This window comes from Pelobates fuscus, chromosome 2 (assembly GCF_036172605.1).
Source record: "Pelobates fuscus isolate aPelFus1 chromosome 2, aPelFus1.pri, whole genome shotgun sequence".
Taxonomy (NCBI): Eukaryota; Metazoa; Chordata; class Amphibia; order Anura; family Pelobatidae; genus Pelobates; species Pelobates fuscus.
Window position 1 is genome coordinate 186,054,069 of NC_086318.1, and position 72,089 is coordinate 186,126,157.

A 72,089-nucleotide genomic window follows, 5' to 3' on the forward strand; every position below is an offset into this window, starting at 1 on the left:
AATGTGGAAGGGGCCAGCAGTATGAACCAGTACTATGAAAAATTTCTGCTGATGACAGGAAATGTCAACTTGCAAATTTACATATCTAGAACAGGTTTACCATCACAGCACAAGAAAAAAGTACACTAGGAACAAAATAGCAAGCCTCTTTCTAACCTATCCTCTTATTACCTGTTGGCGATGAGAGATTGAACACTGAATATGCTAGCTGTAAGTTTCATTAGAAGGCAGTGTCTGGAGATATCAAGGCAGTGGAGTCTGTTCTTTTTAATAGTAGCATCACTTTTATTATAACGTTCATTTAGCACATATAATTTCCATTGTGAATATACTAATCCAAGCACTAATACCTTAATTTTAGGTTTTACACTGTTTATAACTGCTTTTATCACATTAAATTTGTATTCTATATACTCACAATGCTCTTACAATAGGTTAATTATATACATTTTAGCTTATGTAGTACTATTTAATTTGTCTCCCACATTTGGAATTAGTGTAGGAGCCATCGATATTGGGGTTCTGTGAAGTAGTGGCGGGCTTAACACAATATGGCCATTTGGCGGAACTGAATCCCCATATTTGTTTTCTTAGTTAGCAATTATGTGTGCACTGTAACTTAATAAATAAGTTAATATATACTGAAGATAAATAGTCGTTTAAAATGTCTGCCTTTTCCTGGTATTTATTAATTAACACTCCCATCTCTGTATTTACTGTACCTACACTTTATTTTTAGAAATTATGTACTTTAAAACATTTTCAGGACTGGTTTTGCTGTCTTTGGCTATCAATTTCTCATTTTTTAGTTTAGCCACGTTAATTGCTTTTTTGCAAGCATTATTGGCTTCCTTATATCTTTTAAAGGATGCCTCTGATTTGTCCAATTTAAATGCTTTAAATGCCCTTTTCCTTTTTTTTTTAGTCCCTTGGTTTACTTTGCTACTAAGTCACATTGGATTTTAATTTGTTTCTTATGTATTACCCAATGGTATATACTGATAAATGTACCTATTTAGCCTTACTGTTTTTTTTTTTTATTAAGGAGTTTATGCCAGTCAATATGTTGTAGAGCTGCCCTAATCTTATTGAAATTGGCTTTGTTAAAGGGACTCTATAGTCACCATATAAAAGCAAGAAAGACAGGTCCCCCAGCCTTCCTTCTTGCTTTTATATGTACTTTCATTTATTAAAAATAAATTTCGAGGTGTTTTTATATTAAAAACTTACCTCCGTTCCAGCGCCGAGCTCCCCGCTAGGCCGCGCCCCCTTTTTCGTCAAAATGACGAAATCGCGGGGCCCAATGGGACGGCTTCGCGCTGCACCAATCGCGTTCTTCATAGAGCGGCATTGAATGCCGCCCTATGAAGAACCTGAGCGCTTTACCGCGCATGTGCGCGGAATGCGCGTTCGCGAGCTGAGCTGTCTGACTGACAGCTCAGCTCGCGTTCTAAAATTATCAATAAGGGGGGGGACCTACTGTCCCCCCCCGGCCCCCACCCCTGTGCGGCGGGTGGGGGCCCTAAAATTATCAATGAGGGGGGGACCTACTGTCCCCCCCCGGCCCCCACCCCTGTGCGGCGGGTGGGGGCCCTAAAATTATCAATGAGGGGGGGACCTACTGTCCCCCCCCCGGCCCCCACCCCTGAGCGGCGGGTGGGGGCCCTACAATTATCAATAAGGGGGGGACCTACTGTCCCCCCCGGCCCCCACCCCTGTGCGGCGGGTGGGGGCCCTAAAATTATCAATGAGGGGGGGGACTTACTGCCCCCCCCCCGGCCCCCACCCCTGAGCGGCGGGTGGGGGCCCTAAAATGATCAATGAGGGGGGACCTACTGTCCCCCCCCCGGCCCCCACCCCTGAGCGGCGGGTGGGGGCCCTACAATTATCAATAAGGGGGGGACCTACTGTCCCCCCCGGCCCCCACCCCTGTGCGGCGGGTGGGGGCCCTAAAATTCACAATAGGGAGGGGACCTACTGTCCCCCCCCCCGGCCCCCACCCCTGTGCGGCGGGTGGGGGCCCTAAAATTCACAATAAGGGGGGGGGACCTACTGCCCCCCCCCGCCCCCACCCCTGAGCGGTGGGTGGGGGCCCTAAAATTATCAATAGGGGGGGACCTATTGTCCCCCCCCGGCCCCCACCCCTGAGCGGCCCCCACCCCTGAGCGGTGGGTGGGAGCCCTAAATACAAAGGGGGTGGGGACCCTAGTTAACCCTCTCCCCCCCACCCCCCCTCCCCCCAAAAAAACTTATCTCCCTACCTACCCCCCTCACCCTAAAAATAATGAGGGGGGACCATTAACTAAAAACCTGTAAAAAAAGAAAAAATGAGATAAAATCAACTTACCATTCGATGTTTTCTTTCTTCTAAAATCTTCTTTCTTCAGCCCCAAAAAAGGCCAAATAAAAATCCATAATAACCGACGCAATTAAAAAAAAAAAAAAAAAAAACCGAGCGCAAAAAAAAATAATCCATCTTCACCCATGGAGGGCTCCGCGCAGACTGAGCTCCGCAGGGCGGGGGAAGGCTTATAAAGCCTTGCCCCGCCCTGCAATTATGCTAAGAACACTCTGATTGGTGGGTTTAAGCCAATCAGAGTGCTCTTTGTCATTTTACAAGCGTGGGAAAGTTCTTTGGAATTTTCCCACGCTTGTAAAATGACACAGAGCACTGTGATTGGATGGATTTCAAGCCATCCAATCACAGTGCTCTGTGTCATTTTACAAGCGTGGGAAAGTTCTTTGGAATTTTCCCACGCTTGTAAAATGACACAGAGCACTGTGATTGGATGGATTTCAAGCCATCCAATCACAGTGCTCTTTGTCATTTTACAAGCGTGGGAAAGTTCTTTGGAATTTTCCCACGCTTGTAAAATGACACAGAGCACTGTGATTGGATGGCTTGAAATCCATCCAATCACAGTGCTCTTTGTCATTTTACAAGCGTGGGAAAGTTCTTTGGAATTTTCCCACGCTTGTAAAATGACACAGAGCACTGTGATTGGATGGATTTCAAGCCATCCAATCACAGTGCTCTTTGTCATTTTACAAGCGTGGGAAAGTTCTTTGGAATTTTCCCACGCTTGTAAAATGACAAAGAGCACTCTGATTGGCTTAAACCCACCAATCAGAGTGTTCTTAGCCTAATTGCAGGGCGGGGCAAGGCTTTATAAGCCTTACCCCGCCCTGCGGAGCTCAGTCTGCGCGGAGCCCTCCATGGGTGAAGATGGATTATTTTTTTTGCGCTCGGGTTTTTTTTTTTTTTTTTTTTTTATTCCGTCGGTTATTATGGATTTTTATTTGGCCTTTTTTGGGGCTGAAGAAAGAAGATTTTAGAAGAAAGAAAACATCGAATGGTAAGTTGTTTTTATCTTATTTTTTTTTTCTTTACAGGTTTTTAGTTAAAGGGTCCCCCCTCATTATTTTTAGGGTGAGGGGGGTAGGTAGGGAGATAAGTTTTTTTGGGGGGAGGGGGGGTGGGGGGGAGAGGGTTAACTAGGGTCCCCACCCCCTTTGTATTTAGGGCCCCCACCCACCGCTCAGGGGTGGGGGCCGGGGGGGGACAATAGGTCCCCCCCTATTGATAATTTTAGGGCCCCCACCCACCGCTCAGGGGTGGGGGCCGGGGGGGGGGCAGTAGGTCCCCCCCCCTTATTGTGAATTTTAGGGCCCCCACCCGCCGCACAGGGGTGGGGGCCGGGGGGGGACAGTAGGTCCCCTCCCTATTGTGAATTTTAGGGCCCCCACCCACCGCTCAGGGGTGGGGGCCGGGGGGGGGACAGTAGGTCCCCCCCTTATTTTTTATTTTAGGGCCCCCACCCGCCGCACAGGGGTGGGGGCCGGGGGGGGGACAGTAGCCCCCCCCCTTATTGTGAATTTTAGGGCCCCCACCCGCCGCACAGGGGTGGGGGCCGGGGGGGGACAGTAGGTCCCCTCCCTATTGTGAATTTTAGGGCCCCCACCCACCGCTCAGGGGTGGGGGCCGGGGAGGGGGACAGTAGGTCCCCCCCTTATTTTTTATTTTAGGGCCCCCACCCGCCGCACAGGGGTGGGGGCCGGGGGGGGGACAGTAGCCCCCCCCCTTATTGTGAATTTTAGGGCCCCCACCCGCCACACAGGGGTGGGGGCCGGGGGGGGACAGTAGGTCCCCTCCCTATTGTGAATTTTAGGGCCCCCACCCGCCGCACAGGGGTGGGGGCCGGGGGGGGGACAGTAGCCCCCCCCCTTATTGTGAATTTTAGGGCCCCCACCCGCCGCACAGGGGTGTGGGCCGGGCGGGGACAGTAGGTCCCCTCCCTATTGTGAATTTTAGGGCCCCCACCCGCCGCACAGGGGTGGGGGCCGGGGGGGGGGCAGTATGTCCCCCCCTTATTTTTTATTTTAAGGCCCCCACCCACCGCACAGGGGTGGGGGCCGGGGGGGGACAATAGGTCCCCCCTTATTGATAATTTTAGGGCCCCTACCCGCCGCACAGGGGTGGGGGCCGGGGGGGCAGTATGTGCCCCCCTTATTTTTAGGGCCCCCACCCACCGCTCAGGGGTGGGGGCCGGGGGGGGGGGAGGAGAGTAGGTTCCCCCCCCCCCTTCAACCACTATTGTGGCCGGACAGCATCCCTGTGGGTTCGGGCTTCAGCTGTCAGCTGAAGCCACGCCCACAGCAGTGCTGACTGGCTGTCAGCACACAAAGCGCGTTCACAGTGCTTTGTGTGCTGATAGCCCGTCTGATGCATTCACCCAGAATGCATCGGACGAGAGGCCTTTTTAGGGCCTCTGAACTCGGAAGTCCCTCTGGTGGCCGTCTGATTGACTGCAACAAGAGGTGTTCCAAGCTTCCAATGTAAACACTGCATTTTCTCAGAAAATACAGTGCTTACAAGAAAAAGGCTCCGGGTAGCTGTAGCACTCACCTAAACAACCTCATTAAGCTGAAGTTGTTCAGGTGACTATAGTGTCCCTTTAAAATTATACGCTTTAGTATTCCCCACGTGTTTTTTCTTTTTTGAGTTTATCACAGAAGACACAATATTGTGATCACTTTTCCCCAAATATTCCCCTACTTGAATGTTGGTCAAAAGATCAATGTTGTTTTAATAGAACTAGATATAGACAAGCATCCTTTCTAGTTGGTGCTTGTACCAGTTGTGACATGAAGGTGTAATTTAACACATTCGAAAACCTTATTCTCCTTGCTGAATTACTAGTACCTATATTCCAATTTATGTCCGGGTAATTAAAATCTCCAATAATTAATGTGTTACCCTGATGTGCAGTTTCCAATTTGCTTCCTTGTTAATATTAACATTATGTGGTTTATAATGTATCCCAAACAATTATTGATTTCACTTATTTTTACCCACATTTTCCTTGTCACACTCCACATGCTTAAGATTTGGCTTTAACTCATGGTTGACATACAATCATACCCCATGATAATATTATTGCTTTTTCTATCCTTCCTAAATAATGTGTACCCATTTACGTTAACTGCCCAGTCATGTGTCTCATCCCACCATGTTTCTGGTATGCCTATTATATCATATTGTTTAGTGTATGCTATTGCCTCTATTTCCCCCATTTTGTTAATTAGGCTCCTTGCACATTGCTGAAAATACTACCTTGGAGGTTATTTTCTTTAGCTTACTTCCTAGTTCCCTGAACTCATTCTTTATGTCCTTCCATTTTCCTCTGACTTTGTCATTGGTACCAATATGGACCATGACAGCTGGGCCATTCCCAGCCCCTCCCATTAATCCATCTACTCTGTCAGCAACATGCTGGACCCGAGCACCCGGGAGACAGCAAACTGTCCGGTTGAGACAAACTCTCTTAATAATAGAGTCCCCTACCACTACAACCTGTCTAGCCTTCCTTACACTCAAACGGACAAATCTGTTAAGCTGCACAACATCAGGACTAGCTAAACCTTTCCTCAGTACAGGTTGTTTACTGTAGAAGATGTTATCCCCTGCTCAGTTAACTGAACTTTTTTTTAAATGCGTCCCAGAGTTGAAGCTTTTGGACCCAAATTTAATTAATTCGGTCCAGATTTATGACATCTGGCAGCATTCAGACTGGGTGAAATCCAAACCAAATTCAGGCTCATTTGGGACCTGATTTACACAATCTGCATATAGTTGGATTCTATTAAAAATGTCTGGATTCTGCATTCATAATGGCCCTGCATGCAGCCGGATAGTGTTGCCACACTTGATACAGGGCCATTTGGACGTTAGTATAATCCTGAAAGAGTTAATAACATTTTACTGTCTGTAGTAATTATTTTAAAAATTGCACATTGTTTCACAATTATATGGATTCTGCAATGCATGAAACATTTTAAGAATTTTAATGAAATGGAATAATCACTAAGCTATCTACTGGTAGGCAATAAAACACTGTTTTCCTTTATAATTGACAGTCATTATTTAAAATAATGAATAATAGAAAAAAATACATAAACTGCATGGTTTTAATGGCATTTAAAATGTTATCTAATTTAATGGTCTTAGGAAATTCTAATCTTTTATTAAATGCTGACCTTCCAAATTAACACATTTTCATTACAGAAGTGGTTCTCCCTAGAATATGTTCAATTATAAATTATATATAATGTAAATGTATTCCCGCCAAAAAAATTGAGAATACACATTATTAGATCAATATAGGGAATTTTGTGAATGATATGCATCCAGCACATTTAATTAGTTCATCTTGTTAAATTTCTGAGCATGTTTAAATACCATTACTGGTTTTCAGACACGTTGAATACTCAATGAAACTTCCAAATGCTGATATCCAATGATAGCAAAAGATATCAAAAGCCACAGCATTAAAACCACTGACAGGTCATGTGAATACTATTATTAATAACATTACAATGGCACCTGTCAAGGGGTAGGATATATCAGTCATCATGTGAACATCATGTGTTGTGAGCATGGGCAATCAAAAAGATCTAAGTGCCTTTGATATGGGCAAAATAGTGATGGCTAGATGACTGAGTCCGGGCATCTTCAAAACTTAGAGTCTTGCGGGGATTTCTCAGTATGCAGGGGTTTACACCTCCAAAAGTGATACAAGGAAGGACAACCTGACCTGGGTCATGGGCAATCAAGGCTCATTGATGCATGTAGGGAGCAAAGGCTAACCCATCTGGTCCGATCACACAGAAGAGCTACTGTAGCTCAAATTGCTGAAAAATTTATTAGTGGCGATAAGAGAAAGGTTTCAGAACCAAGCTGTATCAGACAAATGCTGGAGAGCATGTGGTGGTATAGGCAGTGGGGGGAGGGAAAGGGGGGGCAGTCTACCTCGGTTTTTGTATGTACTGTGAAGGAAGCATCTGTTGCTGTGCCATGCCACAACGATCCCACGACGATCCCACAAGGCGCAATTGAGCATATACTGCAGCGTCTGACCGAGATCTTCGATAGCTTCTGGGCCAAATTATCAGCACCGACTGCGTTTGGAGAGAGAGGGAGTGAAGAGAGGAGAGGCGGCGTTAAGCAGGCCCCCCTGGACCCAACCTCCATTTCAGCATTTCAGTCTCCCACCCATGGCCTACCTGGGCTGAAGGCCAGCAGGAATAACCTCCCGGTGTATTGCACCATCGACGCAGAAGATCCATTGCCGCACGACAACAGTCCATCAGGAGCTTTTGCTGTCTCACGGACGGGAAGAACTTGGACTCATTTTCAAGATCTCAAGTTTGTGGATTCAGTATGCAGGCCTTTGTGACAGCCTGGGGCTGGAGAGTTGTCAAGCTTGGATCCTGCCTCATAAAACTGCTCAACCACCACCACCTACGCCCAAGCAAAGGCATCGGCTAACTTGTTAACACCACAGGCTCTATCACAGGCAGACAATTACTTATTAGCCTACTGCAGTGTATTTAAATGCTCCTACTTAATATTGCTCACAATGATTTTAATTCTATTTTACTATTATCTTGTTGTGCCAACACTTTGTTTTCTGTTATGTTGCACTGTGATAACATGAGGCTCCCGTAGTATCATGATTTTGTACACATCATCATATATACTGCACCTATAATATGCCAGCTCATTTACCATTGCCTAACCTAGATTGTTACCCCAGGCATATGCATTCCTTTTCATTAACTAGCCTGCAGAATGCCAACTACATCCTCTTAATTATGTGTTCTTGCTCTATACTGCTCACATTGATCTTAATTTTATTTATATCTTGTTTTATCTTTTATTATTTATATGTTGCAACTTGATATCGGGAGTTGCAACATATAAATAATCTAGTACACCTAGCCTGTTATGAAACAACTATCCAGTTAACCTACTACTGCCTAGCTCAGATTGTTACTCTAGGCATATGTTTGATTTTCCTTATGTAACACCTATACTATGCCAGTTTTTCCTTTCATAGAAAATAACTCACACTGCATGTTGCTTACTGTTATTGCTATGGGGCTGTGGCGGACCGCTTAGTACCCTGACTGGGTAGCTCCACCAACTGCGATTCCTAGTTGTCTCAGAGTACCATAAGCACCGCACTGGACACCATAAGCACCGTAGTCCCCTTAGCTGCCGCAGCTTGACTAGGGTCTCGCCGTTCCTTTTCACCCTGGACCAACACCTGGATCCAGCTCCCAGTGGGAAGACCTCTCCCCCAAGAGAGTATAGCTGTATAGCTTCAAAGAGCAGTATAGTAGGTGATTATAGCAGGTATAGCTTTCTCCCACAGACATTAGTCGAGACTGAATGCTGGGGTTATTCTGTTTAATCCGGCCAAATAGCCCACGTATATACAGAATCTGAGCACAGTGACATGCCCCCAATCACACCAATAAACACACCCATAAACAAACCCACAATGTCCCATAAAAAGTCACTGTGACTCCGCATAAAATACAAAATATTAAAAATACATAAAAATACACATTTCCCTCTTAGGAATCCCCACAGTCTATACATCCCTGGATAGCCTGGATCTAAGTGCTCAACATATCCAAAACGCTCTCAGATCCCATGAACACAGCCGAATTGCCACCGGGGTAAAATTCTGACCGGCCGCACACATGGTCCTATGCCCAAAACAGTTCCATGAATTCAGGTGTTGCGGCCAGTCCCGTTTGGGAGTTCCCTGCGACCAAAATACCAAACATAATCCATAAGTATAATGTGGAGCTTGTTCACATCATTAAGACGTACAATTCCACCGAACAGGGATCTTCCAGGATGTAAAGTACCGAATGCAGGCAGGATAGAGGTTCAGCGCACTCGACGACAACACCACTCCCTGTGTGTGTGAACAAGATGGCCGCCACCACGTGTTCAGGAATATGAACGGTGGCCACCCAGACAAAAACTTAGAACACTGCTGGCAGAATCGTTACAAGATGTCGATAATGTTTAACAAGCTCCCGGGTGGTCTTTAGTTCGGGACTTTGTTCTGTTCCCGAAACAGAAAATCCCACAAACCAAGGCTTTTACGAGGTAATGTTCACGACAACGGCCATAAGGGCCATAAGGGGCATTTCTCTGTGATGATATTTTCATTTTGATATGTATTGTAAACAATAAGAAAATCCCACAAACCAAGGCTTTTACGAGGTAACGTTTGCCACAACGGCCATAAAGGGCATTTCTCTGTGATGATATTTTCATTTTGATATGTATTGTACACTTTCCATGCAATGTAAACCAAAATAAATAGTTTTTAAAAGTATAAAAAAGTTAAAGTTTAGAAAAATTAATGTGTTGAATGTATAGTTCAATTCACTCAGTGCACGTACTTTCTCTTTTTTGTTTGAAGGGTCATTCCAGACCCCCAAAGCACTTTAGCTTGCTGAAGTGCTTTATGTATGAAGAGTGTGTCCTCTTTTTCATTTCACGAAAAGTACAGATTTGAATAGAAATGTGTACTTTTATAAATTAAACTTGTCACACCACCCCTGGTTGTCAATCAAACAATTGGTCTTGTTTAGCTTAGTGTCAAGAGACAGCCAATTGCCCAGAGCACCTGCCTTGCAAAGACTTCTCACTGAGCTGCATTGGGAAGTCTGTAATTGGACAGCCATAGAAAGTCTGGGCAGTGTTAAAAGTGGAGGGCTCAAATGCTTGAGAGATATTTTCAGCTTTTACAAGTCAACGCAAAGGTTAGATACAGTATATAAAAAAAAGTAATTGCGAGCATGCATGTTTCTGCTAGGTGTATATCTACTAATCAGTGGGTTTTGTGTTTTATTTGAGCAGTGGACTGTCCCTTTCAGTAAGTTGTGTTTTCCTGTGTGCATCAAGCATTTCTGAATTCTCATTGGGGCAAAAAAAAGACAATGCCATAAGCCGACCTCTTCCCTGGGCTCATGACTATAGGTTGCTGCTGTTGTTCTGTTCTCTTTTTTGCCAGTCTGCTACCACTGACCCCGGACTGTTGTTTGTGAAAAATGAAAATACCCCACATTAGAGGTTGTTGAGTCGATCAAAATAAAGAAATTATTTTACAAACCAAATGACAGACAAGAACTGAAAAATATTTCCTTGCACATGTCTACTGTCAGCTACAAAGCCTCTTTTATCCTAGCCAGAAATCCAGGGTCTTGTGTACAAAAATATGGTTGTCTGTCTACTCTCCTGGGCCACTAACCAGTTTAGGCTAAACACAAAAGACTTTGTCCTTAGATGTATTTTTTTTTGTCTGTGGGATTTTTTTCCATTACTTTCTTCGGGTGCTGCAGTTAAGAACTGACTTGTAACACAAGAACATATAGAAAACAGATGCTAAGTAAATTCTAAAGTACATAAAAGCTATGTGCATTGTCCTAGTACACAGACCATGTAAATAATAAAAGAAATGTATCAAGTCACGTAACTCATCTCTTGGCTTAACAATTCTTTTGATTCGAATGAAGTAAAAGCAATTGAAATAGAAAATAGCTTGAAATTACATTTTTGATATGCCAATCACTCTCTGTAGAAAGTTTTTTTCCACGCTTCTCCTTTGAAGAAGTCTATAATATTTTAAACTGACTCACATTGTTTATTTATTGGTGGGATGCATTAAAGCATATTCTTGACAACTGCATTTCATTATTTTAAAGCATGATTCACAAAGTAAGAGAAAGAAGTTAAAATGAGATTAATGTCCCACTTTTCAAATTTACTCAATTAATTATATTAACAGTTTTAAAATATTTCTTGCTTTAATGACATATTTTAAATGGTTGTTTGGCTTTTATATATATATATATATATATATATATATATATATATATATATATATATATATATATATATATATATATATATATATATATATATATATATATATATATATATATATATATATATATATATATATATGAGTATATGCTCACCACCATGAGAGTGGAAAAAGTTCAGTATCTGAACTAAGAACATGGAACCAGTTCCACTACATTTTGTGGCACACAACCAAAATATAGCTCACTTACGTCTTCACGTCATTACTCTCACCAAGATAACCACACTAAGAGGGGATGACTGGATGAAACTAATCAAGAAAAATGTTTTCCCCAATATTGATGACCTATTGTGCCAAAGAAGAATATGCCTTAAGTGGTTATGTATATATATTGCATTATGTAGTCTTGCATATTTTCAATTGTATTGCCCGATTCACCTAATAAGTAACTGCTGTTCATCTTCACTGTGGCTGCTTCACAGAGGTTACTTTGGACATTATTATGCTTTTTGTATTTCATCTTCTTTTCATATTTTGTAATACCACTTGCTAATATGTAAATACTTACTTGATTTGGTGTACTTTTGGAGATCATGTGACTAACAACCACAATATTGCTCTGTGAGATTGTTTCTTTGTACATATGTGCTGTTCTGCACACCTCCTACATCTTGTAGTAGAGACTGCAGTTCCCAAAGCCAATACAAAGGTTGCACCCATACCTGATCAATGCAGGAGGATTGATGGGCATTTTAATCGTAGTCTAAAGGCTAGGCAACTCTTAAAGCAGGAACAAGAGAAATCAGGACTTCAGCATGCAGTGAAACACTTCATTAGATATTTTGGAAAGGATTTTGGTCCCACAAACAATAATCTTTTTCTATTTAACTTTTTGATGTCTGATTGTACTGATTTGTCAGAGAAAAAGAAAACGGCAGACTAGGTGCAAAGGGTAGATTTAATGTGCTTGTGTAAGGTATAATCAATCATGAGCTTTACTTTGGCACACAATATAAAATGTTTATATTTTCATGATTATTCATTAAAGTGGGAATGCAAGGTTAATTTCAAATTTTCAAATTTGAAATTTTCAGAACATTTTTCCAGTGCTAATTTCAATCTTTTTTCCAAGTGCTTATTCTCCCTCAGTGCTGCCACAAGCTCCTTGGGTTGCATCATCCTAGATGTGTGCTTCCAGGATGACGGCCAATCCAGTGCCTCTCATAGAGGAGCATAGGGCAACATAGGTGCATGAGTGGTGATCACAGTGATGTGCCTATGATTTCTCAATTGAGAATCATTGTATTATTATTATGTTATTATTTATCATTTATATAGTGCCAACAAATTCCGGAGCACTTTACTCAATGATTTATTCAATGATTCTCAATGGTTGACCATGACAGCACTTTGCATGGCATCCGGGCATGTTATGATATGAAAGCCAAAAAGTCATACCCAGAGGGCTTGGAGGAAGGGCATGAAGCCATGGTTCTATTAGTAAAATAGAGAATATTTGGTGGTATAGGGGGGCAGGACTGCAGGCACTATAACAACTTCAATAGGATGAAGTTGTTTATGTGCCTACAGTGTTCCTTTAAGGTCAAAATAGACAAAATGGAAAAATTATTATTAAGTCAGCTATCCATACAGTTTAGCTACACCTTAAATTTTAAATTCACTTTGGATTCTCACTTTAGTGAATAACCCTGCATATCTAGCCAGATGCTTTAATGGTTTACCACTTTGAGCCATTCTATATTTTCCTTGGTTTGTGAAATTTACTTTTGCTTGTGAAAAAAGTACATTTAATTCAGAATATAAACACATTTTGTACCTTCAAAATGATGGGTATGTTGTCTAAATCAAGTATATTTGTTCTCAATGAGATATAAATTGGTAGATAAACAGAGGCACATATTGTTATAAAATTTCCTTTGTTCCTCAGAGAGATTTGAAAACTAACAATAGGTAAGCAATGAAAAATGGGGGAAAGCTACAAGAATAAATGAATTCCATAAACTGATTTTCAAATTTGCCTTGAGGGATTGTCGATTGAAATGATGAAAATAACTTGACGTTGACAAGAAAAATAACATCGCAACCATAACAAATGCAAATAATTTCAGTATGAACAAATACAACATTGACAGTTATATATTTAAATGCATTACATCTGGAATAAAATATGCTCTGCACAAAATATTTAGGTACTCTTATTTTTTGAAACAATGTAAAGGAACATATATTTCACATGAAGAAAATATGATCAACTTTAAATCACAGTGAATATAGTTTTCCAACAACATTAATTAAATTAATTTTCAGTTTGCAATGATGACATATTTTTTTCTGTATTTTGTCAAATATTGCAGTGCATATATTATAACGGCCCCATTCTAATGAATGAGCTACATGCAAAACAAAATGTATATTTGAATGCATTTGTTTTGGTATTTTATATGACATATCACTTTAATTATATGTAAATATACAATTGTTATTATATAAAATATATATAATATAAGCAATAATTCACATCACATAGTCAATACCTATGGGAAACTAATTACTCACCCAACTGAAATCTATGCAGATAAAAGTGACAAATTTAGCTTCTTGCAGTTTAGTGCTTACATGATCAATATTGATAGCCAATAAATGTGTTGAGGCAAGATAATGGTACCTCCACCAATTATAGCTGCTTTCTGTTTATACACACTTATTACTAAGTTTCCTCTATTTGGATTGTACAACTTTGGCCCTGATTTGGATACTTTTCAAAATGATTTAATATGTTTAATATCCTCACAACCACCCTGCTCTGTCTTACGATGATGGTGGCAGTAGTGGTGGAGGAGGTATCGCTGATGGTAGTTGGTTGCACAGAATCAGATACAGTACAGACTTGATGCTTTCTCTTCTTGTTTCTTACCTCAGTAATACAGACTTGTGATGTATTTACATATGTTGATTTATATTGGCACTAGTGAAATTACCCTTTATCCATTTTTTCATTACCCTGCCGCACAATTTGCAGTTTGCTATTTGGTCTTTCTGGAGGTACTCAAAGTGATCCCAAACTTTGCTTCACCACATTTCCTTTGTCGTTGTTTGCACACAAAACTAGGTAAAATAATATGGGATTCAATACAGATTAATGTAAAGTCATGCATTTTAAAGTAAAGAACCTACAAGCCACTTATATGTTAAATGGGGTTGAGATAGGGATAACATTAAATGAAAAGGACTTTCTTAGATCACAAACCGGGCACAATTTAACAATTTTAAATCACAATAGTATGGGCAACAGTATGAAATGTTGGTCTGCAGTTGCAAAAACTTGTAAGGTGCTTTTGTGTATATAAAGGGGCATTGGTTTACATGATCAAAATGTAATTTTGCCTCTTTATAAATCACTGGTAAGATCCCACCTTGACTATGTGGTGTGATTTTGGGCACCAGTTTTTAAGAAGGATATTTCAGAGCTAGACTGAAACAATAATTTAAAACAATTTTAACAATAAATAATACAGATGACTGCAAAATTATGGTGGAACAAATGCATAACAAAAAATGTCAAATTACTTAAGCTGACTGTAAAACAAAACACATTTAACTTTTTGGATGCTGCTTGCTGGCCATTCACCACATATCTGTTCTCCTGTGATGTAAATTTTAATCTTGACAACAATTAAAGTTTAATAATATATTATACAAGAAGATCCATAGTGTTGTTTCATTACCAAGGACTTTTTAAAAATGCATATAATTTTACAAAGCTGAAATAATAGGCATATGAATGCACTGACGATTCTATATGAAGGTATTTTCCAAGTTATATGTTTATCTTATTAAGCCTTTCACCATCAAACAAATGTTAGTTGAAAACATATTTGTATAGCAACTACACGAGAAGGTGAGCATACACAGGATGAGGAAATCATACCTTAAAGGGGGGGGGGCAAAAGACAAAGGAGCTTGGGGGGCACACAAAGAGACACAGAGGGGTTGGGGAAGGGGCAAAAGTTACAGAAATGCATGGGGGGGAGACACCCAGAGGGGCTGGGGGGGCAGAGATACAAAGAGGGGCTGGGGAAAAGGCAGAAGAGAATGACAGAGGCTGGGGGGAGGCATCCATAGTGTCAGGATCGGGTCAGGGATCCAACACGCAGAGTACAAAGAGTAGCAGATACGTATACCGGTCCTTAGAATGGCCGGACTAACGTATAACTACAATAGAATGGTCAGAGACAAGCCGAGGTCGAGGATAACAGAGGACAGGTAAGCGAGAGACAAGCCGGGTCAAGGATAACAGAAAGGCAGGAGAGTAAACAACAAAGCCGGGTCAGAACCAAAAGACAAGTGAATCATAAAGCACTGTGTGACTAGGCGGACTAGAACCACGACAGGGCAATGAGTGAATGAGAGAACCACCGTTAAGTATCCTGGCTAGGAAGAGAGGACACGCCTCCGGCGAGTCCTGATTCGTCTCCCGAGATTTGAGTGGCAGGATGTTTCGGGTTGGCGTCATGACGTCTACCTCTGGTCCTCCTGTTATAAAAGGAAGTGACTCCCTCGCGGCCGGCGTTAGCAAGACCGAGTGAACCGCGGGAGACCGAGGAGACATGGCGTCCGGACGGATAAACTTCTAAGTCTCTACCTCTCTCAAAGGTAGAGACTCCAGGTACCCTGACAGTACCCCCCCCCTCAGATACGCCCACCGGGCGGAAGGAGCCGGGGCGAGATGGAAAGCGGGAGTGAAATGCCCTGCGAAGACGAGGAGCATGAACATCCTCTTGTGGTACCCAACTCCTCTCCTCAGGACCATATCCCTTCCAGTCAACTAAATATTGTACTCGTCCCCGGGAGACACGAGAATCAATAATGGAGTTAACCTCATATTCCTCCTGACCCTCCACCTGAACAGGGCGCGGAGGGGCGATTGTGGAGGAGAATCTGTTACAGATTAGAGGTTTCAACAATGACACGTGAAAGGAGTTCGGGATGCGTAAAGTAGCTGGAAGAGCTAGACGATATGCCACTGGGTTAATTCGAGTCAAGATCCTGTAGGGACCAATATAACGAGGAGCGAATTTCATGGAAGGAACTTTAAGACGAATATTCCTAGTGCTCAACCACACTCTATCGCCCGGAACAAAATTCGGAGCCGCCCTTCTACGTTTGTCAGCATGTTTCTTTACCAGTACAGAATTGTGTAGAAGAATCTGTCGAGTCTGATCCCACAACTTCCTCAAATTGGCCACATGGACATCAACCGACGGCACTCCTTGGGAAGGAGAAACCGGGGGAAGAATGGATGGATGAAAGCCATAGTTCATGAAGAAGGGACTTGAATGCGTGGAGTCACAAACGAGATTGTTGTGCGCAAACTCTGCCCAAGGAATCAAACCGACCCAATCGTCCTGGTGTTCGGAAACAAAACAACGTAAGTATTGCTCAATCTTCTGGTTAGTTCGTTCAGCAGCTCCGTTAGACTGAGGATGATAGGCGGACGAAAAATTCAATTTGATGCCTAATTGAGAACAGAACGACCTCCAAAAACGTGAAACAAATTGGGAGCCTCTATCAGAAGTGATCTCCGAAGGAATCCCATGCAAACGAAAAATTTCTTTAGCAAAGACCTCCGCCAATTCAGGAGAAGTCGGGAGTTTAGGCAAAGGTACGAAATGTGCCATCTTGGTAAACCTATCGACTACGGTGAGGATAACAGTGTGCTTTTTAGAAACCGGCAGATCCACAATAAAGTCCATTGCCACACAGGACCAAGGTTTGTCAGGAATCTCCAGCGGTTGTAGAAGACCACAAGGAAGCGTATGCGGTAGTTTGGTTTTAGTACAGACCACACAAACCCCGATAAAATCCTTAATATCCTTCCGTAACGACGGCCACCAGAAATCCTTGGAGATCAAAGAATACGTCTTGCGAACACCCGGATGACCAGCCACCTTACTCTCGTGAAGACACTGTAAGAGCTCCAATTGAAGTTCCGGGGGAACGAAAAGTCTGGAAGCCGGAGTCAGTCTAGGTGCCAGATGCTGCAAGTTCCTTATCTGATCAAGTAGCGGGGAATGAACTTTGAGAGTAGTGTTAGCGATAATGTTACACTTAGGTACTATAGAGGACAAAACCGGCTCAGATACGGCAGCAGGTTCATATTGGCGAGATAAGGCGTCGGCTTTAGAATTCTTAGAACCTGGCCTATATGTGAGTACGTAGTTGAAGTGAGTGAGAAATATGGACCAACGAACCTGTCTAGATGATAGTCGTTTAGCCTCCCCAATATAGGATAAGTTTTTATGATCTGTCAAAATAGTAACAGGATGCAAAGTACCCTCCAATAAATGTCTCCACTCCTTCAAGGCCATTATAACCGCTAGTAGTTCCCTGTCACCAATGTCATATCTGCTTTCAGTACCGGACAATTTTTTGGAAAAGTATCCACAAGGATGTAGTGGTTTATCTACACCCAACCTTTGGGACAGAACAGCACCTATACCTGTCTCAGAAGCGTCAACTTCGAGTAGGAAAGGTAGAGTAGTATCAGGGTGAACTAAAATTGGTGCGGAAGCAAACAGCTCTTTGAGTGTCTCAAAAGCCCGAAGAGCTTCAGTAGACCAATTCTTAGTCTCAGCCCCTTGTTTGGTCATGTTGGTGATGGGAGCAATGATAGAGGAGTATCCCTTAATGAAACGTCTGTAGTAATTAGAGAAACCAATGAATCTCTGGATAGCCTTGAGACCCTGAGGTAAAGGCCACTCTAATATGGATTGGAGCTTCTCCGGATCCATTTCAAACCCTTCCCCAGAAATCACATAACCAAGAAACGTAGTTTGGGATTGGTCAAAGCTGCATTTCTCTAGTTTGCAGTACAAGCCATGCTGAAGAAGTTTGTGTAAAACCCTCCTGACTTGTCTGTGGTGAGTCTCAATATCCCTGGAATGTATAAGAATATCATCAAGGTATACAATTACACAGTCATCTTGAAACTCCCTAAGAACCTCATTAATAAGGTCCTGAAATACTGCCGGAGCATTGCAGAGACCAAAAGGCATTACAGTATACTCATAGTGCCCATATCGAGTATTGAATGCAGTTTTCCACTCGTCACCGTCGTGGATTCTCACCAAATTATAAGCACCTCTAAGGTCTAACTTAGTGAAAATTTTAGAATTTTTTAATCGATCAAAAAGCTCGGTGATCAAGGGAATCGGATAAACATTTCTGATGGTTATCTTGTTAAGGCCTCGGTAGTCAATGCAAGGTCTCAAAGAACCATCCTTCTTTTTAACAAAAAAGAATCCAGCCCCAGCAGGAGAGGAGGATCTTCTAATGAACCCCTTGTCTAGGTTTTCACGAATATACTCTTCTAGAACTAAGTTTCCATTCGTGGACAAAGGGTATACATGACCCCTGGGGGGCATGGTACCAGAAAGTAAATTAATTTTGCAATCAAAAGGCCTATGTGGCGGTAAGGTATCAGCCTTTCTTTTGTCAAATACTGCCTTTAAATCTTGATACAAGGACGGTATCTGTACTTTGGTAGAGTCAGTAGCGTTATTAAGTGAGTTCACACTACAAAGAGGTGACACTTTCTTTAAACAATTCACTTGACAATTCTGGCCCCATGAAACTATTTCCCCTGATTTCCAATCTATAACGGGGTTATGTCTCTTAAGCCAGGAGTATCCCAGGACTATGGGAACAGAAGGAGATGAAATGAGTAGTAGGGATATTTCCTCCTTGTGTAGAATACCAGTAGTTAAGTAAAGAGGTGTGGTCTCCCGGAAAATCACAGGCTCAACTAAAGGTCTACCATCAATGGCTTCAACAGCCAAGGGTGTCTTCCTTAACTGGGATGGGATAGTGTGTTTGATGAGAAACTTTTGGTCGATAAAATTCTCAGCAGCGCCGGAGTCAATCAATGCCATAGTTTCTAAAGTTCCCTTCTCCCAAGTTAAAGAGACCGGTAATAGGAGTCTATGTTCTTGGTAGTTATGAGTAGAGGACAAAATCGAAACACCCAAGGTCTGTCCTCTAGAGAAACTTAGGTGCGAGCGTTTCCCGGACGGCTGGGACAGCTCAAACGTACATGACCTCTGAACCCACAATACATACACAGTCCCTCTTTTCTCCTGTACTGTCTCTCCTCCTCTGAGAGACGAGTAAGGCCTAACTGCATAGGTTCTGAAACCTGTGGATCTTTGGTTTCAGAAATTTGAAACGAAGGTACTAATCTAGGGAAAGATTTAGCGGTTCTATCTCGAGTATTCTGTCTCTCCCTTAGACGTTCGTCAATACGAGAGATAAAGGAAATTAAATCCTCCAGGTTCTCGGGAAGCTCTCTTGTCGCTATCTCATCAAGTATTACATCAGATAAACCATTTAAGAATACGTCTATATAGGCTTGTTCATTCCATTTTACCTCTGCCGCCAAAGACCTGAACTCTAGTGCATAATCCACAAGTGTTTGGTTGTCTTGTCTAAGGCGCAACAGTAATCTGGCTGCATTGGCCTTCCTGCCAGGAGGGTCAAAAGTTCTTTTAAAAGCAGCTACAAAGGAATTATAGTTATAGACTAATGGATTATCATTCTCCCACAACGGATTAGCCCATCTCAGAGCCTTCTCAATGAGTAAGGTAATAATAAATCCCACCTTTGCCCTATCTGTAGGGTATGACCGAGGCTGTAGCTCAAAATGAATACTGATCTGGTTCAAAAAGCCACGACACCTCTCAGGGGTACCAGCATAACGTACAGGTGGGGTAATTCGGGAAGAAGCACCTACAGTAGCTACCTCTAACCCCGAACCCACAGAAGAAGCAGAAGTATTACGCCTCTCCTCAGGTGGATTAATAGGGCGAGACAGCAGCGCCTGTAGTGCTAGAGCCATCTGATCCATCCTATGATCCATGGCGTCAAACCTAGGATCAGGAGAACCAAGCTGACAATTTGTACCTGCAGGATCCATGGCCCTGTCGTAATGTCAGGATCGGGTCAGGGATCCAACACGCAGAGTACAAAGAGTAGCAGATACGTATACCGGTCCTTAGAATGGCCGGACTAACGTATAACTACAATAGAATGGTCAGAGACAAGCCGAGGTCGAGGATAACAGAGGACAGGTAAGCGAGAGACAAGCCGGGTCAAGGATAACAGAAAGGCAGGAGAGTAAACAACAAAGCCGGGTCAGAACCAAAAGACAAGTGAATCATAAAGCACTGTGTGACTAGGCGGACTAGAACCACGACAGGGCAATGAGTGAATGAGAGAACCACCGTTAAGTATCCTGGCTAGGAAGAGAGGACACGCCTCCGGCGAGTCCTGATTCGTCTCCCGAGATTTGAGTGGCAGGATGTTTCGGGTTGGCGTCATGACGTCTACCTCTGGTCCTCCTGTTATAAAAGGAAGTGACTCCCTCGCGGCCGGCGTTAGCAAGACCGAGTGAACCGCGGGAGACCGAGGAGACATGGCGTCCGGACGGATAAACTTCTAAGTCTCTACCTCTCTCAAAGGTAGAGACTCCAGGTACCCTGACACATAGGAGCTGGGGAGAGGAAAGACAGAGGCAAAGAAAGGCTGGGGGAGAAAGAGATAAGGTGCTGGTTGGGAAAGAGACATACGGAGGTGTTGGGAAAGAGACACACAGAAGGTGCTAGGGGGGACACAAAGAGATACAGAGGGTCTGAATAAGTGACAAAAGAGAAAGACAGGGATAATGGAAGGAGCAAAAGAGGACAACATGGGCTGAGGGGGAGACACCCAGAGGGGCTAGGGGGAGAATTAGACAAGGTGCTGCGGGGAAGGCACGTGCAGAGGGGATGGAAGAAAGAGACACTCAAAGGGGCTGAGTAAAGTAAGAGACACACAAAGAGCTAGGGTACAAAAAGACACACAAAGGGAAAAAATGGGGGATGCAATATACTAAAGGGGGTGACATTCAAACAGAGAGGATAAGAAACACAAAAGGGGGTTAGAAATCCAAAAGGGGAATTAAAGGACATAAAGGGGAAGATGCTTTTGGGGGGGGGGATGTGAGAGGCGGGGTGGCAAAATTCATCTTCATCTGTCTAGCAAAAGTCCTCACCAGCCCTGAGGACAATGTATCTATATTAGAGATAGCAAGAAAAACAGTGCCTATAGAAACATAATTATTGGATAAACAGGGGCCACAACAGGACAACAACCATCCAAGCAGTGCATTTAAATAAGCAGAAGCAAAAGCGCAGAGACTAGCATAACTGCCACATCAAAATTTGCTGCACAATATGACACTAATGATGTAGCAGGAAGGTTCTTTTGGGAATGTTGGGCAGACTGTGAAATAACACCTAAAAATAATACTTGTTCTGAACTGATTGACAGTGAGCCCTCTCTTATTCTCTCCAATTTCCAGATAGAGTGAATGAATAAAGTTTCTAATTAAAACATGATAACTGTATGAAGGAAGAGGAGCATTCAGTTTCCAATTCCATATTCCATAAGATATTAGTTTAGACAGAATGAATCTTTTCTAGAGAAATTTGCTTCTTTCAATTGTAAATGTTAATTCTTGCCGAAAAAGGAAGGAAGAGAGAATGGGTTTACTGGTTATATTTATTAAAAGTAAAAAAAAATACAAAAAAAAAACAAAAAACATGTGAAAGCAATTTTGATAGTGAAGACATAAATGTAAAGAAACTCAGAAAAAAATCATCTGTTTAAAGCTGGCTGTATAAAATACTATAATGTTATCATAACTCCTCTAGGCTTTAAGATACACCTTTATTGCAAGTGTAAATAATTGGAACTTTTATAGTCTTCACTTGTTAAATTTACAGCTTGCCTAAGCAGCTTTTTACCTTTGGTAATGTATTTATTGAGAATTGTATTATTGGGAACCTACCAATGATTTATAAAGAGGTAAAATTAAATTTTGCCCCTGTGAATCAATACATATTTTTTATATGTGACAATAAATTACGGGGCTTTTGTAACTACTAGCTTATGACTGACATTGAAGATTTTGCGTAGACTGCTGACTACAGTTATTCGCAAATCTTCTTTCAGCAATTTCCTCCCCCAAAACAGATATTGTTGGTTCAGTAAAGTATTGTAGTTCTGTCACTTCTCCTGCCTTCTCCTGTGACACTGGGGTTTCCCTAGCTTGTGGAGTAAAAGGAGAAAACCGACTTGTTCAATTGGGACTTGGGGAGCTGCAGTCTGCAAGTGGAGCTGATGGCAAGTACAAGTTGCCGTGGGCTCATGTGATCTTAAGGGATAGCAGTCTGTTTGGTTATCCCCTTAACAGCTGACAGTTTGTAAAAGGTAGAGACTGTACAAATAAAATGGACTATGGATCAAACTACTGCATAGTACCACAAAAGGAAACAAATGGGAGTTTAGTATAAAATAAAACTTAACATTTAATAATGGTTCCAAGGCAAGGAATCACATATAATTCATACACCACAGTGCAACAAACAGTAGTCATTCAGACGGGAATATAAGAAAAGTATATCAGGCAATAAAAAGACCAACTATTACAAAAAGAGTTAGAAAGAACTTTGAAGTTGTAAGTCTGATTCCCTACTTTTAAACTATTATTAAAAGTTAAGTTTTATTTTATAATAAACTCCCCTTTGTCTTTTTTGTTTCTGGTATCATGCAGTTGTTTGGTTTATAGTCTATTCTATTTGTACTTCATATTCGATTACCCCCACTTGGGGAGTTTAGTTTGTTGACCCTTTTTGTGGTGACCACCTGACATTCTTATCAGTTTGTAAGTCAAATAACCACCACATTTGTGTGGTTTTGGATAGGATTTTGAGTCTGCTGTCATGTCATCAGTTGACTTCTATTGTATTTGTATTATCTTACAATTATTTTTTTCCCTTAATGACTCTATATTTAAGACAGTTCTATTCAAGAGCAAGCACTTACATCTATTCTTCTATTTTTCCATGTATATAGTAATCTTCCATGTTAAACCACATTAAATGCTGTTGCAACATCTAAGTAGATTACGTCCAATAAAAGATACAATCTATATTCCACTCATGCCCTCATAGAATGCATTTAACATGTGTCACAATCCTCAAATAAACAATTTTTGACACTTTCCCTGCATTTCCACACATGCATGTATTTTCCAACATTTCTAAAATGCTGAGGGACACAAATAGCACTATAGCATGAAAACTGTTTTTATTTCATGTTTATCCTTGCCTTGTCTCCAGCACTGGGGACTGGATTTTACCTGGGGCTGCTCCTATCAATCTCAGCCCACCTGAAACTGATGCCCAATTAGCCAGGTATAAGACACTGCCTCTCCCTAAGGGCAGTGTCAGTTCATTGGCTCTGGTTCCTGTGTTTGTGTTCGTGATCCAGTGTTCTCCAGTCGGCTCCTGACCTTGGCTCATTCTTATTGTGTGTCCTGACCTCTGACATCCTCTGACTTTGGCTTACCCTAATTTATCCTGACATCTGGCACCCTCTGACTTTTGGCTTATCCTCAACGATTTTCTTGCCTTTACTGCAACTTGGAGCAATATCCTGCACAGCCCCTGTGCACAGACTCACAGGCCAGGTGGAATCTTACCTGGTCACCTTGGTCTGAGTTTATTTGCAAGGGTGAGCATAAATCTCTGCCTACCGGACTCCCACCTCAGGTAAGCCGTGACACCCATGTGGAGCCTGGCAGTAAGGCAGAGCATCGGAAGGCTTCTTTTTACATAATATTATTACATAAATATGCACGTAGGCTTTACATATATATAACTTTCCAAAAAAAGCTAAGAACATGTTAACATCGGGTATTTCTAAACTCAGGACAAAATTTAGAAACTATTTACACTGTGTTTTTTGGTGGTTGTAGATGCGTAACAGATTTTGGGGGTCTAAGTTTGAAAAAAGTGTGTTTTTTATGTTTTCATCATCTTTTATAAAAAAATTTATAGTAAATTATGATTGATGAAAATAATAGTATCTTTAGAAAGACCATTTAATGGCAAAAAAACAGTATATAATATGTGTAGGTACAGTAAATGAGTAAGAGGAAAATTGCAACTAAACAAAAACACTGCAGAAATGTAAAAAGAGCCCTGGTCCTTAACCGTAAGACAATTGAAAAGCAGTCTGGTCACTAAGGGGTTAAACAAGACAAACAAAAATTGGTGAAATTGCTCATCCTTAAGGTACAATACAGCATTTGTCATGAAACAGGTTTAATACGGCTACAATATCTGTGTTATGCACGTTTTAGACACTGTTCCAGTAAAAAAAAAAAAAATATATATATATTGAACATACCGAATTGGCTGTACTCTTATTATAATGTATTTAATACTATAATACCAAGGTTTTCTGAAGTACGGTAATTTGCAGGGATAAAAGGTCACTCTAACCACTACAACAACTTTGCATAATTGTAAAGTTTATGGTACAGAGAATACCATACATTATGTCTCAATGCTGAGAGTGCTTTATAAATGCGGAGATGTGTGAAAGTATCCTGAACAGTAGAATAATTTCATATAAATTGAACATTGTGTGTAGGCATTATGCCCTTCAGATATAACCAATCTTGATAACCTAGTTAATATATAATGACCTATATACCCACAATATTAACATATTAACCCCTGCATGACACTTGGCATGCTTGGACTATCATTAAATAAAAGGCCTAGTTTGAAAGGGGTTTTAAACTCTTATTAAAAGCATTTTCACTATATATATATATATATATATATATATATATATATATATATATATATATTTATAATACACAAGATCTAGCGCACTCACCTATCCACTAAACAGCAACTTCAATGTTGAAAGATTTTTTTTTTTTTTTTTAAACTAATCTAGGCAAAAAAAATGGGGGTTTAGTTCCATTGTATGTAACTAAACCCCCATTATTTTTGCCTAGATTAGTTTAAAAAAAAAAAAAAAAATCTTTCAACATTGAAGTTGCTGTTTAGTGGATAGGTGAGTGCGCTAGATCTTGTGTATTATAAATATATATAAAATATATATAAAAACAACAACTAATAAAACTTTCAACATTGAAGTTGCTGTTTAGTGGATAGGTGAGTGCGCTGGATCTTGTGTATTGTATAATTTGGCCCCCAGCAGCACCCCATTTATGCATGTTCAGGTGAGTGCAGCCACACCCCCTTGTTTTATATATATATATTTGTAGTCGGGGACAATAAGCCGAGTCACTATACTGAATATGGGATAGGTCGGGTATATACAAGTCGGTTGTGGTGTGCTGGGACCGACGTCCAGGTAGGCCTGTAAATAAAGAGGGCCTACCAAAAAATTAGTTTGAAAAAGGGGAGCGGTGGGTTGGCTGAACCAGGCGTGAACGGCCCAGTGAGAGGAGTGGCCCAAGTTTATATAGCCGGGTAACCCCTCCCACAATTACAGGCGACGCCTTTCTATTTGTAGTCGGGGACAATAAGCCGAGTCACGATATTGAATATGGGATAGATCGGGTATATACAAGTCGTTGTGGTGTGCCGGGACCGAAGTCTGGGTAGGCCTGTAAATAAAGAGGGCAAATAGTTTGATAGATAAACACACAGATACAACTTGATCGATGCTTGATATGTCTGCCTCATATCCTTCTCTGGTAGAGAGATATCTGGTGTATGTAGAGGATTTATGTCCTAGTGCTTGAAGAGGTGTACTGGGGTATAATAGAGGCTATGAATTAGCGCCTATACTACAGTATTATAGAATACCAGTATAACCCGAAAACACTAAGGGTCGTATACAAGTTACTGACTAGTCATAACGAACGTAATGCAATAGAAGAGTGTGCTTACTCATGTGATCTTCGGAGAGGCGTATCACTGTGTAGCCCTGTTCGTGATGGATAATTGTTGTATTGGTAGGCTGGGCATCATTCTGTAATAGTAAACTGGGATAAGTTTAACTTTGTAAGTAGGTTTGAGGTAGTATGTGGTGTTTGTAAGCTTAATTTTCCCAATGAAGTGGCAAAAAGGTGTACCGAAGTGTACTTTGTCAGAAATGGCAAAAGCTCCAAAAAATGAATGGCGATTATAGACTGTGTCAGGAGTGGCAGCAATTGACCAAGGCCATGATATAACCTAATCTAGTAGGAGGTTCTAGAATGTGTGGGTATGGCAGGTCATGTGGTATCCATATGGCATCTGAGCTTGCATCTGAAATTGGAAAAGATCAATGGCTGCTTATGTTAAGACAGCCTATATAAGTATGCGTGCGAAGGAGGTTGCTGTGTTGCGAGTATCGGAGCATCGCTAGTAACAGCTGACCTGTGAGTGAGGAAGAAGTTCCACTATTCCTGATATGTGGACTAGGATAGCAGTGACAGGCTAATTGATGAGGAAATAACCGGATGTAGGAAATGGACATGTTTCCTGCTCCTGTGAGAAAGTAAGTTCCGCCACCTGGACAGGAATGGTAGAATGGGTATGATGAATGTCTCAGCGTAATAGCGGTAGGTGACCTGGGGGTGGTTGAGTGGTCTGATTTAGTTGTGACCTTACTGTATGACATGCATGACAAGGGTTATAGAACCTAGGGGATTCCTAAAATACCAGGCCATTCCAAAACGGACTTTACACTATATGGCACGCCTTACCCTGCCTTCGAGTTAGGCAGTACGTATCAAAGTGAGTCCAGTTGCAAATAGTATGCCATCATAGGGGTAATTTTTATTCTTGGGCTACCATAGGGTCATAAAGGCAACGTAAGCAATCTGGCGAATTTTAATGTGAAAAAAATTAAACACAAGCCTTATATTTGACGCTGTAATTTTTGAAAACGCCATAAAACCTGTACATGAGGGGTACTGTTGTACTTGGGAGACTTCACTGAACACAAATATTTGTGTTTCAAAACAGTAAAAAGTATTGCAGCAATAATATCGGCCGTGTAAGTGCTGTTTGTGCGTGAAAAATGCAAAAAAAGTCACTTTTACTGGCAATATCATCGTTGTAATACATTTTACTGTTTTGAAACACTAATATTTGTGTTCAGCAAAGTCTCCCGAGTAAAACAGTACCCCCCATGTACAGGTTTTATGGTGTCTTGGAAAGTTATAGGGTTAAATATAGTGCTAGCAAATTAAATTCCCTATATTTCCGGCATGGGTTGTCAGGCAGGTCCCGCTAATTGTAATTAATTAGGATACCTAATTATGTAAAATTATTACATAAATATATGTGTAGAATTAATATATGTGTATATATATATATACATATGTGTATGTGTGTGTGTGTATATATATATATATATATATATATATATATATATATATATATATATATATAATTTTTTAAAATATTTTTATTTATATATAGGTGTATACATATAGTGATATATACGTATATATTTATGTATGTAGATATATATATTATTATCTCAATACAGTTAGAACGAAATAAAACACATCTATATATTTTTTAATATTTTATTTTTAATTATTTATTTTATTTTTTTAGTTTTTACATATTTTTTTATATTATATATAAATATATATATAACAATTGTATATATATATTTAATCAGTATCAGTCTACATGTAATTTGATATATATATAATATTTTTTTTTACACTGATTTTAACTTTTTATTATTTGATTTCAGCCAGCAGGGGGACTAACTGTCATTACAGTTAGTCCCCCTGCTGGCAATGCACCAGGCAGCTATCCCGGCCATGTGATTGTGAGGTCCTCGCAAGGACCTCACTCTCACATGGCCCGGGGGGGCTGAAGAGGGCAGATGTGCCGTGGGGGGCTCCCTGGGAGTCCCCCCAACCGCGATCGCCGGCGTGGGATCGCCGGCGACCGGGTATGTGAAAAAAAAATGGAGGGCGTACTATTACGCCCTGCGGCGTTTAGAGACGCTTTAAAAAGGATGTAATAGTACGCCCTCCGGTATTAAGGGGTTAAAGCCTTGACGTTACAAACATTAATTATAGGCTACACTTAGGTGGGATACCCGCCACCCCTCCTTGACCGTGAAATTAGTAGTGTATCACAACACTCACAATATGGTCTCTTTCTTTGCAAACAGCGCAAAGGAGTTTTGTATATACCTTATTATTTGTCTGATTCATTATGGTTTTATTATTATTTTGAATTTTCCTAAGACCCAACCTGTGTTCATGTGTCTAATGTTGAATTACAATGCGGTACATAACATGCAATACGGGCACTCCAGCTCAGGCGGCAGTCACTGGCACGCCACAAATAGGCATGCTCCGTGCATGTCTGCAGCCTGGGGCAACAATGTCCTAGAGACGAAAGGGCAGGGCGCATAGATACAGTGCTACAAAAATATACACATCTATATTATTCGTAATGATGTCCTCATTTAAGGTCTACTCCTTTAATGTTAAAAGTCGAAATAGCCCCACAAAAGACGCCGAGCAATCCAAGAAATGATTAAGTCCAAAGCAGCAGTGTGTTTTCAATAAACTCACCTATGTTCACGCAAATTCCCACAAATCTTCACCAAATCCAAAGGGGTTTCCATTTTCTTCCACACAGACTGGATCTTTCAGGAAAACAAGAAATATACAGACGCATTGGGCAGGCTATTAATCCTGGTGGGATCACTAAACGTCTTTTTATACACCCCAAATGAAGACCAAATAACCTTTATCCATCAAGCCCTGAGGAAAATTGATTCCTTAAAACAGGGGCATGTCATTATTTGTGGTGACTTTAATTGAACAGTGAACCCCGAGTTAGATATAAAAAGAGAACAGAACAAATACCCACAGTGTAATTGGGGACTGAGGGAACCATTTTTCCAAACTGCTATTTGAACGTAATTTATTTGACACATGGTGCTCCACATATCCGAAAGACAAAGACTATATGTACTTCTTCCCTGTACATATGACTTACTCCTGAATAGACCTATGTATCGTAGACAACATCACCCTACCTAATGTAGTGGACGTGACCATAGGGCTGAGGACTTGGTCAGACCACGCGCCATTCATAGTCACATTCGAATTGCTGTATCCAGCAAGGAAAAGTGGAGACTCAATGAAGGGCTGTTGGACACTGCCCCGGTGCTGACTGCGGTAATCAGGGAAGCCTCAGAGTATTTCAAGGGTAATATCACAGCTGACAGCCACATTAGCACAGTGTGGGTAGCACATAAAGTGGTGATAAGAGGGGTATTCATTAGGGAAGGCTCAAAACGGAAGAGAATCACAGCAGACACACACGACAAGCTAATTAAGGAACTAACGGAGTTAGAAACACAGAATAAATCAAAACACTAACCAAACACTCTCTCTCCCTCATCACAACTGAAAGATGGGTGAGGTCCCTGAAACCGACATATTACACTCAAGGTAATAAGGCAGGCAAGCTTTTAGCCAACAAGCTTAAGGCCAAACAGCTCCAATCTAAAATCCTCTTTACCTTCCAAGGGCAAACTGTACAACCCGTCAGACATCGTCAATGAACTAGCACAGTACTAGTAACTGTTATGAGAGTGTTAAAAAAAAGATAAGCTTAGAGTCATGTCTACAAATGCTCGCAGTATAGGGAACAAAATCCATGAACTTGTGGCAATAATGGCAACTAAGAATGTAGATTTAGTGGCTGTTACTGAGACATGGTATAATGAGAACAATGACTGGTGTAGTTTTATCCCAAACAAGGAAACCAGAATACTCATTACCCTCATGTTGTTTTTATTTAAAAAAAAATTGACAAAGTCCAAAGAAATTAGAATATAGGGAACAGGGAGCTTTTGACTATAGTCTTGGCATTTAAAGAATGGAGACACTTAATTGGAATGATCTAAGCACCCAGTATTAAATGGCCACAAAAATGTATCATATATCACTGAGGCTAAGCATCTGTCTTTTAGACAGTCTTGCTGGTCATTATTCTTGTCACAATTTAATTATGTGATAGCATAAGATAGGTATTGCATTACCAAAGTATATGCAATGTCCAGACAATTTGAACCTATGAAGATGCTTGAAAAGGACCCAGAACCCATAGTACCTCCTATTAACATTATTGCAGACACACATATCACTGTATCCTCAAAATTACTTCAGAGGATAAAGTCATCCCAAGATCAAAAACCCTCTGACAATCTCCCTGATAAATTATACATCTTTAGCATGGATGGCTAAACATTTTATCATTGTTTCATAACAGTTAAACTGCTGGACTTCCTGGTATTAATAAGACATACAAGCTATTTCCCAATTATTCTGGTAACCTTCATTAACACCTTAATGTCATCCTGAAAAAGCTGGGCTTAAATGTCACAGGGCACATAGCACATGCAACAGATCGCGCCTCCCTCCTCTCCCCTCAACTCCCTCCCCCCAGCCATTATTACTAATGATATAAGAGACCACACCCTGCTTCAAAGTTGCATTTACATTGATTGAAGTTTGTGTTCTGATGCTGACAAGACTTCTGATCCTGGATCCTACTGTGAAATCCTGCTATACTCTGATTACCATTGAAATATCCTGATTTATCCTACCAACCTGCTTTGTTTCCAGTCTGCTCTTTTCCAAGAAACTTGGCAAAAAAACTGATCATCAATACCAACCTGCTTTATTCCATACTGGACTTTGTTACCTTTTTTTACCTTGTTACAAACCTACTTCACAACTACTGGAATCAACACAGCCAACCTGGATAAAACACATTTTCCTATTAATTGCATCTATCCTGAATAACCCTGTTAGAACTATCTGATAACTGCATTGTTGCCTCCAAGCAAAAGAGACTGATCACCTAAAAGTCTAACTAACCTGAACTCCTTAAACCTTTATATTCTTTTTATTTCTGTCTTATTATATTATCTTTGCCTTTAACCTATAATTTCACTTAATGTTTTTCCTTCTCTTGTTTTGCCTGTAATCTCACTTATAGGTTTCCCTGTCACCTGTTAACCTGCTTGGGGCATATTGCCTACCTCTTTATTTCTCTTCTATCTTTATACTAACCTATAATTCCGTTTATAGCTTCTCCTTCCTTCTGCCTACAATTCCTCTTATAGGTTCTCCTCCTTCTACCTATAATTCCGCTTATAGGTTCTTCTTTTATCTTCCACCTATAATTCCGCTTATAGGTTCTCCTTCTTCCTTCTACTTATAATTCCACTTATAGGTTCTCCTTCTTCCTTCTACTTATTATTCTGCTTATAGGTTATCCTTCTATCTATAATTCCATTTATAGGTTCTCCTTCTTCCTTCTACTTATAATTCCGCCTATAGGCTTTCCTTCTATCTATAATTCCATTTATAGGTTCTCCTTCTACCTATAATTCCACTTATAGGTTCTCCTTCTTCCTTCTATCTATAATTCCGTTTATAGGTTCTCCTTCTACCTATAATTCCTCTTATAGGTTCTCCTTCTTTCTTATACCTATAATTCCGCTTATAGGTTCTCCTTCCTTCTGCCTATAATTTGGTTTATAGGTTTTCCTGTTACTTATTTAACCTGTCTGGGCATATTGCCTAAACTCTTTTTATAACCCTCATTATACTTGTAATCTATTTTATAGGTTCTGCTTTCTCTCCTTTCTGTCTTTATTATTTCCATTCCCCTTTAACTTTTGCTACTTTTATAATTTCAAGTGAAAACATGTCACAGATTTCCAATAAAGAACCTAAAGTCAACCCCAGCATAAGTCTCTTATCTGACCTGGTCCGAACCATGACACTGGCAGCCAAAAAGAGTGGACTAGAATGTGCATTCATGAACAATGACATCTTCACTACTAGTCAATGGGGGTGCTGGACGCCATTGAGTGAGCATGTGTACTTTGTGGCCGTCGCATTCAAAATGACTGAACAAAAAGAGCCACAAATCTGTCAAAAGTTTTTCGTCAAGCTTGAACATTTCTTAGGGGAGACTATTCAGATGATGTAGAAGGTTGTTGGGGGGTGATGCAATAAGTGCAGCACAAAAAAAATAAGGCACAAATGCTTCATAGACGGTCAAGAATATGTTGACAGATTTAGCACCCTGCAACTTCCAGGTTTTCCCAAAGCTAATATCACCTTTGAAAGGGAGTAGATTTCTAACCGTCGATGAGGCAGCTGATGGCAACTCCAACAAAGGATTTTGCAGAGTGTTTTGAACAGTGGAAAAGATGCTGGGAGAGCTGTGCGAGTTCCCAAAGTGCCTACTTTGAAGGGAACTGAGGCATCATTGTATCTTTTATCTTTTTCAATAAATGTCTCTATATTTCATATTATGTAGCTGGATACTTTACGGACAGACCTGGTATGTAAATGTATATATATATATGTGTGTGTAAATTGTCATTGTTAGTATATATATTTTTTTACATTCTTTATTTTTGCACTGCCGATGTTATAGTACAGACTGGTAAATCATCACAACAAGAAGATAAGTGACAAAAAAAGTTTCCAGCGTTTGTCAATTATGCTGCACTTTTTTTGTGTACATAACATGCAAAAGAAACAGGTCTAAAATGTAAAAAAAGCAAATGGCTAACATTGTCTGGCATAATAATTCAGGTTTGCAAAAAACAGATCATGAAAACAATACAAAAAGTCCGACTTTGAAATGAGGCTCAGTGGAGAAGAACTAAGAGACAGACACTCCCAGGCATGCAGTCACCACATTTACTATTGTCTATTCAGATATCTGGGAAGGTTTTCCTATACACCATGCTCTGGGCCTGCTATGTGTAGATGCTCTCTTATTCCTGCGAGATACTTGTTTCACTGGAGCCTTGCGGCCTATGCGACACCACCTTAGGTTAGGTCTGTTGTCATGGTCTATCAAAGGACCTGCGGATATCAGGCAAGTACCAGCCCTCCGATTTAGAAAATTCTAACTGTCTGTGCCCCATCTTTCAGTTGGGGGTTCACTGTCATGTTTGTGTGGTAGTTTCTCAGATTATTCGTGGCAATAAAGGTATGTATATATATATATATATATATATATATATATATATATATATATAATATACAGGAAATAGAGAAATGCCAGCACTCCTGGATTTAAGAACAATAGTATTTATTGTCACGAATGTCAACGTTTCAGTTCCTAGCTTGGAACTTTCATCAGGACACAAAGAATGATCATACAATGACTGGCTTTTGTACAGAACAAACAGGTAAGCTAATTACTCACCACCCCCAGCTGCTCGTCAGCTGGGTTGATCTGGCTGCTACGGAGCTTGGGTGCATAACACAATTACCTGAGTGATTCCCCACACGTCATAGGCATGGACCGCCTCCACATAAAGTATATCTGTTCACTGCGTTGCCTGGGCAAACGGCAATAGCATTCGTATTGATACCGGAGAAACTGACGGAAGCCAAGCACAGAGAGATGGACACAGGTTTCTTCAGGAAGGAAGAGATTCTTTATTGGATCACCGATCGGGACTCAGAGGGACTAGCGTCACCAAAATACAGCAAAGTCTGAGTACTGAATACATAGAGTACATTCCTTATATAGCACTGTAGCTCCTCCCACAATTAACTACACCCACACATACCCTTAACCTATTTAATAAATAGAGTCTAAACTCATCCATCCGGTCTAACCACGTGGCTCATCTGATACAAAGGAGAGGGACGCGTAATTCCAGTTCTTACATTCCTGCACCTGGTCAGTACAGTGATAACAGTATCTTAGCTACGTGTAATTAACTAACTGATACTACAAACACATATACATACATATGCCTTGTGGCAATCTTAGCCTGCTAAACTTGTATTTTACTGGAATTACATCACATTCCCCCCTTTGATGCCTCTGATATTTCACAATTACTTGAGGCATCACTTAACCTTGGTTTGCATATACCTCAGGTTACCATGAACCAGACCAGACTTATCTTATGATGTGAATCTTTTAACACTCATCTTCCTGCATTGGTTCTCCTTGATCTAGAGCCTTATACTTATATATCGCCATTATCTGTGCAGCAGCCTTCCTCTCTGCTATACTTCCTATCAGGCTTTGCACAGACCTAACTACTAAGGGTATAAGACACGGTAGGAGTAGACACAACAGTAAAATCAGTAGGACTCCACCTACCACTGCCTTAAGCCCTCCAAACCACTCATACCAGCTACCAAACCAACTACTTGGATTGTACCCTTTCCATACCTGAGTAGGCACATGCACTAGTTTAACCATATGGCTAGTAAGCTCAGCTATTGCTTGCCCTTCGTCATCTATTTGAAGACAGCAATTGCTCAGGTTAAACTTCCCACATACACCTCCCTCTACTGCCAAAAGGTAATCCAAGGCTAATCTATTTTGGTACACTGCTGTCCTCATCCTGGTATTATGCTTCGCTAGAAGATTGAGTGCTTGTGAGGTCTCATTAGTAATAATCTCAACCACCGCCTGTAATCTTATAATACGGTTGAGCATATAAATTGGGGTTCTATAACCAAAGGTACCATCTTCTGCCCACGTGGCTGGCCCATAATAATCTATGATACGCTGGGGAGGCCATTCATTATCTTCCCAGGTGCCTATCTCTAAGGGTCCCCTTTTCTTCCTATGATTCACATCATACACTTTAACACCTAAAGTCTCACCTGTTTCAATCGGTAACAAGAAGAAGGATGGTTTGAGCATACCCAACACACATGCCCCTTCCCAGTCCTGTGGCAACTCCGAATAGGCTTTCTTACCACAGATCCAGTACAAATTTGCTGGGGCTCTCCAGGTAGATGTGATGGATAAATCAAACCACACATCCTTTAAACTGGCATATCTAGCAAACGGGTTAGATGGTTCTGAGACATTTGAAGCCGACCACCAAGTTGTATTTTTAGTATCATCATCATAAGCTTTTTGCCCTAGACAAGTTAATTCTCCTACAGAAGTATTATACATTATTCCTTTCCTTGCTATGCAAACATAACCTATGATGGAGGTCTTTAATCTCCACTCAGATTTACCTCTAACACTCAAATGATAATCGGCTTGTGTAGATATTAGTTGGTCAACTGCCTCAGAACCGGACATTACCTCCTTTGCTTCCCAAGGCCATTGGTCTCCCATGTTAGTACCTCCACACACATAGCAGTTGGTAACATTAAGACTACCGGCAATACTTTCAGCTAGGTCAATGAACAGGTTTTTAGCGTTATGGGGGATCTTATTATCTATACTCATCTCTTCATAAAAGGAATGGTATACTTGATGAGTCTGGGAGGATACCGTATCAGTCTCTATTCCTATAAACAATAATGTCCCAGGATCTAAACCCGTCCCGTATATCTGAAACCCAAATAAATTTCCATACTTATCTAGGAACTTGTCGGGGTTATTAATAAGTATATGGACTGGGTTGCATTCCATAGACTTACAATAAGGGCTAGTCGGCAACTTAGTCACTATCATGTCTTTATCTACTGTCTGTTCCCAAGTCGCCCACCCCACACAAGACCAATATGGACAAAAGTTATAGTCTTTATTTGGGCATCTAGGACTCACATATTTATTTTTACTACTGGGACAAATATATTTATCATTAGACCCATACGTCCTCTCCCATCTAAGATCCCCACATACATTCCACGGTTTTCTACCACTTGATATCGCCTTACATGCATCAAATAGCAGAACACCCGAAGAATGTACGGATTCTAACACCGTCTTATTAATTAGGGTCCCCTGAGGATCTCCATTCCTGAGAGTCAACCAAATTGTACGAGGTTGATACTCTGGACTGAAGCACTTAGGTTCTCCTACTCCTAAATGGCACACACTATAGTCTATATTTAGGTATCTACATCTTGATACCTCTCCTTTACATTCGTATTGTGAATGCCAAATTAGGGTTTGGGAAATATGGTTACCTGTTCTCGTAGTCTTAATGCATACCTCACAGCTAGGAGTGTCGGTACCTCTACCTTCCTGAATATAAAAACACATATAAATAAACACAATCAAAAGCACATCTTTCGCCGTCATCCTCAGTCTTCGTCCGTGCGATGGAACCTCAGCTTCCAGGATGTGAGGGCTGCAGGGAATGGAGTTCTGCTCGTCTTCACAGGTGTCCCTTCGAGACTTTCCTGGCTTATACACTATGTGTTGGTAAGCGGACAGGCTTTATTATGGCCTTCTCACTCACACCTGTAACAATAAAATTTGTAATCCACAATAATTCCTCGTTACTCCGACTGAGTAGTGCGTTTCAACCGGATCTTGCAGGGATTCTCTGGATCTGCTGTAATTTGCCAAGAATCGACTGCTGCTGGTTTAACCCTGGAGTGATGTATCCACGGAGTTACTTCGGCTACTTTTATCGCTGTAGGGGTAGACAAAAGAACAACATAAGGACCTCTCCACTTGGGCCCTAACGGTACATTATTCCACTCTTTAATCCACACTTGGTCTCCTGGATGATAACTATGAACAGGGGGATAAATATTCACAGGTAATCTATCTTGTACCCATTTCTGTACCTCCTCCATAGTCTTACCCAACTCTACAACCTGCTGCCGGGTAATTCCTTCTCCCAACTGACTCAAGTCCCCCCTTAAGTTACCAAGTACGGGAGGTGGTCGCCCATACATGATTTCAAAAGGAGAGAGGCCCATCCTTCTGGTAGGGGTACTGCGGATTCGCAATAAAGCTATGGGTAAGAGAACGTTCCACTTAAGTTGGGTTTCCTGACACATTTTAGCCAACTGGTTCTTTATAGTTCTATTCATTCTCTCTACCTTACCAGAACTCTGGGGTCTATATGCAGTATGAAGCCTCCACTTTATACCAAGCATATGAGTCAGTTGTTGTAGGCACTGATGAACAAAAGCTGGACCATTGTCCGATCCTATAGAACAGGGTAGTCCATATCGGGGTATTATTTCTCGTAGCAGGAATCTTACAACTTCTCCTGCTTTCTCTGTACGAGTAGGACATGCTTCTACCCAGCCTGAATAGGTGCACACAATTACCAACAGGTAACGATGTCCACCCGATTTAGGCATTACTGTAAAGTCTATTTGTAGATCGGACATGGGGAGTCCCCCCATAAACTGGACTCCTGGTGGCTTTACTGGTCCTTGTCTTGCATTATTCTTAGCACACGTTACACATCTGCGTACAATGGCCTGAGTCAAGTTGGACAATCTTGGTATGTAGAAATGTTTCCTGAGAGATTCTTCAGTACTGTCTCTCCCAGAATGTGTCCCGTTGTGATAATTTTGGACAATTTCTACCGCTAGTGATGCTGGTATGACTATTCTTCCATCTTCTAGCTGATACCACTTGTTCTCCAAATACTTTCCCGGTTCAGTCTTTAACCACTCCTCTTCTTGAGCTGTATAAACTGGAGTCCATTGGGACAGTGGAGTTGGTATAAGAGCAGCTATATGCCCCACATACTCCTGTCTTCCTGATTCAGCAGCACGCTTAGCTGCACTATCTGCCATCCGATTTCCCTTGGTTACATCACCATCTCCTCTCAGATGCGCTCGACAATGTATGATACCGACTTCTTTCGGCTCCCACACTGCTTCCAATAGTTGTAGGATTTCAGCTGCGTACTTGATTTCTTTGCCTTCTGAATTCAGTAGTCCTCTTTCTTTATACAAAGCTCCGTGGGCATGAGTGGTTAAAAACGCATACTTAGAGTCCGTATAGATATTTACTCTTAAACCTTCAGCCAATTGTAACGCTCGTGTTAGTGCTATTAATTCTGCCTTTTGTGCTGATGTTCCTTTCGCCAGTGGCCGAGCTTCTATCACCTTGTCTATTGTTGTCACTGCATATCCTGCATAGCGGATCCCTTCTTTCACATAACTACTGCCGTCGGTGTAATATTGAACATCGGGGTTCTGGATGGGAAAATCACGAAGATCTGGTCTACTTGAAAATACTTCATCCATTACTTCCAAACAATCATGTTGACTTTCAGTAGGTTGCGGCAAAAGGGTAGCTGGATTTAAGGTGTTTACAGTCTCTAAATGCACTCTTGGGTTTTCACACAACATTGCTTGATACTTGGTCATACGGCTGTTACTAAACCAATGATTTCCTTTGTAATCCAACAACGTCTGTACTGCATGTGGGACTCGTACATAAAGTTCTTGACCCAGAGTGAGTTTATCGGCTTCAGCTACTAGCAGGGCGGCTGCAGCTACGGCTCTTAGACAAGGTGGAAGTCCGCTGGCCACTGCATCCAGTTGCTTAGACATGTAGGCAACAGGTCTTTGCCATGATCCCAAGTACTGTGTCAATACTCCCACAGCCATTCTTCTTTGCTCGTGTACATATAAGTAGAATGGTCGTGTGTGATCAGGTAGACCTAATGCTGGGGCACTCATCAAAGCCTTCTTCACATCTTCAAATGCCGTTTGCTGTTCTTGGGTCCATAAGAAGGGGTCGTGCTCTGTACCTTTGATGGCTGCGTACAGAGGTTTTGCCAGTATCGCATAGCTGGGAATCCATATCCTACAGAAGCCTGCTGCCCCCAAGAATTCTCGCACTTGTCTTCTATTCTTGGGTATTGGTATTTGGCAGACAGCTTCTTTTCTCTCTGGCCCCATAATCCTTTGACCTTCAGAGATATGGAATCCCAGATACTTGACAGTTGGCAAACACAACTGAGCCTTCTTCCTGGACACCTTGTATCCTGCCTTCCAGAGAATATGTAGTAGATCGTGCGTTGCTTGCTGACATTTTTCTTTTGTAACTGCTGCTATCAACAAGTCATCTACATATTGTAACAATACACATTCTCCTGGGATAGACTCGAAATCCAGTAGATCTTGACTTAGAGCTGAACCAAATAGGGTAGGTGAATTTTTAAACCCTTGGGGCAGTCTTGTCCAAGTCATTTGGCGTTTTGAGCCCGTTACAGCGTTCTCCCATTGGAAAGCGAAAATACATTGGCTTTCTGCGGCAATTCGGAGGCAAAAGAAGGCATCTTTGAGATCTAAGACTGTGAAGTAAGTAGCCCCGCCCGGAATTAAAGCAAGCAGGTTATATGGATTGGGTACAACTGGATGTATGCTAACAACCGCATCATTGACTGCTCTTAAGTCCTGTACAGGTCGATACTCATCTGTACCGGGCTTTTGAACAGGCAGCAATGGGGTGTTCCAGGGGGAAGTACAGAATTTTAGGATACCATACCGTATGAACTTATCCAGATAGGATTGGATGTTCTTCTTAGCCTTCTGCGGAATGTGATATTGTCTTAGGCTCACTGGATAAACCCCATGTTTCAGTTCAATTTTTATTGGTGGAATATTGCGGGCCAGTCCTGGTGGGTTGTTCTCTGCCCAAACTCCTGGTATGTTAAACAATGTCTCATCACTCCTAGGGTTTTGGCTAGTCAACACTGTATAAAGCCGCCACTCTTCTTCCTTTGGTACGGATAAAGTCATAATACCTGAAGGTCCATTAAACTTTAAGGATGTTGTTCCATTTGGTAGGAACGTAATCTGCGCTTGTAATTTTGATAGCATATCACGTCCCAGCAATTGGACTGGACATTCAGGCATATAAAGGAATTGGTGTTTTACTACGTGGCCTCCCAATGTACAGAGTCGACTTTTAAGAACCGGTTTTTCAGCACTTCTTCCAGTTGCTCCTATCACAGTAATAGTCCTTCCAGATGGAGGAGCAACTAGATTAGTCACCACTGAATGTTCAGCACCAGTGTCGATCATGAACGCACTCCTTTTCCCCCCTATTGATACATCGACCATAGGCTCCGCTCGACCAAGGGGGATGGAGCCCGGTCGGTATCAATAGTCCTCCATGACAGTGTCAGCCAATCCTACAAAGTCCCTACCTTCTCTATCGCGGGACCTTTGCGCTGCTGGAATATACCTGTCTTCCCTAACACTTCCTCTGTTCCCATTACTCCCTCTATAACCATTACTCCCTCCGGGGCCTCCTCTACCTCTCGCTCTACCTCTAAAGTTTCCGTAGCCTGCCCTGGGTTGGTCTCTCTCGTACTGCTCTCTTTGCGGACATTCGTTCCTCCAATGCCCTTCTTCCTTGCAATACGCGCATTGATCCCTACTCAAAGGCTCCCTACTCCATCTATTATTGCCTCTATATGGGCCCCGTTTATCTACGCCTGCGATCGCTACCGCTAGCATATCAGCCTTTTTACGCATCTTGCGCTCTTCCTCTTTCTTACTTTCTGTATCCCTGTTCATATAGACCTTATTTGCTACCTCCATTAGTTGGGTGATGGACATACCTGCAAACCCTTCTAACTTTTGTAGCTTGCGCTTAATATCTCCGTATGCTTGGCTGACAAAGGCGGAGTTAACCATTCGGGAATTGTCTGCGTCTTCCGGATTAAAGGGGGCATACAAGCGGTATGCCTCCAATAATCGGTCATAAAAGACACTGGGCGCTTCATCGCTTTTCTGGATCACCTCAACTGTCTTCGACATGTTAATGGCTTTCTTTCCTCCGGCTTTCATGCCAGCAATTATAGCGTCTCTATAGGCTCTGAGTTGAACCATATCAGCACCATTTACGTTCCAATCGGGATCGGTGTTGGGATAGTGTGTCGCGGCCCATGCTGCTGGATTGGCTTGGTTCAAAGCACGGGCTCTATCCTCTAATGCTTTAATGGCTGCTTGATTTATTCTTGTCCTTTCCTCATTGTTAAATAAAGTCATTAGTAACTGCTGGCAATCAGCCCATGTCGGATTATGCGTCTGTACTATTGAGGTGAACAGATCAGTCATAGCTTGTGGTTTCTCAGTATACGAGGAATTATGGGTCTTCCAGTTTAAAAGATCGGTTGTGGTAAATGGGACATATACGAAGACTGGGTCAGCGTGTGCCATTTGACCTGCGGCATCGATATAAGCTGACCCGGGATTCAGACGAAGAGGCATCTGATAGTGCTTTAATTGTTGGGCACCAGTCAACTGTCGGGTTTGGATGGGGCTACGTAGAGAGGCGTCAGTCATGGGTTCCGGTCGGGGAGAGATAGGGTATGGGGATGTGGGAGGTCGGTTTTGGGAAAAGGTCGTAAATAAAACACTTCGAGCCGAGCTAGATGAAGCTTGACCGGAAGTCTGAAGTGGCGCCAAATCAGGATATTCGTTTCTAATGGGGGTGGATTCTGGTTCCGGAAGGGGAGATTTAGTACGAGGGGGGGTGGATCCTGTACTGGAGGAGGAAGCGGAAGTGGATGAGGGTAATGAGGGGAGGGGTGCAGGACTTCCTGCGTTTGCGTCACTTCTTCTTAACGGAAAGTAAGGGGGCGGCAAAGGGATCTCGGACTCAGGGGGCGTGTCCAAAATGGGCCTAACACCAGTCCTAGTGGACGAGCAAGTCCTAGCTACCATGAGGCGACACTGCTCCTCGTGGCATGTCTGGAGCCATTTTGGCGAGTCATTTACGGCCTGTCTCCAACAGTCAATATAAGGAAACTGGCCGTAAAGTTCAGGCCTACCCGATACAGCCACGTGTAAGCGCTGTACCAGAGTTGGATCCAAACTGCCACGTGGCGGCCATGCCGCAACCAAAGTAGGCCACTCCCTAGTACACAAAGTGACCAAACGTACAGGAGACATCTTTACCCCAAAATCACAAACTTTGAATCCCTTTTTAAAATTCTTAACCATACATCCTAAGGGATCCGGAATCGTTGACTGCGACGCACCCATACTTAACAATGGAACGTCGTCGACAACGAATACTATACACGCGTACTATTCAACAGTCACACCCGTTTCCTCTGGCAACAGCACCACGTGGTACGGTTACCAAGTGAAACGTACACAATAACAATAAACACTCAGGGAATTCCCGTACACACACAGCTGTTACACCAGTCACTATATAATCAATATTATGCCCTTTGGCGTAACTATACAGTCACCCACGCTATAATTCTCTATATACGAATTACCCGTCTATAACACACCCCAGTAACATCGTCTTTTACAAATAGCGGTTACAGTACGGTTAGCATAGGTCAAAGCACAAGTTAAGGTCACAATACAATTATTAGTGGTTATGGTGTTAAACATGCAATGGACGACAATGATTAGTACTTATTATATAATGTCAGTAAATATACAGGGTTATGGTACCGTGCACTATAATACAGCAACACACTATTAACACTCTCGCTAGACGGCTGAGCTCGCGCTATCTAACAAGATATACACTTTACTAAAACAATCGTTAACACATTTACAATTCCCAACTAAACTATTGGCCAGTACCTTGAATGGACTACCTAAAACTATATACACCCGTTTTGGTTAGCCACACTGCCCAATCACCACATATATAGCGAGCTAGAGAACCGAATTTACACAGGCGCCTCTTAGTCGCACTATCAAAAGTCTAGTGGGTTCCAAATTTACACGCCTTCCCACTTAGCCCAGATAGGATGAGAACTAGCGAACCGAATTTACACAGGCGCCGCTTAGTCTCCCGGTCCCTCCGACCTAGCGAACGTAATATACACCCTAGAACGCTAGTCTAGACAAGACACCGGTGTCCGGCTAGGGCTATTTACACCAGGACCCCGCCTGACTAACCAAATCAAACGGTCTGACTAAAGAGCGTTCGATCGAGCGGTGCGCCTTCGCTCCTTCCCTCCGACAGAGGGGGCAGATACACAGATTCAAAACCCCTTTGGGCCTACCGCACAATCGGTATACCCCTAGTGGGTCCTGCCGTCTAAAACAGCAGTTGTCTTACCTCCTCGTTCCTGAACCTGAGTTCACACTCATCGACGGGGACACCCCAGCACTTCTCACGTAGAGGCCGATGATCTCCTGGACAACAGACCAGTGGCGCCGAGACGAAGGGAGGTCCACGCAGAAGTTCAGGGGTGCAGCCGTAGAGAACGTGGGCAAAGATAGACCGTCTCACGCCTCTGCCTCTCAGCTACCGTTGAACGATGAGCTTCCCGGCCAATGCACCAAATGATACCGGAGAAACTGACGGAAGCCAAGCACAGAGAGATGGACACAGGTTTCTTCAGGAAGGAAGAGATTCTTTATTGGATCACCGATCGGGACTCAGAGGGACTAGCGTCACCAAAATACAGCAAAGTCTGAGTACTGAATACATAGAGTACATTCCTTATATAGCACTGTAGCTCCTCCCACAATTAACTACACCCACACATACCCTTAACCTATTTAATAAATAGAGTCTAAACTCATCCATCCGGTCTAACCACGTGGCTCATCTGATACAAAGGAGAGGGACGCGTAATTCCAGTTCTTACATTCCTGCACCTGGTCAGTACAGTGATAACAGTATCTTAGCTACGTGTAATTAACTAACTGATACTACAAACACATATACATACATATGCCTTGTGGCAATCTTAGCCTGCTAAACTTGTATTTTACTGGAATTACATCACAGTATTGAACAATATTAACTAGTATTTGTCCGTAGGCTGGCATTATCAATACAAAAAATAGATTAAACATCCATCAAGCATATAATATATAAACCCTCTAAACATAGATTAATACATACCCCTTACAAACATATTGAAACCCACTATCAATAAACATGAAGATACATATAAGTATAAAAAAATACATATAAGTATAAGTAATAAAGTGAATAAAGTCCTGGGTCTTAAAGTGACAGTATTGAATTGAATAAAATTCAGAATCTTAATGACAGTGCACAAATACTTTTCCATAAATAAGAATCTTTAGACAGTGTGTCTATAGGTGCAAGATTTCAATCATAATGGCTATATAATATGTGGCTATAAATAGTAAAGTGAATGAAGTGCAAAATCTAAAGTGACAATGCCACTCCACCAAAGAGAGTCTATCAATAGTGTATTTACATTGATGATAATTCTATCACAATGAATACTTAGTTTTAAGATAAACATGTGAGAAGGGGACAAATAAATGTCTTAAATATTTTAAAGTGCATAAGTTATTATATAAAGTGCAAAAAGACAAAATATTCTAGGAATTGTGGAGGTGAGTCGGTTTCAAATGCCATGTCCATGGCCTGTGTGTGCAATATTGTAAGAGTAATGTACACCTCTGCATGGTCTGACCACGCTATTGACCCTATAAATGTAGATTTGCAGTGAGACAGGAGAGATGGTAAGATGAGAAATAGGTCTATACTTGAGTGAGAGATGTGGGTGAGAAAAGAAGGTATAGTCTAGCATTGTGGGATGCTGTACTCTCCAGATATCATGTTCTGTGTGAAGGATAGGAACATTTTGTCAGATCTAGTAGTGACAGGTTGGCACAGTATTTAAGTTCTAGGGTGACATCTTTCCATTGGAGGAGATAGGAAAACAATTAAATGATGCAATGTGTAAAGTGCTAAATGTGCATGAAGGGCTTGTCAAAGTGAGTATTAGGGATGTTGGGGCATATACCTATGTGGAGGCATATTTATGGGGACAAACGTGTCCTGTCACGGTTCTGCCTTGTGGATTGGATGTTATCTTTAATATTTTTAGTGGGCACGACTTGCAAATCAGTATGGCCACTCTGTTTACCAATAGGTGCGTTGGCTAAGTAACATCTCTGGAAGTGTCGGCTCAGAAGAGGGAAGAGTCTAGATTGCTTGTAATGAGTGAGTTTCTGTCATGACTACCATCTATGTAACATCTACATAGACTATAGAAAATAGACAGAACGTAAACCGGTCCTTAGAATGGCCGGGTTAATACGTTGAAAGACAGAGAATGGTCAAGGGAAGCCAGAAATACACGAGATGAATTAGCAAAGCCAAGTCAGGGAAACCAGAGATTAGAGTAGTCAGGAATAGCCAAAGTCAAAATACTGGGAAGATCAAATAACAAGAACAAGGAAAATGCATTCTTGGGAATCAGGAACGGAAACCATGACAGGGCAATGGACTAGGGAACTTCAGGGGTTTAAATACTCCTCCTTGTGCTGTGATTGGTCAGAGGTTGGCCTCTGATCCCATGTGCGCGTGTGTCGTCGTTGTTAATGTGCGTGTGCGTCGACGTTGTGACGTCACACGCATGTTCACGTGACCCTTGGAGGCGGAGCTACAAATGGCCGCGACCTTGTGGTTTGCAACATTTTGTTTGCTACTTGCGGAGGGGACGGATGCCCCAGTGGGACGGCTCCCAGCTCGCTGCTGAACAGACAAGTTTACCAATCTGTCAGCATGGTTGCACCGATCGGACGCGACCACGAGCCGTGACAGTTTCCTGGAGTAGGATTATATTTGCCTTAGGTCTGTTTACCCATCGCATAAATTGATGTCACTTACATGAGTTATTAAGACTCTTGAACTTAATAGAAATGCATGTCAATTTGGAAGACATAGGTAGTCTGTAGACACAACAGAGAGGAGGACACTTCTAGGACACAGAATATGAGCTGGATAATTCTAGTGGTCGTGGAAGGAAGATAGAAGAAAGAGGGGGAGAGAAGAGGGAAAGAGAAAAAAAGGGGGGTTGAGAGAGAATGTGGTTGAAGCAAAAGGGAAAGATAGAGGAGTTTAAAGCCTGGTCTTATGCGTTAGCCGCCAGGACTAGTTGGGGTGGAGAATTACAAGTTCAAGAGGTAAGGCATCCAGTCCTGTGATAATATGGATATGATGTGTGAGGTGGAGGGATAAAAGGCACAGGAGAAGGAGAGAAGGTGAGTACCCCAACAGTCCACCCAGAACCCAGCTCTTCCCTCAAAGGGAACCCAGCAGAGGGCTTAATTTGGTGTCCCCATTTGCTATTTGTCTATTTCATCCTGGGCATCTTCTCGCAGCTTACTCCCTTAATGGTCTGGCTGTGATCTTTTTCTGGAACATTCTGTAGATAATTTGGAATGGGCCCTAAAGTGGTACCATCTGAACAACCAGGATCGGGACTGGTGAAGGGAACCAGGGTTTAAAAAGGAAGGCATACTATTATCTATCCGGTAGTCTAGGACGGCCAAATACTGCAAGGCAACCCCTTCCCCCAGCAATTACACAACCTAAGTCTCATGGATATGGGGTTAGGCCCTCCGTCATACAGTGGATCACTCCCATATAGATTCATCCTGTGATGTCATGTCAGGGACTGGGCAAAGTCTCCCCAATGTCACCATCAGCAGTGAAGCCTTGGTGGATTTTCTAATGGTGCTTTTCCTTTCAGACCACCATCTTTAATCTATGTATGTATATTTAAAACTGGTATATTAACACATAAAATAAATAAGCATTGGTCAATCAATTCTAAGGCATGTGGTGGATTGATATTCACGAAAGGCAATCAAAACTAAAATTAAATATAAAGTGGACAGTTTAAACATTTGTGAGATGACTATCTTTGAGCATTTAAGTTAAGTGATATGGTAGATAAAATAAAAATAAGGGTAGCCTGCAGTTTAACTGTGTCAAATGGGTATGTATATATTTAACCCCTTAAGGACCAAACTTCTGGAATAAAAGGGAATTATGACATGTCACACATGTCGTGTGTCCTTAAGGGGTTAAGGCCCTGGGCTCAAAGGGCATACAACAAAGGAGCATTTATGTTAATGCTTTCCCATATATAAATTAAGAGAAACCTCTGGATATTCAGCATGAGAATGGATTGTCCATTCGGGACGTCGGTTCCTTGGATGAGGTAGAATTCATGTGGTGGCTTGAGGAAGTCTTTTTCTTGTATTCTTCCAAGGCAAATGTGATTTTTCTCTGTAGGGAATGTTGGCCCTGTTTCGGGATCGAGCCAAGGAAGGTACCATTTGAGGCTGTAAGCTGAAGGCAAAGAGTCTACAAGCCTGGTCACGTCAGCTATGTTAAAATGTGAGTTTGGTTGTCTTTATGGACTATTAGTTTGAATGGGTAGTCCCACATATAGTGATGTCCCGAACGGTTTGGCTGCGAATAGTTCCTGGCGAACATCGCATGTTCGCGTTCGCCACGGACGGTGAACATATGCGACGTTCGGTCCACCCCCTATTCGTCATCATTGAGTAAACTTTGACCCTGGACCTCACAGTCAGCAGACACATTCCAGCCAATCAGCAGCAGACCCTCCGTCCCAGACCCTCCCACCTCCTAGACAGCATACAATTTAGATTAATTCTGAAGCTGCATTCTTTTTTTTTTGTTTATTATACATTATCCCCCATTGCCAGTAATGTGTGTTTATTATACATTATCCCCCATAGCCAGTAACCTGTGTTTATTATACATTATCCTCCCCAGAGCCAGTAACCTGTGTTTATTATACATTATCCCCCCATAGCCAGTAACCTGTGTTTATTATACATTATCCCCCCATAGCCAGTAACCTGTGTTTATTATACATTATCCCCCCATAGCCAGTAACCTGTGTGTATTATACATTATCCTCCCATAGCCAGTAACCTATGTTTATTATACATTATCCTCCCCATAGCCAGTAACCTGATTTTATTATACATTATCCTCCCCATAGCCAGTAACCTGATTTTATTATACATTATCCTCCCATAGCCAGTAACCTGTGTTTATTATACATTATCCTCCCATAGCCAGTAACCTGTGTTTATTATACATTATCCCCCCCATAGTCAGTAACCTGTGCTTATTATACATTATCTCCCCCATAGCCAGTAACCTGTGTTTATTATACATTACCCCAACACAACCAGTAACCTGTGTTTATTATACATTATCCCCCCATAGCCAGTAACCTATGTTTATTATACATTATCCTCCCCATAGCCAGTAACCTGATTTTATTATACATTATCCTCCCATAGCCAGTAACCTGATTTTATTATACATTATCCTCCCATAGCCAGTAACCTGTGTTTATTATACATTATCCTCCCATGGCCAGTAACCTGTGTTTATTATACATTACCCCCCCCCATAGCCAGTAACCTGTGTTTATTATACATTATCCCCCCACAACCAGTAACCTGTGTTTATTATACATTATCCCCCCACAACCAGTAACCTGTGTTTATTATACATTATCCTCCCATAGCCAGTAACCTATGTTTATTATACATTATCCTCCCCATAGCCAGTAACCTGTGTTTATTATACATTATCCCTCCCATAGCCAGTAACCTGTGTTTATTATACATTATCCCTCCCATAGCCAGTAACCTGTGTTTATTATACATTATCCCTCCCATAGCCAGTAACCTGTGTTTATTATACATTATCCCCCAATAGCCAGTAACCTGTGTTTATTATACATTATCCCCCAATAGCCAGTAACCTGATTTTATTATACATTATCCCCCATAGCCAGTAACGTGTTTTTATTATACATTATCCTCCCATAGCCAGTAACCTGTGTTTATTATACATTATCCCCCCATAGCCAGTAACCTGTGTTTATTATACATTATCCCCCCCCTATAGCCAGTAACTAGTGATGTACCGAACTGTTCGCTGGCGAATAGTTCCTGGCGAACATAGCGTGTTCACGTTCGCCACGGCGGGCGAACACATGCGCGGTTCGATCCGCCCCCTATTCGTCATCATTGAGTAAACTTTGACCCTGTGCCTCATGGTCAGCAGACACATTCCAGCAAATTAGCAGCAGACCCTCCCTTCCAGACCCTCCCACCTCCTGTACAGCATCCATTTTAGATTCATTTTGAAGCTGCATTCTTAGTTAGAGGAGGAAAGTGTAGCTGCTGCTCATTAGATAGGGAAATTGATAGCTAGGCTAGGGTATTTAGTGTCCACTACAGTCCTAAAGAACTTATCTGATCTCTGCTGTAAGGACAGCACCCCAAAAAGCCCTTTTTAGGGCTAGAACATCAGGCTGCTATTTTTTCTAATTGCAGTTGCCTGCCTGCCAGCTTCTGTGTCAGGCTCACAGTGGATACTGTGCCCACTTGCCCAGTGCCACCACTCATATCTGGTGTCACAATAGCTTAAGCTTGCATTTAAAAACAAAACAATTTTTTTCACTGTAATAGAGTGAATAGCAGTTAGTTGTCTGCAAGCGTCTGGGTGTCAGGCCTTCAGCGTGTGCTCTGCCAACCTCTGCAAGTTTACTTTGCCACTCATATCTGGTGTCTCTATAGCGTGCCTTTACAAAGAAAAAAAGCTTTTCACTGTAAGCTAATAGCAGTCAGTGTCCTTCAAGCGGTTGTGTCAGGCCTTCTGCGTGTACTCTGTCAACCTCTGCCAGTCCACTTTGCCACTCATATCTGGTGTCACAATAGCGTGCATTTAAAAACAAAAAAACTTTTTTCACTGTTATAGATTGAATAGCAGTTAGTTGTCTTCAAGCGGGTGTCAGGCCTTCAGCGTGTACTCTGCCAACCTCTGCAAGTGCACTTTGCCACTCATATCTGGTCTATGTCTCAGGCAGGCAGCATTAAACACATGGACGTAGAGTGTGATGATGATGATGTTGTACCCACTGCTACTTCCTTTGCTGAGTTGTCAGATACAAGTGAAGCGGTTGATGATGACGATGCGTCCATGGATGTCACGTGGGTGCCCGCTCGGAAAGAACAGGATGAAACTTCAGATGGGGAGACAGAGAGGAGGAGGAGGAGACGAGTTGGAAGCAGGGGGAGGTCATCGCAAGGAGCTAGTGGCACAGTCAGACAGCATGCATCGGCACCCGGGGTCAGCCTGACAGCACGCCAATCAACGCATGCTGTGTCCACGACCAGAATTCCGTTATTGCAGAGCTCAGCAGTGTGGCATTTTTTTGGTGTGTCTGCCTCTGACAACAGCGATGCCATTTGCAACCTGTGCCAAAAGAAACTGAGTTGTGGGAAGTCCAACACCCACCTAGGTACAACTGCTTGGTGTAGGCACATGATCGCACATCACAAACGCCTATGGGATCAACACATGAGTACAAGCAGCACACAAACTCAAAGCCGCCATCCTCCTCCTGGTCCAGCATCTTCAGCCACGTCAACCACTGCTGTCGTCCTTGCCCCCTCTCAACCATCCGCCACTCCGTCTCTCGCCTTGAGCAGTTCCCGCTCATCTGCCCACAGTCAGGTGTCTGTCAAGGACATGTTTGAGGGTAAGAAGCCAATGTCAGAAAGTCACCCCCTTGCCCAGCGTCTGACAGCTGGCTTGTCCGAACTATTAGCCTGCCAGCTTTTTTTTTTTTTTTTTTTTTATTCTTTCTTTTTGCAGTGCAAAAAATCATAACAGCAGGCATGTGGTGCCCCAATAGCATTCCTCACGCTGATCATCAACATTTTTAACAATGGGGTTTTCATACATCCGTGCACATTTTTTAGTTATTTATGTTTAGATTGTCCACGTTTACACATTACACAGAGTATACAATTAAAATGTGGTCCTAGTTTAGCTGAGCAGGTCTAACGAAACCTTGGCGGCACAATGCGTTATAAACTTTATGGAGCATTCAATCTAGGCACTGGCTTATCTAACTGATCTAGGACACTTGAATACAAATGTAACATCGCTAACTACAGTATAAAATATTCAAAGATCTTGTTACCCTGACTAGGCACAGGAAAAACATTGAAAAGTAGTTAACAGCTGACTGATGATTAGTATAGTAGTACCTAGTTGGAATAATACTGTACACAGCTAGGGGGCGTCATACAGCAGTTAGCTGGCTTTCAATACCATAACAGCTAGGAAAAGCTTTTTTCGTTGATATGCATTTTTATTTCTTCTTAGATAACAAAAAAATTCTGAGATGACATTGGCAGGGCTATTCACTTGTGTGATCTGTCATGAATTGTAATTTGAATGTTAATTTGAATTGTGGGGCACAAGAACTTGAATAGAAAACATATTTAAGCCAACTATGTTTTCACTAAGCTTAGTGAATAACTAACATTAATGAGTCGGATTAAACGCACTCTGCACTCGAGGTATGATCTGTTTAAATGACCCCACTCTGGGCCCTAAATGGTAAAACGTTTCACATGGGCATACAAAAGGTACACATGGCAATTAAAATCAGAAAATATGTAAAACATTTTTAGATATACTGGAAATTAGTACACCAATACGATTAAGCACGTTGATTAATAAAATAAAGAAATGTTAATCTATCAAAGCGGCTTGAGAAAATATATGTTTAAAAAGATACAAAAATATCAAAATCTGCTTATAAAAAAGAAATACTGCCTTAAAATTCAAAATGCAAGTATGAATATTAGCACACACAAGCTATCTACCAAATGTGAAAACTATTATTTAGCTTTTCTGGCAACTAAAAGTAACATACCACAGAGTTTACTATATTCAGTGCAATATCTAAAGGAAGTACTGGCTAAAAAATTCAATGCAAAACTAGCAAAGTTGTAAAAACTATTAAGTTGGTTGTTTTCTTTTTATCTGGTGAATAAAATGTTTCTACATTATATCACACAGCTATTTGTCGTCTTCAAAAAATTATTTTTGTGGTTTTGTCTTTCTGTAGTTTCAGGATTCATGTTTGCACGTTTTTTTTTCAGAATTTGCCAGGAATCTATTTTTGAAGTTGTTCCCCTCCTCTTGACACGATCAATGACCTGAGAGTCTCCGTAAGCAGGGTTGACCTGTTAGTCCCGTTTTCCATTCAATTTGCGCATGATGTCCCGGCTAGGTTTCCAGGGACAAATGTTGGAGCCTTGGCATTGCCCCAATATGGAGGGAGCGTGGAGTTTGTTGGAGGCTTCGATGTGAGTAGCTAGTACGGGGGGAGACCCAGTTGCCCCAGGATTCCCTCTGCCTCCTGCATGTAGCCGTACGGTATGCCTGGCGTACGCATGGCGACTTCTCGCTTCAGTAGTTAGGACACACCCCCTAGCCCACCAGCTTTTACCATACAAGCTGGTGGAGTCTGAGGCGTTCAAAAAAATTGTAGCTATTGGGACACCGCACTGGAAGGTACCCGGACAAAATTTATTTTCACAAAAGGCAATCCCCAACCTGTACTTGATTGTGCAAAAGGAAGTAATGGCATGTCTGGCACACAGTGTTGGGGCAAGGGTCCATCTGACCACTGATACCTGGTCTGCAAAGCATGGTCGGGGCAGGTATATATCCTACACTGTGCATTGGGTAAACCTGCTGACGGCTGCCAAGCATGGAATGCGTGGCTCTGCAGAGGAGTTGGTGACACCTCCACAACTGCAGGCAGGTCTGCTGCCACCTCCTCTACTCCTCCTACTCAATCCTCTTCCATAACCACCTCGGCTGAGTCCTCTTCTGCTGCTGCGTCTTACTCCACATCAACGGCAGCTCCCCAGGTACTATTCCACATCCCTATTCTGCTCTGTGTCAGTGTGTATCAGGGGCTCTGAGGACAGGTGTCAATCCATATCTGCCAAGTGACCCTATGTAGGGGGAACAGTCTCTATTCTGCTCTGTGTCAGTGTGTATCAGGGATCCTTAGGATAGGTGTCAATCCATTTCTGCCAAGTGACCCTATGTAGGGGAACAGTCCCTATTCTGCTCTGTGTCAGTGTGTATCAGGAATCCTTAGGATAGGTGTCAATCAATATCTGCCAAGTGACCCTATGTAGGGGGAACATTCCCTATTCTGCTCTGTGGCAGTGTGTATCTGTTGCGGTCACCGGCCCGCCGAGTCTCACGGCCGTGCCCGACCGGCACGACCGTGCCGACAACACAAGCTTACCTGCTCGTCGGCGAGCCGGGAACCGCTCCCCCAGGTCTTCCGGGCATCACGCCCAAATCCAACATGGTGCCGACCACGTGGTCACGTCTATGGCTAGCCCCGCCCCCGAGAGTTATACCAACGTGTGCGTGACGTCACGACGTCAACGCACACGCACGTTTTGGGGTCAGAGGTCGCCCTCTGACCAATCACAGCATAGAGAGGGTTATTTGAACCCCTAACTCACCCCAGTATTTTGCCCTGTCGTGGTTTCCGTTTCCTGGTTTCCTGAGAGTGCTATTTTCGTGTTTCTGATTTCCTGGTATCCTGATCTTGGCTTTTCCCTGGTTATTCTGATTTCCCTGACTTGGCTTGTTTAAACGGTATTGAGTATTTTCTGGCTTCCTTGACCTTGGCTTTCCCTTTGACCATTCTCTGTCTCTAGCGTATTAGTCCGGCCATTCTAAGGTCCGGTTTACGCGCTGTCCTTTCATTTCCCTTTCCTTATATATGTATGGTTACATAGTTTCTGCGTGCTGGACCACACTAGTAGTCGTGACATTACGACAGGGCCATGGATCCTGCAGAACTATGCAAACATATGATTGCCTGTGAAAATAGGGTGGAGGATATGGACCACAGGTTAGACCAATTTGCCCATGCATTTCAGACCTTGCTCCAGAGGACTGCCTATTTAGAGGTCCCTCCTGTGCCACCTGTAGTGGTTCCCGTACCACATAAACCACCGTCCATAACCCTTTCACCTCCCCCTCGTTATGGAGGTGATTCTAAAGAATTCAGAGGTTTTTTAAACCAAATTGAATACCACTTTGAGGCTTCCCCAGGTTCATTCCCTACAGATAGATCAAAAATAGGCTATCTGATGAACCAATTAACTGGAAAAGCCTTAATCTGGGCTAACCCCTTATGGGGAAGTGGAGACGCAGTAGCCCGTGATTACAGTGCCTTTCTCACAGCTTTTAAGGCTACGTTTGAACCTAAAGGCAGGGAGAAGAACACTGCCAAAGCCCTTATGAGAATAAAACAAGGCAGTCGCTCTGTAGCCGATTACGCCATAGAGTTCAGAACACTGGCGTCCGAAGTTGACTGGACCAATAGTGGTCTGGTGGCTGCTTTCTCTGAAGGTGTCAGGGGTCCGCGGGCGGCTAGTAGGGGAGGCTGCTCGCAACTCACAGCACTCACCCTCAGTCCATCGCCGCCCGCGGTCTCCCCTCCTCCTACCTGTCGGCGAGCGGCGTCTCCTCTCCGCCGCTCGCATCCGTCACGCCTCCCAGCGGCAGCATGTATAACGCTGCACGCTGGAAGGTCGTTGATTTATGCAAACGCCGGGGTCACGTGAGTGACCCGGCGTTAAAGCAACAGTACCACAATCACAGTGGGAGGCTTAGATATCTCCCACGTGTGATTGTTAATTCTGATTGGAAGTTATTCAATCAGAATTTAACCTAGGGTATTTATACTCACCTTTCCTGTTCCTCCCTGCCCTGTTGTGGTCTTTGCTGTATAGTATTGATTCTGAACTTGTGATTTCTGGTTACGTACTCTCTGGCTTGTTAAACTGACTTTGTGACTTTCTCCTACCCTTTGACCTCGGCTTGTTTATCGTTATCCTGTTTTCTGGTTCCCCTGACTCGGCTTGTCTCCTGACTATTCTGTGTGTGCTTAGCCCGGCCACTCTAAGGTCCAGTACGGCACCTTTTCTGTGTGTGTGTGTGTCTGTTAGCGTGTTGGGTTCCCGGAATCGTGACATTACAACAGGGCCATTATGGAACCTGCTGACATTCCACAGCTCCTAGTTAATCAGGAGGCTAGAATGGATGGTTTAGACCATCGTATGGATCAGTTTGCCCAGGCTTTACAAACCATACTGGCTCGTACTGCCCACTTGCAACCTGCCGTTCAAGAAGTTGTTGCTGCTGGGCCAGAACCCAGTCCTGATCCGGTAACCGCTCCTGCTCACGTGGTTCACATGACGCCACCTCAGCGCTATAGCGGTGATCCAGCATCGTGCCGTGGTTTCCTCAACCAAATTGATATTCATTTGGTGATGAATCCGCGCTCATACCCCACTGGCAGAGCCAAAATTGCTTTTCTGATCAACCATTTGTCAGGAAAAGCTCTAGCTTGGGCCAACCCCATGTGGGAGAACACGTCCCCAATGTCCTTTGCAGACTTTCTAACAGCTTTCAAACGTACGTTTGATCAGCCCAGCTGGGTTGCTTCTGCTGGCAAAGCTCTGCTTAGGATCCGACAGGGCAGTAGATCAGTAGCGGATTATACCATTGAATTCCGCACTCTGGCAGCTGAAGTGGTTTGGAATAACGACTCTCTCGTAACAGCTTTTCAGGAGGGTTTGGCCGCTTACATATTAGACGAAATAGCATCCAGGGAATTGCCTATTCTTCTGGATGATCTAATAGATTATATCATTTTAATTGACAACCGTATAAGAGAGAGGCGTAGTCAAAGAAGAATGAATACACAGGGGTTACCTGCTTTACCCAGTACTGCACTACTAGCGTTACCTCCCCCTACTCAACCACCTCCCGAACCCATGCAATTAGGTGCTGTAGGCTTATCTGAAGCTGAAAGAACATACCGCAGAAGGGAGGGCTTGTGCCTTTATTGTGGTAAGAGGGGGCATCTCCGAAGTAACTGTCCTAGTTTGCAGGGAAACTACAGCACCTAAGGCCTAGAGAGGGTTCGGCCTCGGGTGTTATGGTTTTTTCCCCTCATGTGTCCATCTCCAGACCATTCATTACGGTTACTCTTTTGGTCAATCAAACCACGATTACAACTAAAGCCTTGATCGATTCAGGTGCTGCAGATAACTTTATCGATGAGAACTTTGCTAAACCCGCAGCCTTGAATCTGATCCAAAAGGCCACACCCTTGGCCGTTGAGGCCATAGATGGTAGACCACTTGAGAAACCCCTGGTGACCCATGAGACCCAAGAAATGGTTATGGCCGTGGGTGCCTTACACAAAGAAAGGATAACCTTCCAAATAATTGACTCCCCTACAGCTTCCATCATACTGGGCTTCCCCTGGTTAGTTAAGCATAACCCGGTACTTGATTGGGGTTGTTTGGATATACTCTCCTGGGGGGAATCCTGTCAACAAGACTGTATGGTCCGTTTACGTCCCATTTGTTTACTCAATGTGCCTACAGCTAAACCACTTTCTGTTTCTGTCCCCCCTTTCTATGCAGACCTCGCATTGGTCTTTGAAAAAAGGGAAGCTGATAGACTACCCCCACATCGGGATTATGATTGTGCCATAAACTTGTTACCTGGAACGATGCCTCCTAGGGGCAAGGTCTACCCGCTTTCTGAGAAAGAAAACCAGGTCATGGAGGAGTACATAAAGGAATCCTTACGTAAAGGTTTTATCAGAAGGTCCTCCTCTCCGGCTGGTGCTGGTTTCTTTTTTGTTGCCAAGAAAGAGGGCGATTTAAGGCCATGTATAGACTATAGAGGCCTGAATAATATAACAGTTAAAAATGCTTATCCTATCCCTCTCATTACTGAGTTGTTTGACCGTGTCAAAGGTTCTAGATTTTTTACCAAACTAGACCTCAGGGGGGCTTATAACTTGGTTCGTATAAAAGAAAACGATGAATGGAAGACAGCGTTCAATACACGCAGTGGGCATTACGAGTATCTAGTTATGCCTTTCGGATTGTGTAATGCTCCTGCTGTCTTTCAGGACCTCATAAATGATGTCCTTAGAGATTTACTACATGTCTGTGCCGTGGTCTATCTCGATGATATACTTGTGTTTTCTCCTGATCTTGAGTCTCATCATGCCCATGTGAGGAAGGTACTTAAGAGATTGCTACAAAATGGTCTTTATTGTAAATTGGAGAAATGTTTATTCGACCAAAAATCAGTACAATTCCTAGGATACATCATTTCTGAACAGGGGTTCAGCATGGATCCTTCAAAATTAGAAGCCATGTTGTCTTGGCCTCTTCCTCAAGGCCTTAAAGCAATACAGCGATTTATAGGCTTTGCCAATTATTATCGCAGGTTTATTAAAAACTTTTCATCAGTCATTTCTCCTATCACTAAACTGACTAAAAAGGGTTTGCACCCCAGGGTTTGGACTCCTGAAGCCATTAAAGCCTTTGATACTCTCAAAAAGGCATTTGCCACTGCCCCTGTGCTACACCATCCCGATCCTTCCCTTCCCTTCCCTTTGTAATGGAAGTAGACGCTTCAGAATCAGGTGTGGGAGTTGTATTATCCTATAACGAACCCCTCCATCCCTGTTGTTACTTTTCTAAAAAATTATCTGATTCGGAGAAAAATTACGACGTCGGGAACAGGGAACTATTAGCTATTGTGATGGCTTTTAAAGAGTGGAGATACTTATTAGAAGGAGCCAGACACGAAATCCTGGTTATAACTGATCATAAGAATCTCTCCTATATAGCTGATGCTAAAAGATTGTCCTCTCGTCAAGCCAGATGGTCCTTATTTCTTTCACGCTTTCAGTTCATTATCACATATAGGCCTGGGTACCGTAATGTCAAGGCTGATGCTATCTCCCGACAATACGAACCTTTGGAGTCTATTGCCCCCGCTCCTGAACCCATTGTACCCACATCTAAGATAATAGCCGCTACCCGTTTGGTTATTTTGTCCCTTTTACTGGATGGTATCAAGGCATACCAAACCCAAGCACCCTCTGAGACACCTGTTGATAGATTATATGTGAAAGAAAGAGAGAGAAATAAATTGTTAGTTTTATTTCACACCGCCAAAACGGCTGGTCACCCAGGGGTTACCAAAACATACAAGGGTCTCCTTCAACAATTCTGGTGGCCTTCACTTAAGCAAGACGTGGATTATGTGCAGGCTTGTCGTGTTTGTGCACAGTGTAAGTCCCCTACTGTTAAGCCCCCGGGCCTCCTGATGCCTTTGTCCGTACCCAAGAAACCATGGACCCACCTATCCATGGACTTTATTGTTGATCTTCCTTAATCCGATGGAATGACAGTAATTTTGACTGACTGATAGGTTCTCTAAGATGGCACACTTTATTCCACTCAAAAAATTACCTTCTGCGGTTCAGTTGGCTCGGGTGTTTGCCAATGAGGTTTTCCGCTTGCATGGTATACCACAGGATATCGTATCCGACAGGGGTCCTCAGTTTGTCTCTCGGTTTTGGAGGGGCTTTTGTGCTGAGATGGGGATTTCCTTGTCATTTACCTCCTCCTATCATCCACAATCCAATGGAGCTGCCGAACGGGTGAATCAATCTGTGGAGTTGTATTTACGCTGCTTCACAAATGCACACCAGGACAACTGGTCTCACCTCCTTCCCTGGGCTGAATTCGCCAGAAATTCGTCCACTGGCTTAAGTCCTTTTTTGGTTGCTTATGGGTTCCAACCCTCTGTCCTTCCCGGCGTATTCTCCGACAAGGGAATACCCGCTTTGGACGAGCACCTAACCTCCTTACGGAAGATGTGGGATCAGGTCCATGCTACTCTTTCTCGAGTGACTGTTGCTCAGAAGAGATTTGCTGATCGCCGTAGAGGTGCTGCTCCTTCTTATGTTCCGGGTGATAGGGTTTGGTTGTCCTCTAAGAATGTCCGCCTCAGGGTCCACTCGATGAAATTCGCACCCAGGTTCCTTGGCCCCTACAAGGTATTGCGTAGGGTCAATCCTGTGTCCTACTCCCTGGCCTTACCTCCTTCCATGCGTATTCCTAACACCTTTCACACCTCCCTTTTGAAGCCCCTGCTCTGTAATCGATTCTCTGGTCCTCTCAGGTCTGGTCCTCTCCGTAATTTCTCCTATAACCAATTTAACCAAAAAAGGAGCTAATTGTATATCTTGGCCCAAAGAAGCAAGAGAGGCATTTGAACAGTTAAAATCTTTATTTTCCTCAGCACCTGTCCTGACCCATCCTGATCCAACCAAACCGTTTATCCTAGAAGTGGATGCGTCAGAGACAGGAGTTGGAGCCATTCTGTCTCAGAGAGAAAGTCCTGATACGCCTTTACATCCCTGTGGATTTTACTCTCGCAAACTCACACCTGCAGAGAAGAATTATGACATGGGGAATAGGGAACTTGTGGCCATTGTACTTGCCCTTAAGGAATGGAGGCATCTCTTGGAAGGTTCCAAAGAGCCACTTTTACTGATCTTTACTGATCATAAGAATTTGGCTTATATTGGGGACGCTAAGAGATTGTCCTCTCGTCAGGCTAGATGGTCATTGTTCCTCTCCCGATTCAATTTCGTAATTACTTATAGGCCTGGAACTAAAAACACCAAGGCAGATGCACTTTCTAGACAGTTTGAGACAGAGGAAGTTCCTGAACAAGAGATATATCCTATTATACCTCCAAAATGCCTCATTGCCACCACAGTTTCCGAAGTGTCTTCTCCACTCTTGTGTGCCATAATAGCAGATCAAACTCAGGCACCCGCGGGAAAACCTCCGGACAAACTGTATGTGTCACCTCCGTTAAGAAAAAAGGTACTAGATTTATTCCATGATAACCTCACAGCGGGCCATCCTGGAGTCCATAAAACCCTCTCTGCTATCTCCAGGAGGTTTTGGTGGCCTACTCTTAGGAACGATATCAAAGATTATGTTGGGGCATGTCAAATATGTGCCGTTTCTAAAGTTCCTCCTAGATCGCCCCCTGGACTGTTACAACCACTGCCCATACCTAATGCTCCATGGACCCATTTAGCCATGGACTTCATTGTGGATCTACCCAGTTCAAACGGGTTTAATACAATCCTTATGGTTATCGATAGATTCTCGAAGATGGCACATTTTATCCCACTTAAAAAATTACCATCTGCTCAAGACCTAGTTCAGATATTCTTGAGAGAGATCTTTCGGTTGCACGGTGTACCCAAAAGCATAGTTTCTGACAGAGGTACCCAGTTTATTTCTAGGTTTTGGCGTTCCTTTTGTAAACAATTGGGCATCGAACTCTCCTTTTCGTCAGCTTATCACCCTCAAACAAATGGAGCAGCAGAGAGGGCGAATCAGTCTTTAGACGCCTATTTACGTTGCTTTATAAATGCCAATCAATCTAACTGGTATGAGCTCTTACCCATGGCTGAGTTCGCCAGGAACAACGCGACTCATGAATCTTCTAATCATAGTCCATTCTTTGTAAATCAGGGTTATCACCCCACTGTTTTCCCTTCTGAATTCTCAGACACGAACATCCCTGCTTTAAACACCCGTTTAGAATCAATTCATGATACTTGGGATTCTGTCCATTCAGCTCTGCAAAAGGCTTCGTTACGTGCAAAGGTCCAAGCTGACAAGAAACAGGGTGCTAATCCTGTCTATCTTCCAGGTGACAAGGTGTGGCTCTCCACACGACATATCAAACTTAGGGTTCCGTCCATGAAATTTTCCCCTCGGTACATAGGTCCTTTTCGAGTCATCCGACGTATCAATCCAGTGACCTATTCCTTGGCACTTCCAGCTCATATGAGGATTGCAAATACATTTCATGTGTCTCTACTCAAGCCCCTTACTTGCAATCGATACACCAGGATATCCACACCTCCTCCACCCTTGGTAGTGGGTGACCAAGAGGAATACGAAGTTCGTTCTATCATGGATTCCAAAATGTCCAGAGGTGTCTTGTCCTATCTTGTTGACTGGAGGGGTTATGGTCCCGAGGAACATTGTTGGGTTCCTGCTGACCAGGTTCATGCGCCCCGTCTTGTCCGGTCGTTTCACAACCGCTTTCCTCTTAAGCCGGGTCCTTCCCGCCCGGTGCGCGTTCTTCGAGTGGGGGTACTGTTGCGGTCACCGGCCCGCCGAGTCTCACGGCCGTGCCCGACCGGCACGACCGCGCCGGCAACACGAGCTTACCTGCTCGTCGGCGAGCCGGGAACCGCTCTCCCAGGTCTTCCAGGCATCACGCCCAAATCCAACATGGCGCCGACCGCGTGGTCGCGTCTATGGATAGCCCCGCCCCCGAGCATTATACCAACGTGTGCGTGACGTCACGACGTCAACGCACACGCACGTTTTGGGGTCAGAGGTCGCCCTCTGACCAATCACAGCATAGAGAGGGATATTTAAACCCCTAACTCACCCCAGTACTTTGCCCTGTCGTGGTTTCTGTTTCCTGGTTTCCTGAGAGTGCTATTTTCGTGTTTCTGATTTCCTGGTATCCTGATCTTGGCTTTTCCCTGGTTATTCTGATTTCTGGTTTCCCTGACTTGGCTTGTTTAAACGGTATTGAGTATTTTCTGGCTTCCTTGACCTCGGCTTTCCCTTTGACCATTCTCTGTCTCTAGCGTATTAGTCCGGCCATTCTAAGGTCCGGTTTACGCTCTGTCCTTTCATTTCCCTTTCCTTATATATGTATATGGTTACATAGTTTCTGCGTGCTGGACCACACTAGTAGTCGTGACAGTATCAGGGATCCTTGGAATAGGTGTCAATCCATATCTGCCAAGTGACCCTATGTACGGGGAATAGTCCCTATTCTGCTCTGTGTCAGTGTGTATCAGGGTCTCTGAGGACAGGTGTCAATCCATATGTCAAGGTGTCAATATGTCATATGTCAGGTGTCAATCCATATCCATTGTGATTTAGGAATGTTAGGTGATTTCTGCCCTTTATGGATTAAAACCAGACTCTGCATCAACTGTGTAATTTTCCATGGGAGTTTTGCCATGGATCCCCCTCCGGCATGCCACAGTCCAGGTGTTAGTCCCCTTGAAACAACTTTTTAGTCCCCTTCACTTTTGTGGCCAGAGAGTCCCTGTGGGTTTTAAAATTCGCCTGCCCATTGAAATCAATGGCGGTTCGCCTGTTCGCGAACATTTGCGGAAGTTCCCGTTCGCGAACCGAAAAATTTGTGTTCGCGACATCACTACTATTCAATCTATAACAGTGAAAAATATTTTTTGTTTTTAAATGCACGCTATTGTGACACCAGATATGAGTGGCACTGTGCACTGGCAGAGGTTGGCAGAGTACACGCTGTAGGCCTGACACACAGACGCTTGCAGACAACTAACTGCTATTCAATCTATTACAGTGAAACATTTTTTGCAAGCTATTGTGACACCAGATATGAGTGGTGGCACTGGGCAAGTGGGCACAGTATCCACTGTGAGCCTGACACAGAAGCTGGCAGGCAGGCAACTGCAATTAGATTACACAGGGAAAAAAAGCAGACTGATGTTCTAGCCCTAAAAAGGGCTTTTTGAGGTGCTGTCCTTACAGCAGAGATCAGATGAGTCCTTCAGGACTGTAGTGGACACTGCATACACTAGCCTCGCTATCCATTTCCCTATCAAACAGCAGCATCTACACTTTCCCTCTTCTCACTAAGAATGCAGCTTCAGAATGAATCTAAAATGGATGCTATACAGGAGGTGGGAGGGTCTGGAAGGGAGGGTCTGCTGCTGATTGGCTGGAATGTGTCTGCTGACTGTGAGGCACAGGGTCAAAGTTTACTCAATGATGACGAATAGGGGGCGGATCGAACCGCGCATATGTTCGCCCGCCATGGCGAATGCGAACACGCTATGTTCGCCAGGAACTATTCGCCAGCGAACCGTTCGGTACATCACTACTCCTTTACTGTGTTAACATCTACCTCTTGAGCTGGAAGGCTATTCCATGCATCCACTACCCTCTCAGTAAAGTAATACTTCCTGATATAATTTTTAAACCTGTGCCCCTCTAATTTAAGACTATGTCCTCTTGTTGTGGTAGTTTTTCTTCTTTTAAATATGATCTCCTCCTTTACTGTGTTGATTCCCTTTATGTATTTAAATGTTTCTATCATATCCCCCCTGTCTCATCTTTCCTCCAAGCTATACGTGTTAAGATCCTTTAACCTTTCCTGGTAAGTTTTATCCTGCAATCCATGAACCAGTTTAGTAGCCCTTCTTTGAACTCTCTCTAAGGTATCAATATCCTTCTGAAGATACGGTCTCCAGTACTAAGTACAATACCTCAAGTGAGGTCTCACCAGTGCTGTACAATGGCATGAGCACTTCCCTTTTTCTACTGCTAATACCTCTCCCTATACAACCAAGCATTCTGCTAGCATTTCTTGCTGCTCTATTACATTGTCTGCCTACCTTTAAGTAATCAGAAATAATCACCCCTAAATCCCTTTCCTCAGGTACGGAGGGCTCTCTGATCAGACTGACTCTTTTTTGGGGTTATTTTTATTTAAATATATATATATATATATATATATATATATATATATAACTGTCAGTACTGATCGCAGCAGTCTAAACTGCGATCAGTACATTTAGTTTCTTTTTTGTGGTTTTTTGAGGGTGGGTAGTGGGTGTTAGGTAGGTAGGAATTTAGTAATTTGCCCCCCAGTTTTTTTTTTATTAATTATTGGTTTGCCAACCAATATCTGACTGCGAATCCAGGGTCACATTACAATCATCAAAATATGTGGCACCCCACGGATCTCGCACAAATGCGCACATTTTGGGCCCTAACTCTAGTTATGGATATCGTCAAAAAGCAGAGTATCAGGCCCTACTGGTACAAGCACCCCATCCTGGCTACCCCTCTTTTCCCAAGGGTTATGAAGAGGGATCACTATGAGCAGGTGCTGTGTTTCCTCCACTTCAACGATAATGTACTGTGCCCCCCAAGAAACGACCCATTGTTTGACAGGCTCTACTAAATTTGGCCCCTAATCAAACTCCTGTCAGTCAAATTCTCCCAAAATTATGTCCCTGAAAAATATATTTGTCTAGATGAATCCCTAATGAGGTTTAAGAGTAAAAAAAAACAACTTAAGAACTGAGCGGGGACCCACCGAAGGGCAGGCTATTTCAGCTGCTGCCTGTTTTCAGTATTCTCTTGCGCCCTGTTTTTTGCTCTCCACAAATAGAAGTATAAATCGCTACATGGGCACTGCATGTCTGTTAAAGTGGCTAGACCAAACAACTCAAATTATGCCATTTGGAATACCCTGGGCTGCCTGCTTTTAAAAATACTATGCCATCATGGGTGCTATTTTCTCTCCTGTAATTTAGAATTCTCTGGGTTGCCTACTTTTGAAAATGGTATGCCTTAATAGTGGAAATGTTATTACCCAAGCTGTCATATGCTCTCAAAGGTGACATAGGCCCAGAAAATCACTTTGCCAAATTACCAACTTTGAAATGGACATCTAATATATTTGTCCCTGTGACTTCCACAAATAAACCTGAAAAACTGGTACATGGGGGTACTGTTATATTCAGGAGACAATGTTGAAATGAAATACTGAGGCTTTATTGCACTAACCAATATCAGGAATTTTAAATATCCTGTGGAATTTGAGTTGTGTTTAAAAAAGCACAAATAGAACTATAACCGCTATATGGGCCCTGCATTTCTGATAAAGTGGTTTGGACAAACATATCAATACATGACATTTAGAATACATTGGGTTGCCTACTTTTGAAAATGGTATGCCATAATAGTGGAATATGTTATTACCCAGGCTGCCATACGCTCTCTAAGGCGACTTAGGCACAGAAAATCACTTTGCCAAATTTCAGTGTGTAAAAACATAAATGGATAAGATGTATAATAGACTCTATAACTTTCCAAAACCCCATAAAACTTATAAATATGGGGTACCATTGCACATGTGAGACATCAATGACCAGAAATGTGAGTGCTTCAGAGGAGTAAAATGTGTAGGAACGATAATATCATCACTGAAAGTACAGTTTTTATGTGAAAAAAAAATCTGTACACCATCTTTGGCTAGTGTTTGTGACTAAGTGGCTATTACAAAAGACTGGACATAACCCATTTTGAATACCCTGGGATGTCTATGTTTTCAAATGGTATGCCATGAGGGGGGTAATTTTCATTTCTGGGCTGCTATACGATCTCAAAGGCAACATTGGCCCAGCAAACCAATCTACCAAATTTCTATGTGTAAAAACATAAATGGACAAGCCCTATATTGGACCCTGTAACTTTCCAAAAGTCCATAAAACATATACATGGGGGGTACCGTTGTACTCATGAGACATCACTGACCAAACATGTGAGTGTTTCAGAACAGTGAAATGTATAAGAATGATAATATTATCACTGGAAGTACAGGTTTTATGTGAATAATTAAAAAAAAAATATCTGAACACAAAGTTTGGGCTAGTGTTTGTGACTAAGTGGCTACTACAAAATTCTGAACAGAGCCCATTTTGAATATCCTGGGATGGCTTCTTTTTCAAATGATATGCTGTGATGGGGGTAATTTTCATTTCTGGGCTGCCATACCGTCTCAAATGCAACATAGGCCCAGCAAACTAATCTAAATAAATTCTAAATTAATAGACAAACCCTGTATTGGACCCTATAACTTTTAAAAAAAAAACATAAAACCTGTAAATGGGGGTACTGTTTTACTTGTGAGACATTGTTGAATACAGATGTGTGTGTTTTATTGCAGTAAAAGTGAACAGTATTATGACATTCACAGTAAAAGATGCCACGCAGAACTTGAGAAATAACCAAATTGTCATTTTTCAAAGTTTTATTTTAAGTTACCTTTTTTGGCATGCCCTGGATATGTATATTATTTCTACAGGAGTGGTTGTTCCGGTCTTGCAGATCATCCACCAGGGAGATCATTTTATCTCTGAGGTAGGAAACATTGTGGTCTGGAGGTTTAGAGGCATTCATGAGTCTGGTGACTTAGGCCTATATTCGGCTTCTCCTCTAGTCCAAGGCCGAGATCTTCTTTGAGGCCGGAGATTTGTTTTTCAAGCTCTGTTGCCATGTGAGATTTTAAATCTTCAGTAGCATCTTGTAGGAGATGTTGGAGGTCTCTTTTAGTTAGGGGAGCATTCGGTCTGCCCGAAACATCACTCCCTTCTGATTCAGATCCGGATTCTTCCATATCCGGGAAAAAGATGGACGCCCCTGCTCTCTGTGTGTGCAGAACAATGTGACCACCAATGGAGTGTATTCTCTCTATTCGCTGGTAAATTAGATAAGACATTGTGGCAGTTTTTGCCCTCTGATATGATGATGGTTAGCAGATTAAATGCTCAGGGGAGTAGGAGCAACAGACTCAAGCATCCATATTCTTCAGAGGTCAGACTCTGTCCTCTCCACTCTAATTTTAAAATGTGATCTAATAAAAAATGAAATAGGAGCAACACAGAAAACATCAAGACAATAAACCAATCCCTACTAAAGCAGTAATAATTTCTCAATTTATTTTGTCCTATGTGTTAATTGTTTTTCCAAATTAAATTCAGAGAGAAAGCAAAGATCCATGCCTTTTATCATAAACTAAATCATCTTTAATTTAATTGCTCAGATCATTTTAATTTGAATATTATTAAACATCTGTTTTTAGAATTAAAATGATGCATGTGATTAAGGAAATAAAAAGTCAAGTTATTGTTGTGAAACATAAGAAGTAAGTCACAGCAAAACTTTATTTTCATTATTTATTGTAGAACTGTTTTCTGTATGTGCATTCACTATTTGCATACATATGCGTCACTGTTTTCTTTTCATAATTTGTGGATGACGTGTGAGGTAAATCAATCAAGAAATCATGATGTTAGACATTATGATACCAATACTTGAAAACCACAATGTTTTTGCATACACTTATGCATAGGAATATTTAGAAAATATATTCATTTTAAATAGATTTCTATTTTGCTTTCCTCCATGAATTCTAACGTCTGTAGTCCGTACTTCAGGCATTCAAATCAGCACATCAAGCCTACAGCCTGGAGAATTGAGTCAGAAGCAGCCAGATGAATTCTGAAATATATAGGGATATAGTGCCTGCTCATATTCAGCCAAATTCAATAAAGTTGATTGGATAGCGCGTTACTCTACATAAGGCAACGGCCCAAAATAGATATTTTTTGTTTTTTTTTAAAGGCAAAGAAGTAGAATATTCTGCAATGTCCAAATCAATTAACTAATCGAGCAAGTATTTCAAATGCTGAAGGAAAAACATAAGACACAAAGAGCCATGTACAAACATCTGAAGACAGCTTCAGTAAAAGTCTGTCAAACCATTGCAAAGGAGTAAATCCAGCGTTTGGTGATGTCCATGTATTCCAGACTTCAAGCAGTCATTTCCTGCAAAGGATTAAAAGATAACATTTTATTTATGATAGTGTTAATTTGTTCACTTACGTTTGAGCCCCTGAAATAAGGGGACTTTGTATGATAATGGTTGTAATTCCTAAACATTTTTTATGATATTTTTGTTCAACCCTTTGAATAAAAGTTTGCACCTCAATTGCATCGCAGCTGTTGCATTTCAAATCCACTGTGGTGGTGTACAATAAATTGTAAAAATGGTGTTATTCTCCAAATTCTCCAGACCTAACTGTATATGAATATCATGACAAAATGAAACAGAAGTTCATTCCAAAATCCCCAAACCATTGATAGCTCTAAGCCCTTCTGTGCCATTATTATGATTTACAAAAAGGTACAGCACCTGCCTTGACAGGGAAGGCAAAATGTAGTTTAGATTCCTTCGGAATACCTTCCCTTTACTAGTAAAATTAGTCAATGCATTAGTGCTATTACAAATGAAACCATTCAGAAAATCAAGTGTCCATGGGACACCGATAAAGGGGTATCCATGTTGTTGTGAGTGGGGAGTATAGTCACATATACAGCAAGACTTAGTAGTATGAAGGGCAGTATTACGTTCTTGGCACTTTTTACAAAACTAAGGATTGGCTCAGGTCAAGCTTTATGACACCTTTGCAGCAGAACATAAGTAAGTTGCCATAGAGATGGTTGTGGAGGGGAGCACCAGGAAGGAGGGTGAAAAGAATTTGGTGCATAGCGGAATTAATGGCCAGATAAGTCTGAGGGAAGAAGGTCTTAAGATGCTGGACTATGGTCTTTATTCCTTGGTTTTATCCTATGTGATTTCTTCACTGTTCTGGCATGAATTCAAACTGGACTAGACAAGTCAAGACAGCTGTTCTTGTCACTGCAATCATGTTTGTAGGTGAGCCAAGGTGTCCTTTCTGATTGAAAAGCTGCTTCACTAGGACAACATTTCCTGGCTTGAAAGGATGGTTGGCTCACCTGTAGGAAGGTGAATTGGGGCATCATAGAAAGATACAAGGGAAACCTAGGAAAATAAACTTGCAGGGCAGGAATAGGAATAGTGAGGAGTGATAGCTGGTGAAGTTTGAAGATAGTGAGGTACTAGGCTAATCCCAAAATTTGACTCTGGACCCTGACATTTTGGGCTCTACCCATTTAAATCCACATACTTAACCTTTGACCCAGTGAGACATTTTTCCCTGTGCAACATCATAAACCTTTAGATACACTTATTTAGAGATTGCCTCTTTTAAAAGGTTGACTCCATCCAAAGCTATTAATTAGAGTTATAGAAGACAGGACAATATGAAGGCCTGTTTTTTTAAGGGCAACTAGGGTCTGACAGACAAAAGCCAAACAGATGACACCAGCTATCTTGTTAGAGAAGACTAAGCATTTTTGAGTGTTATATTTCCAGAAAATTAGCTATTATTTTCCATAATGCCTCAAAAGCTTTACATGATTGTCAGAACATCTCTTAAATAGTTACATAGTTGTCTAAGTTGAAAAACAGACTAAATTCCATCAAATTAAATCTTAAAGCTCATTCAGTTATACTGTTGATGCAAAAGAAGGCAAAAAAAACAAAAAACAATTGTAGCCATTTCCACTAATGCCACAAAAGGGTAACAATGCTTCTTGATTCCATAATGGCAATCAGATTTCTCCTTTGATCAACAATATGTTTACATACAGATCAATTATATTCCTAAATATTCTGTTAATGCTAAAAAAGCATTCAAGCCTTAACGTAACTATAGAATCTGTTAAGACAACTTCTTTAGGCAGAGAATTCCACATTTTTATTATCCTTATTGTAAAGAACCATTTCTTCTGCTGTAAGCAAAAACACCTTTCTTCCATTCTCAATGGGTGACCTCTTGTTTGTTGTATACTCCTGTCTTTCCTAATAATGAATGTATTCAATTCCCCCTTATTCATTTTTTAGCTTGTCCCTGCACTTTTTTTAGTTCTGCAATATCCTTATTTAGAATGGTGCCCACAATCGCATTGCATATCAAAGGTGGGATCTTACCATTGATTTGTAAAGTCTCTAAATTATATTTTGATCATGTGAATCAATCCTATTTTTCATACACTAAAGCACATTACTAGGTTTTGTGATGGCAGACCAGCATTGCATACTGTTGCCAAGCTATAATTGTTCCCAAGTCATTTTCATTTAATGCTATCCCTAACTTAGCCCAATTTAATGTATAAGTGGCTTATGTGTTCTTTATTTCAAAATGCATGATCATTTCTAAACGGATTAAAGAGAAGTGGACCCTAGACAGAATCCCGAAGCACTCCGCTTACCACTATTGTCCAATTTGACAATTTTCCATTTGCAACTACTCTCTGCACTCGATCTTTAAGTTAGTGTTCTATTCAAGAACATGTTTTATTTTTGTATAAACCAGCAGATTTCAGTTTTACTAGTAACCTTTTGTGTGGAACTATATCAAATGCCTTAGCAAAATCCAAGTAGATCACATCTACTGGAACACACTGATCTATATTTCTAATAACTAATTCACAGAACGCAATTAAGTTAGATTGGCATGACTGTTATATTTGTTAAAATATGCAATTGACCCCTCTGATTTAAAATATTTTGGCTTCCTTTTTCTTATCTATTATCCTTTGACTGACACTTGTTCTGAGCCACATTGGTTTTAATTTGCTTTTGCATATTTGTTTCCCAGTGGTATGTATTGAAAAAAAAATAATTTTGTAGCATATGACCCTCCATTTATCCTCTCTGCTAAGTCAATTACTTGTAAGGAGGGGAGGAGAGGGTGATTGTGCAAATATATGCTCACCTTATTTTGAGCCTGTTAACTGGCTCCAAGTTATAAAGCTTAGTGCCAATTTCCAGGGTGACACTTCCCTGTTGAACCAGGATGATGGTAAAGCAAACAAGGAAAGCCTTCTATTTAAAGGGAATTATCTGATTGTAAAAATAACAAAGTTGAAGCAAACAACAAAAACAAGTAAAAAATGAATATGTAAGGAAAAGCTTCCTCTTTTCTTTCCTCCAAGACACATTTCGCCAGTAGCGTATTCTCAAATGGAATAAATTAGCGTTCCCGGTTCCTTCATTTAACTGTATAAATCCCCCACTTCCTATGTCCTCTCCAAAAAGAGTCTGCTTCTTGTAGGTATTGTGTATTGAGGGGGTGGTCTTGATCCTGCATTCAATCTCCAATTGTGAGCCAGAAGTGACGCACATTGATCTGTCCCGTCGTGCCACTTCCGGCTTGCCGTTTGTGACTACAATCATCTTAATGCACTTCACATGCATTGCAGCACGTCACGTTTAGCTTGGATCGCTCAGTGCAAAGTACTTTATCTTTGAATTACATGTTTAAAATTCCTTTCTTATCGAAGTCCATTGTATGATAGAACCTCGGTTTTATATAAGGGAATATTTATTAGCATATTCTGAAAACACATAATACAAATTATATATTTTTTATTTGTTAAGGGGATGAGGATTTTTAACCCCTTAAGGACCAAACTTCTGGAATAAAAGGGAATCATGACATGTCACACATGTCATGTGTCTTTAAGGGGTTAAATTGTATTAACAACCAGATACAGCCGTCTAGAGTGGATGTCAATGGCTATATTGATTTAGCTAGTTGCCATTATTGCCCATGGCTTCTTAACTTAACCTAAAGGACAGTTCCTTAGACTATACAGGAATTGCAGTGAAATTATATCTTTGGGATTTTTGGAGAAAACTTATAATCCTTCAAATATAGATGTACATATCCAAGAGATGTGACATTTAAATTGGGGCCACTCTGCCTGGAAATAGAGTTCCAGGCTATGTAATATAAATGATGTGCATATTTGGAGCATCCCCTGCCCAAGTCCTATACCTAAGCTCATCTTCCTGGATGTAGCCCCAGTTCTTTGGCATAGAATATGTGCTGAAGATTTGACTGACAGGTGGGAGAAAGGCTTATTTTAATTCAGAACGATTTATTGAAACACATATCCCTGAAAAATGTTTCTAATTATACAATTGTTATAATAATTTATAATAAATGTATAGGACCTGTCATGATCTCTATTTACATGTATTTCATAGATGAGTATAAAACTTCAAACACAATTTTACCTTTTTAAGTTATAGAACATCAAAAGTTGCCGACATTACAAGCCTTTTTATATAAATAATCTGTCTTCATTTGGAACACAACAATGCATTATTGTGAATATCAATCCTTAAGATGTTTAACCCCTTAAGGACACATGACATGTGTGACATGTCATGATTCCCTTTTATTCCAGAAGTTTGGTCCTGAAGGGGTTAAGGAAATAAAATGTGAGGCTTAATACCTTTAAAAAACACAAGTACTTTTACATATTTACTTTTAACTCTAACTAATTAAAAACTATATACAGTGATCCCTTTTGCTCCGTGCTATCATGGTGGCTCAGCCCCAGGCACCTTACAACAAACCTCAAGATCAATTGTTTATTCCATTGCCTGACAGGAAAGAGGTGCTTAAGGTATTCCATGACAATGTGACCGCTGGGCATCCGGGTATTAATAACATTTTATTATTTTAAATAATACATTTCCAGGTAATTTTAGTGGGAGTCACTCAGGAGGGATATTAAAGATGATGTAGAAGCCTGCTCTGTCTGTGCAGTTTTGAAGGTTCCTCATAAACTTCTGTGTGGATTGTTACAGCCACTTCCTATACCCAGTATCCCATTTATTGATGGATTTCATTGTTGAACTGCTTAGTTCCATTGGGTATACAACCATCCTCATGGTAGTTGACAGTTTTTCCAAAATGGCACACTTTACTCCACTTAAAAAAATTCCATCATCTCAGGATCTGGTGCACATATTTATACGCAATAGTGTCAGGCTACGTGGTACTTCTAAAAATATTGTGTCTGACAGGGATTCCCAATTTGTGTCACGGTTCTGGAGGGCATTCAATAAACAGTTGGGTATTGAATTGTCATTTTCCTCTGCTTACCATCCCCAAACTAATGGTACAGCTGAAAAAGCTAACCAATCCCTTAAACTGTATTTACATTGCTGCGTGAAGAGTACATAGTCTAACTGGGCTGAATTATTGCCCTGGGCCAAATTTGCAAGGAATAACACTACCCATGACTCATCTGGGCATAGTCCGTTTTTTGCCAATATGGGTCATCATCCTGCTGTTCCCCCTGCTGTATGTTCTGATACAGCTATCTCTCCTCTAGATGATCACCTCACCTCT